This window comes from Pelobates fuscus, chromosome 12, assembly GCF_036172605.1.
Source record: "Pelobates fuscus isolate aPelFus1 chromosome 12, aPelFus1.pri, whole genome shotgun sequence".
In the NCBI taxonomy this organism is placed as follows: Eukaryota; Metazoa; Chordata; class Amphibia; order Anura; family Pelobatidae; genus Pelobates; species Pelobates fuscus.
In genome coordinates, this window is record NC_086328.1 from 80,491,267 (window position 1) to 80,563,355 (window position 72,089).

Genomic DNA, 72,089 nt, shown 5'->3' on the forward strand with positions numbered 1-72,089 from the left:
AAGGTAAAATTCCTTATTGAACCAGAAAAAAATGATCATGTTAATCCCTTTGACAATAAAATCAATCTGTTTCTCAGGTATATCCCCAGATACTTTTTAGGAAAATCTGGGGATATACCTGAGAAACAGATTGATTTTATTGTTGAAGGGATTAACATGATCTTAACAAACAATTTTTTCTGGTTCAATAAGGAATTTTAACTTCAACTCATCGGTACATCCATGATGGTTTTATCATTTGGTAGGGAGGAAAAGATGCCCTAATTGAGTTTTTAATTGGTCTTAACCATAATACGTGGAGCATTTTTTTATCTCATGAAATCAGTGACCAAAAGTTACATTTCTTAGATCTAGAAATATATATATAGAAGAACAGACAATTTAGAAAAAACAGTTTCTACAAAAGGTGTATGACAAAGCCAATCTAGATTGTATAAGCTCAAACATTCAAAAGCTGGACCAGAAAGAATTGATCAAATATAAGGTTCGAGGAGAAAGGGCAGATGAAAATGGCCCCCTTATTTTTTATTATAATTCTAGACACAAAGGATTAAGGAAGTTAATAAACAAACATTGGCACATTTTACATCAAGATCTGGACCTAAAAGAGTTCATAAGACCAAAACAGAAACAAATTTTTAGAGGGGCAAGAAATTTTAAACAACTTTTAACTTCCAGTTTTTTAGATAAACCCACAACATTCTGATTTCTGCAGGGAAGTTCCTTTATTGAGGTCCTGACCCACCAGCACAAGTTGGTTTTCTTGTTGTCCACATCTGAGGACACCTGGGAACCGTCTCCAGCCATCACTGCCCCAGTGCATAATTAGATGCACTTGCACTGGTGCAGTGATGGCTGGAGATGGTCCCCAGGTGTCCTCAGATGTGGAAAACAAGAAAACCAAGTTGTAAAGGTGGGTCAGGACCTCAATTTCAAGCAAAGTTGTCTGAATTATGTCTTCTGTGTGTCACCAGTCAGAAGGTGGTCAGTCAGCCTGCTGTGCATTTATGCCACACCCCTTCCGTCAACGAGTCTGCCTCCTTTCATTGTGGACCCACCTTTTCTGGCCCTCTCCAGTGATGAAAGCTGCATCACTTACCTGCTGTCAGGGTACCTGCTGTCTCTACCTCTGTGGAGGTGAGACACTTGGACGTTCTTCCTCGCAAAAGGGTTGAGTCACTCGTTCCTCGCGGTTCCCTCGGTCGTTTACACGCCGGCCGCGAGGGATCCACTTCCTTTTATGACGCGGCGTTCAGTAGCCGACGTCATGACGACAACCCAACCCGATCTGTCAATCAAGCCCCAAGCACGAATGAGGATTCGTCGGGGGCGTGATTACCTGTTTAGAATCAGGGTATAAAATAGGGCTTTCTACGTTTGTTCATTGCCCTGTCGTGGTTCTAGCTTGTCTAGTCACTCAGTGCTCTTGTATTCTGTTAGTTTCTTTGGTTTTGACCCGGCTTGTCTGTTCTACCTCGTTTACCTCTATTACCCTTTGACTCGGCTTGTCTCTCGCTTACCTGCTCTCTCGTTCCCTCGACCTCGGCTTGTCTTTAGACCATTCTTTACTTACTACTTACGTTAGTCCGGCCATTCTAAGGTCCGGTATACGTACCCTGTACCTGTTTGTACTCTGCGTGTTGGATCCCTGTCCCGATCCTGACATTACGACAGGGCCATGGATCCTGCAGGTACAAACACTCAGGTTGGTCCTTCCGATTCTAGATTTGATGCCATGGATCACAGAATGGACCAGATGGCTCTAGCGCTGCAAGCTTTATTATCTCGATCTAGTAATCCACCGGAAGAGATGCGAGCCACGTCCATCTCCCCTGTAAGTTCAGGTCTAGAAGTAGCCACTGTAGGTGCTTCTTCCCGTATTACACCTCCTGTACGTTATGGTGGTTCTCCGGAGAAGTGCTGTGGTTTCTTAAACCAAATTGGTATTCATTTTGAATTACAACCTCGCTCTTACCCTACAGATGGGGCAAAGGTTGGATTCATTATCACACTCCTCATTGATAAGGCTCTGAGATGGGCCAATCCTCTGTGGGAGAATGATAACCCGTTAGTCTATAATAATAATGCCTTTGTCGCTGCTTTTAGAAGAACTTTTGACCCTCCAGGTAGAAAGGTCAATGCAGCTAGATTACTATTGCGCCTTAGACAAGATAACCAAACCCTTGTGGATTATGCACTAGAGTTCAGATCTTTGGCGGCAGAAGTTAAGTGGAATGAACAGGCCTATATAGACGTATTTGTAAACGGATTATCTGATGTAATTCTAGACGAGGTGGCTACTAGAGAGCTCCCTGAAAATTTGGAGGATTTAATTTATTTTATTTCTCGTATTGACGAACGTTTAAGAGAGAGACAGAACACTCGTGATAATATTCGTAGACCTTCCTTTAAACTAGCTCCTTTATTTCAAAGTCCTCAAACCACTATCCCAGTTTTTTCTGAACCTATGCAGATAGGCAATACTCGCCTCTCAGAAGAGGAGAGACAGTACAGGAGAAAGGAGGGGTTGTGTATGTATTGTGGAGTAAGAGGGCACCTTCGCCTAAATTGTCCTAATCGTCCGGGAAACGCTCGCACCTAAGTTTCTCTAGAGGACAGGCCTTGGGTGTTTCTATTTTGTCCTCTATACACAATTATAAAGATCACAGGCTTCTACTACTGGTTTCTTTAGCATGGGAGAAGGGAGTAATAAAGACTATGGCATTGATAGACTCCGGAGCTGCTGAGAGCTTTATCGACCAAGTTTTTGTTTCTAAACACTCTATCCCATCTCAGCTAAGAGATACTCCCTTGGCCGTTGAGGCCATAGATGGTAGACCATTATCTGAACCTGTGATTTCTCATGAGACTATACCTGTTATTTTGACTGTTGGTATCTTACACGAGGAGGGTATATCCCTTATGCTTATCTCTTCCCCTTCTGTTCCTATAGTTCTGGGGTATCCATGGTTAAAGAAACATAACCCTATTATTGATTGGGAGCTAGGGGAGATAACTTCATGGGGTCAGGGCTGCCAGGACAGGTGTTTACAGAAAGTCTCACCACTTTGCGTAGGTAATACACCGGTTAACTCCACCCAGTCTACAGACTTACAAATACCCTCTCGGTACATCGATTTAAAGGCAGTCTTTGACAAGAAGAATGCTGATACTTTACCTCCACACAGATCCTTTGATTGCAAGATTAATCTCCTACCTGGTACTATGCCTCCGAGGGGCAATGTATATCCTTTATCCACTAAGGAGAACTTAGTCTTAGAGGAGTATATCCGTGAGAATCTAGACAAGGGATTCATTAGGAGATCATCCTCGCCTGCCGGGGCCGGTTTTTTTTTTGTGAATAAAAAGGATGGCACGTTAAGGCCTTGCATTGATTACCGAGGTTTGAATAAAATAACTATCAGAAATGCATACCCAATCCCCTTGATTACTGAGCTCTTTGATCGTTTAAAGGGTTCCAAGATTTTCACCAAGTTAGATCTCAGAGGGCCGTATAACTTGGTGAGAATTCAGCAGGGAGACGAGTGGAAAACAGCGTTCAATACTCGATATGGGCACTATGAGTACACGGTAATGCCTTTTGGGCTCTGTAATGCACCGGCAGTATTTCAGGATCTGATCAATGAAGTTCTTAGGGAATTTCAACAGGATTGTGTTATTGTATATTTGGATGATATACTAATACACTCTAGAGAAATTGAGACCCACCACAGACAAGTCAGAAGGGTATTGCGCAAACTCCTACAACATGGGTTGTACTGCAAATTGGAGAAATTTAGTTTTGACCAATCTCAGATAAACTTTCTTGGTTACGTGATTTCTGGGGAAGGCTTTAAAATGGATCCGGATAAACTCCAGTCTATTTTAGATTGGCCATTACCCAGGGGTCTCAAGGCCATTCAGAGGTTTATTGGATTCTCCAATTATTATAGGCGCTTCATTAAAGGATACTCTTCCATTATTGCTCCTATTACCAATATGACCAGACAGGGGGCTGACACTAAGACTTGGACTACTGAAGCTCTCGTTGCCTTCAAGACACTTAAGGAACTTTTTGCTTCTGCACCAATTTTAGTTCACCCTGATACAACTTTACCTTTCCTACTCGAGGTAGACGCCTCAGAGACAGGTATAGGTGCCATCTTGTCTCAAAGGTTAGGCGTGGATAAACCATTACATCCATGTGGTTTTTTTTCCAAGAAACTATCTGGGACTGAAAGCAGATATGATATTGGTGACAGGGAACTACTAGCTGTTATCATGGCCTTAAAGGAGTGGAGACATTTATTGGAGGGTACCTTGCATCCTGTTACTATTCTGACGGATCACAAGAACTTGTCTTATATTGGGGAGGCCAAGCGCTTATCCGCCAGACAAGCTCGTTGGTCCTTGTTCCTCACCCATTTCAATTACGTGCTCACTTATAGACCTGGTTCTAAGAACTCTAAGGCCGATGTTTTGTCTCGCCAACATGAACCTTCTACTATATCTGAGACGATCTTCTCTTCTATAGTTCCCAAGTGCAATATTATCGCCAACACTAGCCTCAGGATTCATTCTCCGTTGCTTGCCGAGATTATGAAGCTACAACATCTGGCTCCTAGACAGAGTCCTGAGTCACGGTATTTTGTTCCTGCTGAACTCCAACTAGAACTGCTACAATGCTTTCACAATAGTAAGGTGGCTGGGCATCCTGGCATTCGTAAGACATGTTCCTTAATAGCCAAAGATTTCTGGTGGCCCTCCTTACGTAAAGATATTAGGGAGTTCGTCGAAGCATGTGAGGTCTGTATGAAGACTAAACGACCTCAGACGCTTCCATGTGGGCTTTTGCATCCCTTGGAAATTCCCGAGAAACCATGGACCTGTTTGGCTATGGACTTCATTGTCGATTTACCTGTTTCTAAAAAACAGACTGTGATTCTCACGGTGGTTGACAGGTTTACTAAGATGGCTCATTTCGTGCCCTTACCTAAACTTCCATCTTCTCCTGAATTGGCTGAGATATTCGCTAAAGAGATATTTCGTTTACATGGGATACCTTCCGAAATTGTTTCTGATAGAGGTTCCCAATTTGTTTCCCGTTTTTGGAAGTCATTCTGCTCTAAAATGGGTATCAAATTGAATTTCTCTTCTGCCTATCATCCCCAGTCTAACGGAGCTGCTGAACGCACTAATCAAAAGATCGAACAATATTTGCGTTGTTTCGTTTCCGAACACCAGGACGATTGGGTTGGTCTGATTCCTTGGGCAGAGTTCGCACACAACAATCTCGTTTGTGATTCTACTCGTTCTAGACCCTTTTTCATGAATTATGGCTTTCATCCCTCCATTCTTCCCTCGGTTTCTCCTTCCCAAGGAGTACCGTCGGTTGATGTTCATGTTGCCAATTTGAGGAAGTTGTGGGATCAGACTCTACAAATTCTTCTGCATAATTCCATGTTGTTCAAGAAACACGCTGATAAACATAGAAGGGCGGCTCCAGTCTTTGTTCCAGGGGACAGGGTATGGTTGAGTACCAAAAACATTCGCTTGAAGGTTCCTTCTATGAAATTCGCTCCTCGTTACATTGGACCTTACAAGGTCCTGACTCGAATTAACCCAGTTGCGTATCGTCTGGCTCTTCCATCTGCCTTACGCATTCCTAACTCCTTTCATGTTTCCTTGTTAAAACCCCTAATATGTAACAAGTTTTCCTCCACTGCTTAATGAGCCACAAGTAGCCCAATTGTGCATTATTTTCCAATACATTGTTATTGTTTTATTGTATTATACTTAAAGTAAGTTAAATTAGCATAAGCAAGTGTCTCCAAAATAAAAAAAAAGATATTCAGTTTCCAGGCGCACTGAAGTAAAGGGACATTTCATGCCAGACAGAGGAAAGAATCACCTGTACCTTTGGAAATATGAAGCAAATCAAATGTCTGCAAGGAGTGGTTAAACAAATTCTCAGAAAGAGCTATTCTGCTGGGCTGTTGAGTTTTCCAGTATTGAGAACTAGTCTGGGAAAAAATATTAATGAGAGAGAATTGGCAGCTGTTGCATCTGCAACACTTATTATTTGGACAATGTGGTATGTAATTCATCCAGATGCATGAGCTCATAATTTTCTAATGAAGATATTCAGAGAGAAATAGCACAAAAAAATACAATATATAGTGTACTTCTGATTGTCATTTGGGATTCAAGTTTTCCTTGTGAGTATAAATGCAGCGCCGGCGCGTCCATAAGGCGGCACAGGCGGCCGCCTTAGGGCGCCAGAGGAGGGGGGCGCAAAAATCCGAATCCCCTGCCTCTGGCTGGAGACTCGGATTTGTAATCTCCCCTCTCTCCCTGCAGCCAGCACACAGGAGCCTGGCAGTGAAGTCAGCCGTCCTCCTCTGATGATGTCAGAAGGGGGCGGGACTTCTACTGCTCCCAGACTCCCCAGCGGTCCTGATTGCAGCTCCAGCCTCCAGTGCAGCCCGTCCCATCCGACCACCAGGGATAAGGTTCTCCCTCCTGGCCCAAGGTAAGTCTCTGGGAGGGGAAGGGGGTGGGGGAAGAACTTGTAGCATTTATTTTTTATTTTTTTTTAAATCGTTTTTTTTTTTCCAGCCACTTTCTACAGCCCCTGCCCCCACCATACTCCTCCTGCCCCCACCATACTATCCCTGCCCCCACCATACTATCCCTGCCCCCACTACACTGCCCCTGCCCCCACTATACTGCCCCTGCCCCCACTATACTGCCCCTGCCCCCACTATGCTCCCCCTGCCCCCACCATACTATCCCTGCCCCCACCATACTATCCCTGCCCCCACTATACGGCCCCTGCCCCCACTATACGGCCCCTGCCCCCACTATACTCCCCCTGCCCCCACCATACTCCCCCTGCCCCCACCATACTCCCCTGCCACCTCTATAGCCCCTGCCCCCACTATACTCCCCTGCCACCTCTATAGCCCCTGCCCCACCATACTACCCCTGCCACCTCTATAGCCCCTTCCCCCTCTACAGCCCCTACCCCTCCAAACTGACCCACCATACTACCCCTGCCCCCTTTATAGCCCCTGCCCCACCATAGTGCCTCTGCCCCCTCTATTGCCCCATGTGCCCTTCTACAGCACTTCTATTTCCCTCCATACTGCCCCCTTTACAGCCCCTGCCCCCACTATACTCCCCCTGCCCCCACTATACTCCCCCTGCCCCCACTATACTCCCCCTGCCCCCACTATACTCCCCCTGCCCCCACCATACTCCCCCTGCCCCACCATACTCCCCCTGCCCCCACCATACTCCCGCTGCCCCACCATACTCCCGCTGCCCCACCATACTCCCGCTGCCCCACCATACTCCCGCTGCCCCACCATACTCCCGCTGCCCCACCATACTCCCGCTGCCCCACCATACTACCCCTGCCCCACCATACTACCCCTGCCCCACCATACTACCCCTGCCCCACCATACTCCCCCCTGCCCCCACCATACTCCCCCCTGCCCCCACCATACTCCCCCCTGCCCCCACCATACTCCCCCCTGCCCCCACCATACTCCCCCCTGCCCCCACCATACTCCCCCCTGCCCCCACCATACTCCCCCCTGCCCCCACCATACTCCCCCCTGCCCCCACCATACTCCCCCCTGCCCCCACCATTCTCCCCCTGCCCCCACCATTCTCCCCCTGCCCCACCATACTCCCCCTGCCCCCACCATACTCCCCCTGCCCCCACCATTCTCCCCCTGCCCCCACCATACTCCCACTGCCCCCACCATACTCCCCCTGCCCCCACCATTCTCCCCCTGCCCCCACCATTCTCCCCCTGCCCCCACCATACTCCCCCTGCCCCCACCAGACTATCCCTGCCCCCACCATACTCCCCTGCCACCTCTATAGCCCCTGCCCCACCATACTACCCCTGCCACCTCTATAGCACCTGCCCCCACCATACTACCCCTGCCACCTCTATAGCCCCTGCCCCATCATACTACCCCTGCCCCCTTTACAGCCCCATGTGCCCCTCTACAGCACTTCTATTTCCCTCTACAGCCCCTGCCCCCTGCCTCCCCCTTTCACATGCCTCTACTGCCCCTGTCTCCCCCCTCTACTTCCTCTACCCGCCTCAACAGCCCCTGTCCCCCCCCTCTACTTCCCATTTACCCCCTACCATACTGTCCCTGTGACACCACTTTATTGCCTCAGTGTCCCTCGTTACAGCCTGTGCCCACACCATACTGCCCCTGTGTCCCCCTCTACTGCCCCTGTGTCCCCCCTCTACTGCCCATTTCCAACCACATTGCCCCTTTGCTCCCACCACAGCCCCTATACTCCCTTCTACAGCCTCTAACTCCCTTACTTCACATCCCTTCCACTCCCTTTTACCCCATAGCTCCAGTACAGCCCCTATTCCCTTACTACAGTCCTTACCCCCACTACAGCCCCTCTCCCCCAATTGCTGCCCATATCCCCCACACTACAGCCCCTGTTCCCACTTGCAGCCATCAACCTACTTCAGTCCCTAACCCCCTACTACAGCCCCAATTCCCCACTACATTTCCTAAGCCCCCAATTACAGCCCCTAACTCTCAACTACAGCCCCTGTCCCCCTACTACAGCCCTTAACTCCTTAATTAGAGCCCCTATTACCCCACTAAAACTCACTACCGCTCTGTATACCTGTCTGCATGTCTCTGTATGACTGTCTGTCTGTGTCTGTATGTCTCTATATGACTGTGTCCGTGTGTTTCTGAATGTCCCTGTATGCCTGTATGTCTCTGTATGAATGTATCCATATGTCTCTGTATGCCTTGTTCTGTATATCTTTGTGTGAGTGTCTATGTATATATGTCTCTGTATGCCTTGTTCTGTATGCCTGCATCTTCATGTCTCTGTATGTCTGTGTTTGTATAACTGTGTCTTTATTTATCTATATGCCAGTGTCTGCATGTCTCTGTGTGTGTGTCTGTATGACTGTATGTCTGTGTACCTGTATGTGTTGATTGTATGACTGTGTGCCTGTATGGCTGTGTTTGTTTGATTGTGTGCCTGCATATTTCTGTGACTATGTGCCTGTATGTGTGTGTGTAGCTATATATCTGTCTATGGCTTGGGAGGGAAAAGTTACACAAAGGAGCCTGAGGGGAAGAGGGACACACAAAAAACAGGCTGAGGGGAGAGACCCACAGAAAAGGGCTGTGGGAAAGAAAGACACACAAAGGGCTGGGGGGGGAAGGAGATACACATGGGGGTTGTAAGAGACATACAAGGGGGTGTAAGACACATTAAAGGGGGGTACAATACACTACATGGGGATTTCAGAAGGCTGGATATGAGACACCGCTAAAGATACATCTTATTCGTGTGTGGGGGGGCGGCAAAATTAATCTTCGCCTGTGTAGCCAAAAATCCTTGCACCGGCCCTGTATAAATGTATATTTATCTCTATGATGAGATGCTGATTGACCAGCGCTGTGTTTGGCTTGTGCTGGCTCTGACCACTGATCTGCCTCCTTGACGGTCTCAGCCAATCCCATGGGAAAGCATTGTGATTGGCTTTTGTTCAACACTTCTGATGATGTCAGCCAAGCAGGCAGACCAGGGGCAGAGCCAGTAGCAGTAGACTGCAATAAATGTAATATGTTGCTATATTTGGGTGAACAAGGGGGTGCCAGATGGTGGTTTTAACACTGTAGGGTCAGAAATACATGTTTGTGTTCATGACCCTATAGTGTTCCTTTAATCTCTTGGCCAAGACCTTTTCTGTACCAATTTTTCTTTTCCTTTCAGCATAGGAATTCTTTTGTGTTGGTGTTAGTAATCAATTTAGTTAGAGTGCCCCATTTCCAACAGACACAAACCAGAGTTTAGTATAGATGGAATAAATGCTAAAATTGGGTTATTAGACTGTATGCAGAGGTAATATGCAACACCATGTGTACATAACTGGAGTAGACAATTGCAGTGTACTTGAGAGAAAGAACCAATGCTTGGTCAACTGAATGCAGACAATGGAATCTCCTCTCAGATAGATTAGATGGACTGATCTTCCACAACATTAAAACCATTGGCAGGTGAAGTGAATAATTTGAATTGATACATCACATTTTCTTTTAGATCAGCTGGATGGCCGTGTTCTGTGTGTCGTTTACCTGGAGAAGAGATGGTAGCAGGATGCACTATGGAAAGAAGGCAGGCCATTGGAGGCAGTATTATGCTCTCTCTAGGTAAGGTTATGCTGGCTCCTGGCATCCATGTAGATGTTATTTGGACACATACCATCTACCATACCATACCTAGATGTGTTGCAGACCATGAACACCACTTCATGGTAATGCTGTTCCCTGATGGCAGTGGCTTCTTTCAGCAGTCTGCCACACTGCAAAAAATGTTCAGGAGTGGTTTGACAAAGAACTCAAGGTATTATCCTAGCCTCCAAATGCCACAGATCTCAATCTGATAAGCCATCTGTGGGATGTGCTGGAACAATAAATCCAATCCATGGGGGCCCCACCTAGCAACCTGCAGGACTTATAGGATCTGCTGCTAATGTCTTGGTGCCAGTTAACACAGGTCACATTGAGAAGTCTTGTGAAATCCATGCCTCAACGCATCAGAGCTGTTCTGGCAGCACGAGGGGGACCTACATGATATTAGGCAGGTGGTTTTAATGTTATGTGTATATATTTCTGGTTGGGAAAAAAAAGGCAGAAGACACAAAAGTTAATAAAAGTAATTTTAGGTGTGCAAAAACAGATGTACCAATATGTCTGAAAGAAAAGAGGACAGAAAGACTTGATTGAATTCAACATGTTTATTTTACAAAGTACAAAATACATTATATAGGTAAGAAGGGTAAATGGGTAAAAGCCAGTCTTAATTTCTTTGCTCAAAATAAATAAAGTCTACATTTTACAAGGCTACTTAAAATCACCTATCATAGCAAAACAAATATGGGGATTCAGTTCCACCATATGGCCATATTGTGTTAAGCCCACCACTACGTCACAGTACCCCAATATTGGTGGGTCCTACACTAATTTTAACATGGGAGATTAACATGCTAACTGCAATACTTACTGCTTAAACGGCTTCCAGAGACTCTCCTCCATTTATGTTTACCTATGGCCACCTCCAAATTGACACCCATGGTGGGTGGGTTGGGTGCTCAGCCCAATAGCAATCTTGTCTGGATTCCAAATCTAGAAAGAAAAAAAAGGTTTCTCTGTAAGCAGTTTAAGCTGTAGGTTTTTCTACGTTAACATATAAGAAACATTATAAACTGCTGAATGCTCCATTACTTGCCTCACTTGTACTCCCTGTATATAATTTGAAAGGCCCTTTCACCATCAAGAGACTGTGCCAGCGTGGGTAGGCTTAGTTATTTAGGCAAGGTATGTCAACATGAAGATAGTCTAATGTTGTCAGAAACTTCCCTTCTAAATATCACTTATGTAATCATTATGCATGAGGGAAAGTATGGGTGTGAAGGGTAGCAGTCTGTCTGCCAGTAGCTATCAAACAGTTTATTATCAGTGGTTTTAAGGGTATTAGTTTGTATTAGTTTGTGTCTCTTTACAGGGTAAATCACTAAAGTCCAAATGACCTTGTACCAAATGGGGCAAAAACATTTGGTGTTGCATTTGTAATGCAAAATCCCTTCATTCAACTATTTAACAATGGTCGATATGAACCCCCATTATTATAAAGGAGGTTTTAAACTTCCCTATGCCCCCACCTTGCAGCAGGGCAGCCACAGGGAACCATTAAATAATGGGGGTGGGCATATCATTGTCCACCTGCCTTCCCCCAGCCAGTGGAGCTAATAAATAATAAAATGGAGGGGGTTAGCAGGTGTGGGTTACTTATTAAAAAGTGGAGACCTATAGGCAGCAGGTGTGGGCTAACAGTATCATAATATCCCTTGGGGGATCTAATGTACCCCGTGCCCCATCTACAGGGAGTGCAGAATTATTAGGCAAATGAGTATTTTGACCACATCATCCTCTTTATGCATGTTGTCTTACTCCAAGCTGTATAGGCTCGAAAGCCTACTACCAATTAAGCATATTAGGTGATGTGCATCTCTGTAATGAGAAGGGGTGTGGTCTAATTACATCAACACCCTATATCAGGTGTGCATAATTATTAGGCAACTTCCTTTCCTTTGGCAAAATGGGTCAAAAGAAGGACTTGACAGGCTCAGAAAAGTCAAAAATAGTGAGATATCTTGCAGAGGGATGCAGCACTCTTAAAATTGCAAAGCTACTGAAGCGTGATCATCGAACAATCAAGCGTTTCATTCAAAATAGTCAACAGGGTCGCAAGAAGCGTGTGGAAAAACCAAGGCGCAAAATAACTGCCCATGAACTGAGAAAAGTCAAGCGTGCAGCTGCCAAGATGCCACTTGCCACCAGTTTGGCCATATTTCAGAGCTGCAACATCACTGGAGTGCCCAAAAGCACAAGGTGTGCAATACTCAGAGACATGGCCAAGGTAAGAAAGGCTGAAAGACGACCACCACTGAACAAGACACACAAGCTGAAACGTCAAGACTGGGCCAAGAAATATCTCAAGACTGATTTTTCTAAGGTTTTATGGACTGATGAAATGAGAGTGAGTCTTGATGGGCCAGATGGATGGGCCCGTGGCTGGATTGGTAAAGGGCAGAGAGCTCCAGTCCGACTCAGACGCCAGCAAGGTGGAGGTGGAGTACTGGTTTGGGCTGGTATCATCAAAGATGAGCTTGTGGGGCCTTTTCGGGTTGAGGATGGAGTCAAGCTCAACTCCCAGTCCTACTGCCAGTTTCTGGAAGACACCTTCTTCAAGCAGTGGTACAGGAAGAAGTCTGCATCCTTCAAGAAAAACATGATTTTCATGCAGGACAATGCTCCATCACACGCGTCCAAGTACTCCACAGCGTGGCTGGCAAGAAAGGGTATAAAAGAAGAAAATCTAATGACATGGCCTCCTTGTTCACCTGATCTGAACCCCATTGAGAATCTGTGGTCCATCATCAAATGTGAGATTTACAAGGAGGGAAAACAGTACACCTCTCTGAACAGTGTCTGGGAGGCTGTGGTTGCTTCTGCACACAATGTTGATGGTGAACAGATCAAAACACTGACAGAATCCATGGAGGGCAGGCTTTTGAGTGTCCTTGCAAAGAAAGGTGGCTATATTGGTCACTGATTTGTTTTTGTTTTGTTTTTGAATGTCAGAAATGTATATTTGTGAATGTTGAGATGTTATATTGGTTTCACTGGTAAAAATAAATAATTGAAATGGGTATATATTTGTTTTTTGTTAAGTTGCCTAATAATTATGCACAGTAATAGTCACCTGCACACACAGATCTCCCCCTAAAATAGCTAAAACTAAAAACAAACTAAAAACTACTCCCAAAAATATTCAGCTTTGATATTAATGAGTTTTTTGGGTTCATTGAGAACATGGTTGTTGTTCAATAATAAAATTAATCCTCAAAAATACAACTTGCCTAATAATTCTGCACTCCCTGTATAGGTGGCAGGTGTGGGCTCTTTATGGAACCTAAACCCCCCACTGCTCACACCTATGGGTGGTGGGTGGGGGCTAGTTATTAATCAATGGGATAGTGGACATGCTATTGTCCACTCCCACTGTTCATGGGCTTCCAGTGGGGAGTATTAAATGTGACGTGGCAGGACCTGCCTTGTATGCCTAAATAATTCTCTAAAGACTATATCACTCAGGTTCCAGGGAGCCAGAATAAGCTGTTAGTACTACAGCGGGACCTAGCTGTAATTCTCTGGAACTCATTTCAGCCAGGATTCAGTCAACAGCCAGTCAGAACTTCAACCTGGTGGCATTTCCCAATCCCTCACTGATATGAGCACTCTTTCGCCTGAATGGGCGCTCAGATCAGACCTTTCCAACTGTATATTGCTTGTTGGAGTTTGGGATTTTTTTATTAATGTTTTGTTTTTGTTTTTTTTATGTAAGACAGTCTGGAGATAATTGATTTAGCGAGAGGTGACTCAATTATCTCCCAGATACAGAGACACCAGGGAGTGACAAGACCAGTATACAAGACCAGCTTGTCCCATTAAACTTTGTTATTGTCCCAACATCAAGTGTCATCTAATGTGTGGGGGGAATAAGGGCTATAACCCTAAACAGCGCTTTATTCCAGCTTGACGGATATTCCTGCGGAGATACCCAGCCAGGGTATAGGAGCTCCGCTACATGTGATAAGGGGGAGTACATGTTTGCCCCTCCCCTTCCAGGAAAGAAGATTCCCAACCTTCCCAAGCTTGTAGCCACCACCCCTCCAAATAAAAAAATGCTCTACATACCCCTTCACCCTAATAATAGTGAGGAGACAATAAATCCAATACCTGCAAGAGAAAACAAATATAATTACCCTCTTTTTTTTAAGTCTTCAGTTCTAAAAAGACAAAAGAAAAAAATATCCACTTTATCCAGACACTACTATTGAAAATTTATAAAGGACAGAGTCGCAAAAATCCTGATGAAAATAAAAATGTAGAATAAGGTTTATATGCCAACCAATCAGAGCAATCTGATATGCAAGTCTCACTTCCATAAAGATTGGCCTGGAAATATTTCCAAGGCCCCCCATTTAATAAGTAGCCCTCTCTTGCTGCATGCGAGCAGTGGGTAGACCGTGATCTTACAACTGCTGGCTGCTAACTAGCTACTAGGGAGGTTTAAAAGATAGCGCTACCAGTGGAAAAATGGTATTTCTAATTATTATATTCTTGCAAATAGCAAGTGAATGATAATTTACAAATATGCATCCTCCTGGATGCATTCAGTCCCCATTGTGTTTAAAATCAGTTCTTTGTACATATTCCAAATCCTATACTTTGGAGTCAGGTTATATTAGTGCTTTTTGCATCCGAATCATATACAAACACTTCCAAATGAAAGACACAAATTTGGTCGGAGCGACTTTTGGATTTCGACCAGAATAGTTATTCATAAATATGAGAATTGCCATTCTTGGAATTCAGGCATTTTCATAGATTTTTGCCCATATGAACAAAATTGGTTGTTTGGTAAACTACCCTGTTGTGGCGAAAGTGACCTCGCCACTGGTTTTTGGAGGGGACTACTTGCCAACCTTTTACCCTGTGAACATGACCCCTTTAATTTACTGTGGTTAAGAGACCCTATTTGTGGCTATTGGGACTTTAAACAATGGTTCTTTGAACTCTTGAACAGTCGAAGTGGCCGCCATTCGAACACGTGGTGGTGGCCATCTTGTTTGCATGGTCAAAACCGCGAATAGACTTCAGGGTGACTTAGCCGTGAATGCCCTGGAACTATTTTCGGCATTAAACCTCAAAGTTCCCAGTCGGTCCTTCAGCGGCACTTAGCCACAATTCTATGGAACTGTTTTGGGCATGAAATCCTGTGTTCACCTGGGAACTATGACTTCCATATAATTTCTGAACCCCTGATCTGATCTGGGTGATTTTTGGATATGTTGGTCACCCAGGTATATCAAGGGATGTAAGCTTTATGGGGATATGTTGTGTTTTGGGGTACTTATTGGACTTTATAAAAATGTGTGTTTCTTCTGCCTGGGGTTAATTAAGTTAATGCTTTATCTGCCTTAATTATATCACAGGCCGAGCGGAGGGATTGTGTACTGTATGTGGGAGTGTTGTTCCTTATCACATTGTTTTTATTGGCTTGCATACTTTGTGTCCTGTGCCCAACAAGGTCCACCTGGGCATCAACCTTGTTGGGAAACTTGCATAAAAGGCCAGTGTGCCCCATTAAAGCTGAGTTCCTATTTTACCCTCAACATAGAGTATCGTCTCATGCTGCTATATCACTATACTCTCTGGATGAAGAGAGGTTCATCCACTGGAACCTGGAGCCTTGTCATAGGTCCAGGGTGGGTAGGCGATGGCGAGTTCCCAGCCAAGCTGTAACGCTGGACGTGGGGGCTGCGGTGCTGATGGTGTCTGGTGGGGTGCTTGAAGTCCTCGGTGAGCACTAGGAGCATCCATCGGCGGAGGTACCCAACCGGGGTACAGGAAGCTCCGTTACACCTGTTAATATTTTGCACATTTTCTCATTATAATTATTAGAATATTTAACTAAATATGCTTCTTATTGTAATATTTTATATAAAGTGGTTACATTGGCAACAATTTTAAAAAAAAATCATTACACTTTCTATGTGGCAACCTTAGGGTTAAAATTGCCACTTATTTTGCAATGCATTATAAAGAAAAACCATTTAAAAAGCACATAAATTAATAATAACAACAAACAAAAACAACAACTATCTAATGTGTCCCTCTGTTTAGTGGTTCTGTGTACCCCTCCCTTGTCAAAAAGGAATCAATGTCTGGGTTATTCACCAAAGTGAATGGGGATTCAAAATTAATTTAAATTTAAAAGATGTTTCCAGGTTTGCTAATTTGGCCCTTAAATGTGAAGTCCCCTGTGAATTTCCACTTTAGTAAAGGACCATCATGGTTATTTACTGAGGTAATTATTATTATTATAGTATATTAAATGTATATGATAAATTCTTCATTTTTTTACATGTTAACTTAGATTAACAGGTTTATTAAATAAAGTGAGAATTCAAATTGAATTTCAAAGGCAATGTCATTATAACTGAACTGAAAGCATAGCTGATTTAGAGAATTTTTAAAGTTTGGCTACTGACCAAAATTTGAAATTCACTGTGAATTCTTACTTTAGTGAATAACTGTGTAAATAACATCAACATTTTTTACGAGTATTATATTTATTTGTTGAAGTGTATTTACCGCTTACGCTACATGTTACAGCTGATCACTAGAAGTCCGTTCCATTCATCGCAAGGTTGAGTGTACAAGGCTATGTCCAGCTACTGGCAGAGTCATAGTCCAGGTCTTCTCAGTCTTCATCTCCCCCCTTAGGAGAAGAGAGCTCAATCCTAATTATCAGTGCAACGTACAAATGTCACAAATAAAAACAGACATCCTGGAATACTTATTACAAGATACCTGATTCAGAGCTCTGTAGTGTTTTTTTTTGGAGGCGGGGAGGTTTACAGGGTGCTATGTGCACTATTACCATAGTAATAAAAAGAGCACTATAGTGTCAGAAATACAAACATGCATTCCTGATACTATAGGTCAAAAATACCCATTTAGGTGACCACCTCCTTTACCCCCGGTTAAAAAGGTGCCTTTATTCCCTTTTCTTCCAGTGGTGTGTGGGTCTCCTTGCCGCTGTCTCCATCCCCAGTCCGACCCCTTGGCTGAGATAATCAAACTTGATCTCAGCCAATCCAATGGTTTACCATAACAAAACATTGGTAGGTTATCGCACATGTGCGGTGCTGCGCCAATCCATATCTCTTTATAGAGATGCATTGAATCAATGGATTTCTATAAGGAACGTTCAGAGTCCACATGCACAGCATGGTGACGCTGAACATCACTACTGCACACTGTGCAGCACCTCTAGTGGCCGTCTGAGTGAGTGCAGCATGAGGTGTTCCCAGGCTGTAATGTAGTGCTTACATTACAAAGCCTGCAGGGACAGGCTATAGACACCAGAACCACTGCATTAAGCTGTACTTGCTCTGGTGACTATAGTGTCCCTTTAAGCAAAATCGTGCTTTTGCTTAGAATGACACTTGACTGAAATCTTGAAAATAACTAATAAATTAGAAATAAGTATTCTACAAATATGTCTAGTGGAAATTCTAAAAAGTAATAAAATGAATCTATAATATAATTATTTCTACAGTATAGCTGGTTGTAAAAAGGGTTAAATTAGAATATTCTATAATTATTATGTATGTTTGGTTTTAAGTGTTTTGAGTCGCCAGGAGGGAGATAATTTACCATATATTATTGCTGCTTTAAGAAACAGGTCCTTAAATACACAAAATAACGAGTTCAGTTCCTGCTTGGAAAAGTTACATTGACACCTGAAAAAACACTCTGAACGGTAAAGATCAAGGGTAATGCATGCTGTGGTACTGCCAAGGGCCATAGGATATAATCGGTATTAAAATGCGCTATGTTGTGTTTGGGCAAAGCCTGCAGGGAATAATACATCTCTGTGTATTATTTCTTTTGAATTTAATTTTCTAAACGTATAAAAAAAAAAATCTTTGCAGGAAACCAGTGGGGATATTATAACATTCCAGTGAATTCATGTAAGTAAGTGAGACCGTATGAATGTGACACATACTGTGACACATTTTTTTATTACAATCACAAAAGTAACAGTTCATTTACACAGTTTGCCAGGTTTGAATGAAGTCCTAAAATATGCGGTACCACCTCCCAAAAGCACCAGAAGTTGGTGGTTGTTTTTTCTTTGCTAAATAAATACTGTTGTATCTCATATGATCAGTGGTCTCCTGTTAGTCGCCACATCCCTAGGCATTATAATAACTGTACAGGTCTTAAAGAGTGCAGCTAGAATTGAGCTAAGAAAACATGAGCCTCGGCAGCTCAGCACTCTTATGTGCTTATGTTCAAAATAGTGTAGCTTGAGAAATTTAGTGAATGCATGCTCTAGTGGCACAGCTGTCTCTAGTCCTCCGTGACTGCTTCTGTCAGTGAGTAACTGTTAACAGACTTTAGGGGCCTCAGTCACTAATGTACAAGTAGAGCTAAACATTTCAAGTCCTACCCTGCTAGCCATGCCTTAAAATGTTTCTCATCGCTGCAAGTCTAGGGGGTCCCTGGCACACTCACCAAGGGTGAATTTCTGCTAACCAGCGGTGAATTTTCAATTGTCAACAGCTGGTTGTGCATTAATAAATGACTGTGAGCCCATGATGAAATAGCCCTTCCACTTGCCAACCGATAGGCTTCTGCCACTGCCCTCGTGATTCACCCACTTCACTTTTGCTATTAATTTCTCTTTGGCCTTCCTTTACTTAAAGGGCCACTATAATCACCAAAACAAATTTAGCTTAATGATGCAGTTTTTGTGTATAGCTCATGCCTCTGAAGTCTCACTTTTCCATTCTATAATGACTATAGTGTTCCTTTAGTTATTTGCTTCAATAACCTCAAAATCTTGCTGCTGCATATATTCTCCTCAATATGCAGTAAATAAATATATACAAACATACATATAAATGTGAAATTTTGACTTTTAATCCAAAATACTATATTTTCAAATTATTTGCCATTTGGCCTAAATTTTGCACAAAAAAAATAATCCAGTGTTCTGTGGATAAATGAGTTTGAGTCTGAAGCATGTCCAATTTCAATGTAATCCGGATTCAAGCTGCAGCCGCCAGATCTATAACATGAAACTGGCACAATTATGTTAAATTATGTTCCTTAATTTACTTTCTCATGCTCTGCGTATTTAATATTTCAAACTGTCTCACCGTGCTGCCTTCCCAGAAGCATTATTGGATTGCCTCAACATTAACACCGCTGCCGGCATCTTCTATGATCTGATCCGAATGTTTGTGAAAGGAGTACCTATAGAGACTCCTCTAGATTTGAGAAGGAAGGTACACAATGTATATTACGCAAAGTTGAATTAAAAAAAATTATATTTGTTTATAAAGTTTAACACTTTGGTGGCCAGACTAATGCCTTTTTTATTTGTGGATTTCAACTTAAATTGTGAAAAACAGAAATAGGAAAGAAGGCTACAGTCATATGTGTTCTTGCACCTAGAAGAAATTAAAAGGTTACTGTAACCCTTTTTAATCAGTCTGGTGTTTTTTAATGTAGAATTACTATTAGGTCTTCCTTCTCCCTATAAAACGAATGCAAACATCCTGGAATCGGGGGTGAGGGAGGGGCGGAGCTACAGGCTGCCTGAGAAGACGTGTTTAGCACAAGCTACGTGCAAATTTGCACAAAAAACAGCTTTTCGGCTTACAATCTTCTGTTACACCAACAACAAAAGCTTCCACATATGGATCTCATAATGGGAAAACGCTTGCAAAAGAGACAGAACACCTGGGGACGCTGATTCCAAGATATCTGAGACTAACTGCTCCGGGGAGTGCCGCGTGCAGCAACCAAGATGGCTGACGCGGCCATGGAGACTTCCAATGAGGAGCCCTCGCTGGATGCCCTTGATGAGCTGCCTCAGAAGGGGTTTACATCTCACGTCTCGGATGAAGATGATGATACCCGACTACTAAGCGGGATATTAAATCACTGCTAAAGAACATTCATTCCCTCTTCCAGGCTGACCTGGCGATAGTCCGGGAAGACATGCATTCCCTTACAGGCAGAGCCCTACAAACCAAACAGGCTGCTCTGCAAGAGGTCCAGGACAAAACTATCCAGGCCCAACAAGGCATGGTAGCGAAGCTGACAGACCAGGAGGACAAAATCCAACGCAATAACATCAAGCTCAGGGGAATGCCAGAAGAGGTAGCCATAGCAGAGTTACCCCAATACTTGCGCCACTTGTTTCACCACCTGCTCCCACCCAAGCAAGCAAAGGCCATCATTCTGAACGGCTGCTACTGCATACCCAAACCACCTAATGGCTAGGAATCCTCCACAAGGGAACTTATTGTCCAATTCGTGTCCTCTCTGGACAAAATGTCAGTTCTGACTGCTGTTCGGGACTCGTTCGCATGTGAATTTGAATCGCATCACCTTTTACTCTGACCTGTCTCGAGCCACTTTGCTGTGGAGACGCTCCATGCGCCCTGTCACCAGCATCCTACTGAGACACGGAATCCCCTACAGATGGGGTACTCCCCGCTCACTTCAAGTCACAAAAGACTGATCAATGCACCATATCACCAAGGCTCCTGAGTCCCAGACCTTCCAGCAAGTGCTGGGCCTCTCCCCGACGGAGCTCCTGAAACGGCCCCCACCACAGGTACATCGCTGCGATGTGGAGAAGATACAGCTTTTCATCCCGAACGCTGACTGACAACGAGGAGCTATAACTGCCCCGAACGGATAAAACTTTACATACTTTCTTTGACTTTTACACTTGTTTAATTCCTTTTTATTATAACAGTTGATATACTTAGCATTTTCTACGTGGGCCCTCTCCTTTACCTCCTAGATAGTGATCCACAAACAGGGTACACTCCAATGACTGAGGCATAGGAGGGGATACCAAAGGCTTAATTTGCTTTATATTTTACTTTAATTCATGTCATGGTCAAAGTATAGGTTTAGCGTGTACCCATTGCAAATGTCGGGGATACCCACTCACCAGAGATAAAGCACTATACAACCCCGTGGACACCTCCATGATTCAATCCCCAAAGCATATGAAGGCCCTAACACCCAGGCTCCCACCGTAATCTCCCCCCTACCTAAATGGCAGCTTACCCCTAATGCTGCTATGAGAGCCAAATCACTAACCTGAACAACATAGCTCCAAATCGCTGTTTCACTACTGTACTTAGCTAGGCCTCAATGCGCAGCATACTATTACAATCTAAGCTTTAGATAGGACTAGCATACGTATATTCCTACATACTACCTATGATATGCTCCAGCATGTGCAACACACTCTTACTTATCCACTAATTGTTATCACTACAGAAGTGTTAATGCTAGAAATGTGGATGTGCTGATAACCAAAGCACTCGCTTACAAATGTCAGCCGAAAGCGGCACTGTTTATGTTTTTAGCCCCAGTTTGTACCTCCAACTCAGAGACCAGAGCCGGTTAAACTCACTGCTCCGAGATAACGCTACCTCCTAACCAGCCTCTACATCCTAACCAGCCTCTAATAACCCGCAATACCCTTCAAGAACTCTCTCAGTTGGGCTAATCCCATATAGGATAAGCATTAATACAAAAGAGAGCAAAAAAGGTTAGGTCATAGATACATAGGTCTAGAGAATTCCAGATCTAACCTTTAGTTAGAAACTAGTCCCAAGGGGCCAAAGACCTGACCTATTACTACCAGACACGGTTAAGATGGAGGAACAGATTGTCGAATGGAATTCCATTCTGTTAGACTGTTCATCAAGGATAATGCAATTTCTAATTAAACTAGAACAGGAAAGTTTGGAAAAGATCAATGGGGATCTGGATATGGAAATTAAGAAAGTAAAAACTTTTGAAAAGGAACCTAATTTTACAGCAATGGTAAAGTAAAATTACAGAAAAATCTGGAGAATTTTAAGAAAAATATTACACACAAAAAACATTACAAATTCCAAAGAGACTTGAGGGACTTTCAACAAAATATTTTTAAAAATAAACGCAGATCCGGTAACATCAGGACTGGTAATAAGGGGTTCTCTTCAGAAGAAACTGAGTGGTCCGAATCCAAAACAAGACCCCAATATAACAAAAAGGCCCCCTTCAGACGTACACAACAATCACCACAAGCTCAGACTAAAGGGATTCTGAGAAGTATCGATAGAAATATCTCCTTCTCTGATACCACTACACTTTCTAATCCAGATCTACCATTCATGCATGAATCCTCTTCTGGGTCGTCCCAATCCTTTTCGTCTTTTTTAGACCAGGATTGGCCACGACCACAACGAGAGCGACTCGGGGACAAAACAAAGTGGGGATGCAAGACCCACAAGTCCAACTACCAATAGATAGAAAAATGGATGATAATAAAATAATCAATTTATCAAATTTCGTCCTACATCCTAGACATTTATCCCTTTTAAATAAAGGTTTATCATTTGTACCTACACTTCCCAGAGATATGTTCAACTGGGCTAAAGATGTTAATCTTTTTGGCTGTAAATTGGTCCTCCACGCTTTTCATGAAAAAATAAATCTTAAAACTTTAAAAGAAATTGGTCTCTCTACAGAAGACCATGAATTATATAAACTTCTGACTGACTTACACTCTGAAGAAAAAGTGACCAACTCTCTCACTGATTTTAAACCTCTGTGCTGGTTAACCCCTAATCTGAACGAATTCCCCTGTATAGATGTGTTTGTTCAAATCTGCACTAATGAGTTAGAATGTCAAATGATTAAACACCTACACACATCAAATTTAAATTTTGGTGAAAGACAAGCCCTACAGGAACTACAACAACAGTCGGAGGTTGTAATTAAATCCTCAGACAAAGGAGGAAATATAGTTATTATGCAAAAAGAACAATACATTGACATGTGCATGGCACATCTGTCGGATGGTTCTGCCTACCAAACACTTAAAGGAGACCCCCCCCCCACACTGGGTTTCTAAAAGAATTGCAGAAATTAGTACGAGCAGCTCTAACAGATACAGTCATTACACAAAATGAAGACAGATATCTAGTGTCTCAATCCAACATAACTGTGGCTACCTTCTATTGTCTCCCCAAGGTGCACAAGGATTTGATATGATAGGTTTGCGGCCGTACTCTTGAAAAAGCCTGCTGAGTACGGGCGGAACACGTGGATGAGTTAGAAGCCTTTCGTCTTATCTTTCCAGGCAGACACCTTTGGCAGTAAGTGCTTTGTCATCCCTCCATTTGAACTTGCAGCATTTCGGCTAGATCCGTGGACTTTTTCTGAATTTCTGCTGCACCAACGGAGTGGTAATACTTTCCGCACACTGCTTATCTGCTACATATTCTGGACTCTGTTTGGATTCCTTGATGGAAAGTAGGATTTAAACACCATCTTTTTTTACTGTGTAGTTTTTTTAAAGGATTTGGAGTTTAGTTTTTACATGACATTTATAAACTGTGTTGCACTTTCTTTGCTTGGTTTGTATCTTTGAAGATACATTACTGTGATCACTGCTGTTGGATACAAAGTTTACACAGAATACTCCTAATTTCCTAAACCACCGCTGTGGAGGTGGAAATCATACACATTTATCTCAATACCCAGCTTCCCCACAAACACTTATTTGGGGCTATTGCACAGCGCTGACATTTATCTACTTTTGGACAATATCCCATACGTCCAATATCTGAGAGCGAAAAGGAATTGCTCCAACCAGGAGGATTTTGAAAATGAAGCAAAAGAACTTAGAAGTAGATTCAAGAGCCTTGGCTACCCCAACAGGATTTTAAAGAGAGCCTACCAACGAACCAAAGCTATTGACAGGTCTGAAAGTTTACACAGACCACCCAGAAACACTTCCACAACCCCAGGCGTAACTAGATTTATAGGCACGTATAACAATCACTGGGACTTGGCACAACAGGTTTTTAATAAGAACTGGCCAGTTTTACCATATGATTCATGCCTTAAAAACTCTATTACCAGCCAACCATCAATGACTTTTAGAAGAGCAAGAAACCTGGCGGCTCATCTAACCCATAGCCACTTGAAACCGGCACAAACTGCACCTACATCGCTTCAAGCTACTAAAGGTCTCTTCAAGTGTGGTCATTGTAAAGCCTGGTACTTTATTTTACCAACCAAAACTGTTTTGAACAAAAGAACATCAAAGGAGACTATCAATGCCTTTGTTAACTGCAGCTCTACAAATGTTATCTATCTTATAACATGGGAGTGCAGTTTACAATTGACATGTGCAATTCGTTTCGGTCCGAATATGTATTCAGACAAATTTCGGACAATTCGGACATTCGGGTACTTCCGAATGTCCGAATTGCCGGAGTCCCGAAATTACCGAATTTTCGAAGTGCCGAAGTTCCGAAGCACAGTATTGCCTAAGTACTAATATACTTACCAAGTGAAAGAAGAAGAATGTTACATTGTATACAATTTTAAATAAAAAGTATACAAACATAGCCAGGATTAAGCTGAAAGCATTTGCAACACTTACAACAATCAAGTAACATACATTCATATAAAATGTAAGTTACTTGGTCAGTCAATGTAATGACAGGAATGAATAAGTAGATAACTCCCTAATTCCCACGGTATTAGGGAGCTATCTACTAAAAGGCTGAAAGACCTAAATTGGTCTTTCAGCCAAATTTACTAATACTAAGTAAAGATTACTTAGTATTAGTAAATTATGCCCCTACTCGTTATACCGCGAGTAGGGGCATGTCTATTAAACAGTGAGCAGCCTGTGGCTGCTCACTGTAAAAAAAAATAAAAAAAATTCCCCCCTCCCGAGCCCCTGGCCCCCACCCCTGAGCGGTGGGTGGGGGCCCTAATGTAAAATAATAGGGGGGGACCTATTGTCCACCCCCCGGGCCCCCACCCCTGAGCGGTGGGTGGGGGCCCTAAATCAGAATAAGGGGGGGACACACCTAATGTCCTCCCCCCTGGCCCCCACCCCTGAGCGGTGGGTGGGGGCCCTAAATTATAATAGGGGGGGACCTAATGTCCTGGCCCCTGGCCCCCACCCCTGAGCGGTGGGTGGGGGCCCTAAATATAATAAGGGGGGGACCTAATGTCCTCCCCCTGGCCCCCACTCTGGGTGGGTGGGGGCCCTACAGTAAAATAAGGGGGGGACCTAATGTCCTCCCCCTGGCCCCCCACCCCTGAGCGGTGGGTGGGGGCCCTAAATACTAATAAGGGGGGACACACCTAATGTCCTCCCCCCAGCCCCCACCCCTGAGCGGTGGGTGGGGGCCCTACAGTAATCAGAGTGCTGTGACAGGTAAATGTAGAGACTTACCTGTCAGTCTCTTCATTTACCTGTCAGAGCACTCTGATTGGATGGCTTAAGCCCACCAATCAGAGTGCTCTGAGCCTAATTGCAGGGTGGGGCAAGGCTTTATAAGCCTTCCCCCACCCTGCAGAGCTCAGTCTGTGCGGAGCCCTCCATGGGTGAAGATGGATTTTTTTTTTTGCGCTCTTTTTTTTTTTTTTATATAATAATTGTGTTGGTTATTATGGGTTTTCTATTTGGCCTTTTTGGGGGCTGAAAAAATAAGATTTTAGAAGAAAGAAAACATTGAATGGTACGTTTTTTAATTCATTAGTTTTTAAGGTGAGGGGGGTAGGTAGGGGGATAATTTTTATTGGGGGGAGGGGGTGATTAGGGGTTTGGGGACCTTTCGTCGCCTTGGGGGGGCATTTATTGTAGGGCCCCCACCCGCCGCTCAGGGGTGGGGGCCAGGGGGGAGGACATTAGGTCCCCCCCTTATTAGTATTTAGGGCCCCCACCCGCCGCTGAGGGGTGAGGGCCAGGGGGGAGGACACTAGGTACCCCCCCTTATTACAATTTAGGGCACCCACCCGCCGCTCAAGGGTGGGGGCCAGGGGAGGACCTTAGGTCCCCCTCCTTATTTTACTGTAGGGCCCCCATCCACCGCTCAGGGGTGGGGGCCGGGGGGAGGACATTAGGTCCCCCCCTTATTAGTATTTAGGGCCCCCACCCACCGCTCAGGGGTGGGGGCCAGGGGGAGGGCATTAGGTCCCCCTCCTTATTATAATTTAGGGCCCCCAACCACCGCTCAGAGGTGGGGGCCAGGGGGGAGGACATTAGGTCCCCCCCATCATTTTACGTTCAGGGTTGGGGGCCGGAGGGTGCTATTTTATTTTTTTTAAACAGTGAGCAGTCACAGGCAGCTCACTGTTTACTAGACTAGTAATTTTTACTTAGTATTAGTAAATTTGGCTGAAAGACCAATTTAGGTCTTTCAGCCTTTTGGTAGATAACTCCCTAATACCGTGGGAATTAGGGAGTTATCTACCAAGCGGCTGCAAGAGAAGTCTCGAAGTTCCGAAATTCCGAAGTGTCAAAGTGCCGAAGTTCGAAGTGCTGAAGTGCCGAAGTTGCCGAAGTCTTGAAGTGCCGAATTGCCGAAGTCCCGAATTGCGAAAATCCCGAATTTCGGAATGCCGAACTGAATCGAAAATTTTCCCCATGCACATGCCTAGTTTACAATATATTGGGAAAACGTACCAACAACTACGTCGCAGAGTCTTACAACATATTAATGCCGTTACTAATTTACATGTCGACACCCCAGTGACAAGACATGTAAGACAGAACCATGCATCTAAACCCAGTGTACTTAAATTCCAAGTGATCCAACAAATATTCCAAAACCATCGGGAAGGAGATATAAATGTATCACTACTTAAGGCTGAATCACGTTGGATTTATCAATTTCAAACAATATACCCTAAAGGACTGAACGAGGAATTTGCCTTTACTCCATTTATTCAGTCAGAAATGGATGTCTAAGGAGCTACTTGGAATATGAGGTATGGCCACTTGTTGCTATAACCCATGACACTGGGCAACACACAAATACTCTTTCCCCCGCATGACACTTCTTGAGAAAAAGACTTGTGTATTCCAAGGCACTAATAGGAGATAGTAAGATCCCTCCGAGGTTATTATTGCATAAGGCTAATCCCAGATACGTACATATCTTTGAACAATGTGCACTTACACTAAGAATTATGGTGCTTAATATTACTAGAAGTTACATTACTAAACTTCTCTCAGAAGATGCTTTATTAATAAAATTGAAAACAAATAATAATAATAACAAAAACTTCTATCCAATGAATAATATACATTTACACACTGGTTATTGTTTACAATATTACCTTATACTTAATAATTTAATGTATTACCGGCATCTACCCAGTGGACTATTCTTTACTTAAAACGAGGTTTATCAACTTTAACTCTTATCATTCTATCCATTTACAATAATTTTTCATTACTCCATCTGCAAATTTAGCTTTGAATAAAATTTAGAATATGACTATAATCAAATCAAAAATCACCCCTTCACCAGTATGCCATGGGGTCCTTTTTGACTTTATTCTTGGCTTCTTTTAAGAAAGGCTTCTAGTTATATACATTGATCCCAAATGTGAAGCCTTATTATTGCTATTAGCTTCTTACTGTGAAATTTGAAAATTATGATTAGACATAATTTGATAATAACAACGACCATCAATTTATGATTGTTACTGCCTAACCTCATCTCTCTCTGGCTGGGTAAACCCCAGTATGAGGACTTAAAAATTACATGATTTTGCTATTACATGACGAAAAGTCATGATTTTATTAAAGACACGGAGGCGAGTATTGCATATCCCTTTCTTTACTGTTCACAAATAGCAGCAAAGGAAATAAACAGAATGAAAAAAGAATGAACATGTGATAACATAGGCCCCTCCCCGCTCAGGTCCCAGTATAACAGGCAGCACTTCCCTTCCATTTCCCTCTTTCTGCAGATGCGACCAAAGAACAATGTCCATAACGAGAGTAGTGTGAGAATAAAGTCCCACGGTAAGAGCATAAAACCGAAGAAGGTAGAACATCAAAAACTGGGAAGCTTGACCATAGAATCCATAGGACCAATGGAGAACAGCGGGAAGAGACCAATAAACCGGACCATTGCTAGCTGTCTTGCCGGATTAAGCTGTGAAGATATAAAGGAACAGGAGCCAATAGGTTAAAGTCGATACTTGCAACTAGTTTCAAGGTTACACCAGTGAGGACAAAAGACCCCCGTATGTACAGTCCCACAAAACAATTGATATATCCAGTATTATTGAAACAACAATATCTAAGGATGGCCCCACTTACCGTATTGAACCATACTATGCGGTGTGTCGTGGTATGAGTAATTCTGGGGGGGGGGAAATATACTCGCCTCCGTGTCTTTAATAAAATCATGACTTTTCGTCATGTAATAGCAAAATCATGTAATTTTATAACAAGACACGGAGGCTCATATTGCAAGTTTAAAGCTGATCCATTACCGCAGCGAATGTATGTGGGGCCGGCCGAAAGTAGAATTCTCGGAAGGTAGACTCCCTAGACCAGTCAGCTGTCCTCATAATGTCTTCTAGGCGTGCGCCTGCCGACATCATAGAAGAGGCTGATGCCCCCCGTACTGAATGGGCGCCAAATACCGCAGTATCAATGCCTACTTGGGCCAGCAGCCATTTCACCCAGCGTGACAAGGTAGTGCTAGAAACTGGATGAAAAGGAGGACGGAAAGATAAAAACAACTGAGGGGAGACGGTAGAGCGGTGTGGTTCAGTGCGAGTTTCATATTCGCGAAGGCAGGTCACTGGGCATAGTGAAGGAGAGGCAGGGAAACTAGGGTATGATACCGCTTTGATGGAAGTCTTAGTCCGCCTGCTGATGTTAAAAGTTACCCCGTCCGGGGTATATGACTTGGCATCGAAGTCCAGTGCACTGACATCCGAGACTCTCTTGCATGAGATGAGGCAGAGCAGGCAAACCAATTTGGCGGACAGTTGTTTGAGGGAGAGTCCTGCGTTAGCGGGCCAGGATGAGAGGAAAGCCAATACAACTGAGACATCCCAGGTCGTGGCGTAGCGGGGCCTGGGTGGTCTTGAAAATCTAGAACCCTTGATGAGTCGGCACACTAGGGGGTGTTGTCCCGCGGGGCGGCCCTCGAAACCTTGGTGAATCGCTGAGATAGCGGAACGGTAAAGGTTAATAGTCCTGTAAGCCTTACCGGCTTCGAAGAGGGACGTCAGGAACTGCAGGATCATTGTTACAGAGGCCGAAACGGGATCCTCGTTCCGAGCCATGCACCAGCCAGCCCAAGCTCGCCAAGCTGACCCATATGCCCGTCTAGTGCCGGGAGCCCATGCTGCTGCCAATAAGTGTCTAGTTGTGTCCGAAACTCCTTGGATTTCCCAGGGTCCCCGGAGATCCGCCATGCCAGAAGTGGGAGAGAGCCCTCTAGCCGGAGGGGATGATAGCGTCCCGTCGGGTCTTGCAGCAGGTCGTGGTGTCCCGGCAGGAGTCGAGGGTAGTCCAACGTCATCTCGAGCATTTGGGGAAACCATGACTGCGTTTCCCAGAATGGGGTGACCATGACCAGTTACGCCCGGTGTTTGCGGGCCTGCAGGAGTGAGCGAGGGATCATGGAAAACGGGGGGAAGGCATAAAGGAGGCCTCCCTTCCAATCTTGTAGGAAGGCATCCACTGCCTCCGCCATTGGGTCCGGCCTCCAGCTGAGGAAGCGTGGGAGTTGGGCATTGAGCCGGGAGGCGAAAAGGTCTATGGTAAATGGTCCCCAGAGATATGATATATTGGAGAACACCTTCCTGGCCAATCTCCAGTCGCTGGTGTCTGAGAGATAACGTGAACCCCAGTCCGCCTGGACGTTGTGCAGACCAGGTAGGTACTCCGTGTAGACCATCAGGTTCCGTTCCAAACAGAATTCCCAAAAGTCTTTCGCCAATCTGGCCAGGACCGCCGACTGTGTACCGCCCAGGTGGTTGACATATCTCACCGCCGAAACATTGTCCATGCGGAGCCGAATACATGATAGGGCACGGTCCTTGGCGAAGCTGCGGATGGCGAAGGAGCCTGCCAGAAGTTCCAGGGCATTGATGTGTAGTCGGGATTCGGACTCCGACCAACGGCCCCCAGTTGAGATTCCCTCACAGTGGGCTCCCCAGCCGTGTAGACTCGCATCCGAGTCGATCGTGAATTCTGGCATTGAGCCGAACACTCCCAGCAATACAAATTGCTCTCTGGACCCAACCTCTAAGGTCTTCAGGGTCGACCATGCAGTTTTCCGCTCTGGCGTCTTCCGCCAAGTCAAATAATTTGGCCAAAGGTCCGAATATGTCCAGGTGCTTGTCCTGGCAGGACTTCAAAGCGGACTCCAGTCCTTTACGGGGATTCCAGCCCATTTTAGTGAGGAACTGGGTCATTTTGGGGTCAACCTCTGGGGTGTCACAAACCTTGTTGGGCACCACAGGCCTAGGACACTCCGCCCTCAATTTGTTGCGGGCCGCCTTGCTTAAGGGTTTTCTGACCCAATTTTCCAGGTATGTGGCAACGTGGTCGGCCGGGAGCCACTCCGCCGACCTCGGATGGTGTAGGTCATCCGGGTCGAAGAGTGGGACCCCCGAAGGATCCACGAGGGAGGGCCCCGCAGCCGCAGGGTTCCTGGTCCCTGTCTCGCCTCCGGGCATCTCTGCCTGAGCAGAGGAAAGGAGGTCAAGAGTGCCATCGGCGGCATCCACATCAGAGTCGGTATCCGACTTGTTCATAGCCTCCTCATTTGACCCGATTTCTGAGTCGGTGTCGCTCTCAATCTGTGCTCTGGCACATTTCCATAGCCGCGCCCGTTCTGCCTGGCGCGGAAAGGCTCTTTTGCGTGGATGGGACACGCTTTCTGGGGCGACCGAAGGTGCGCCAGTCACGGTGTTTCTGGAGGCAGAGGAATGTTTGGACTTACGGGTAGCCTTTTTGAACCCCTCTTTAGACACCTCTCCCTGGGGTGTCAATAGGCCCGAGAGTTGCTCGTCTGAAGGACGTGGCAAGAGGGCCTGTGAAATGGTGTGGGAGAGGGTGGAGGACATAGACCCCATAGCTGCCATAATGGCGTCTGTTACTGAGCGCTGTAGCGCTAGAAACTGTGCCCCACCGGGGTGGGTATTTCCATCAGCCATAGAAGGCGAGATATCTGAGGTGACAGGAGCCTCAGTTCTAATGAGTGGGGTATCCGACTCCCCAGAGTGAGTGGACCCAGCGGATAGTCTGGGTTTAGGCATGTTGAGAAACTAGCAGGAGTAATAGTAAATAAAGAACGTATGGGTTAGTCACCCAAACAGCTAAGCAAGAAATAAGGAAAATCGCTCTCACCAGGGCCCAGACCAGTGACACACTAAGATGTAGGGACAGGATGTCAGAAAATGGCCGCCAGAAATCTCGCGGGATTCGCGGCACCCGCGAGATACGTGGTAAAACTACCAAACATGAGGGAGAGAACGCAAAATGCGCAGAAAGGCGCCCGGGCAGAAGAAACAGACAGGAGACAAGACTACATAGGCAGGGGAGGTCTGGGCCCTGAGACTAGGGTACAATGAGACAAATTACTAAACTTTGATACTAAAGAAATAAATAAATAAATAACCGAATAAATAAATGGATAAATAAATACAAATAAATACAAGTAAATGAGAGAAAATATCAATTAACAAAATCAGTATACTAAGAGAATATGAGGAGAAAATATGGCATGTACTTATCTTTGTGTCAGAGCAGCAAAGAAAGAGGAAATGGAAGGGAAGTGCTGCCTGTTATACTGGGACCTGAGCGGGGAGGGGCCTATGTTATCACATGTTCATTCTTTTTTCATTCTGTTTATTTCCTTTGCTGCTATTTGTGAACAGTAAAGAAAGGGATATGCAATATGAGCCTCCGTGTCTTGTTATAAAATTACTTTACAGGTATAATTACAGTTACTGCGGACTGGTAACCTATTGAATGAACAGTTATTGTAGCAAATTCTTGCTACAAGAGACTGTATATAAGTATGGGTGTATTCAGGAATCTGAGAACGTCAATTATACTCAGCACTTTCTGACATTTACCACACAGAAGGGTTTTAATCTAATGTTATGTATAATTCGCAATTAGGATACCAAGATACCAACTATTTATTATTGGCTTTCGACATCCTTTCACAAAGGGTTAACTTGTTAACATGGACGTCATCTTTTCAGCCCCCAATCCGGTTGTGGCGGAATTACGATCCAATCAGTACGGAGGGCGGGATATTTAAACTACTGACTTACTCTTACCCGGTTCCTTTAGAAGAGCCGGTACTCGAACGAAATGCGTGTCGGGAAATTTAGAGCAGTGGGTGGCAGAGGTTGATAGGGGATGATGCTGCAGCTTCTCACTCTCCTAGATTAGCCACCTTGATCTTGTTTTTATCTACCATATCTAGAATGGCTATGTAGCTACTAGTTAGTCAGCTTCGGCTAAACTTCTAGCATTAGGGGAAAGGGTGTTGACTCCACTTTGGCACTGGGTGATGGGAGTTGGAGACATATATCTATTTAACTTTCACAATTTGGTTGTTTGGACTTTAGATTACCGCCCATGCCGTAGGTACAATAACTACTTTACTTAGTACCCTCTAGTGCAAATCCCTTCTCCCCTTCTACTGAGCATGTTTATACAGCACTTTTAGTTAAGTTTTATTAAATGTTATGTTTTAATAAATACTAGTCTGTAAGAGTTGCTCTAAAACTAAAGGTTAGATCTGGAATTCTCTAGACCTATGTATCTATGACATAACCTTTTTTGTTCTCTTTTGTATTAATGTTTCCTACAGGGGTTACCCCCCATTCATCATTGGCAACCTGACACACTCTCCCTATCTTTATTTCTACCATATAGATGTGTTACTTAAGTCTTAGCACCATGTCTCACAGCAGTAGTGGCAACCACAGCATGTTATACCCACCATCTATGTCTCCCTCTCTCTTGATGTATTTCGTGTTTACAATGTTTAACCCCTTAAGGACCAAACTTCTGGAATAAAAGGGAATCATGACATGTCACACATGTCATGTGTCCTTAATGGGTTAAACTACCTACTGACATGTTTTCTACCTTATTATACAAAAAAGTGCAATGTCCAGGCATTACTAGCTTTTACTGCATCAGCATATTGTCAATTATATCCAGCAAAGGTCTATGTATTGCTACCTGTCAAGCCATGCACTAACAAAAGTAAAGAATTTAAAAAAATTATTATTTTTTTAAAATAAAAACTTCCTGGAATAGAGCGTCGGATGAAGCTCCTCATGCTGTTTCCACGCCAGCTCGGACATCACCACTGTCCTAAAAGAGAAGTATTTCATTGGACCATTCTCACCAACTCAGTGTAAGGGTGGTAGTCCGAAGACCGGGACCCCTGTGCCTGATGTGGATGATGAGTGGAGTCTTCATCGTGGTAGCGGACATGTAGGGCCTGGTTGAGCACCAGCGTTTGTGCGGCCACATACCAAGACCCTGTTGCAGCTTAGTTGAAGCCAGAACAGATGAATGCTGAAATGTATGCAGTACTAGAAACAAGATAAGACTAGGATAGACACCAAACAAGAAAACAAAACAAAACTAGTAGAACCCAGAACCAGAGAATGACAGAAAGCTAAACCCAGAACATTTACACAATACAAAAGGGAAACATAACAGAACATGGGCAGGACAGGACAGGACTGTACATGGACAGAGAATACAAAGTGAAACAAGACAAGATATGATAGGCAAAACAAGAGGAGACATAACCAAGTACTATATGTGAAAACTATGGGGATTGTTACATTATATGATCATACATTGCATAAGCCTGCCACAACGCCAATGTACCCCATATTTGGCAGGTCCTATGTAGCGGACTGGACCCTGCACCAGAGTCTGCCCCAGTTTCCTGGAGGGGACTGCTTGCTCGCCTCCTGCCCAGTGATTATGGTTCCGGGAAGATGGGACCCTTTAAAGAACTGCATTTGGACATATTGTACTGTGCTGGCCTTTTAACAACAGTGAAGGGAAATACTGAAACTTTTTGGACACTTCCTCTTCCCCTCCCCCGGATCCATTGTTCTCCAGCCGGGTGTTGTCCCAGGGACACTGCCAGACTCTTGTGAAACTGGTTTGGGCCGGAAAGCCATGCTGGCAGTGGGTTTTAAAAATACTTTTGCTGACTTTTGAACCCCTGGTCTGATTCGTGCCATTTTTTTAATATGTTGTTCCCCTGAATGGATTGATTATGAAAATGTATGTTTTATGTTTGTGACATGTATATTTTAGAAGTTATAAATATTGTGTAAAAACTGTATTCCTCTGCCTGTGATAATGAGATTAACCATTGTGTTCAGTAATCATATCACAGGCAGAGGAGAGGATTTTGTGTGGGAGTGCCTGTGTGTATTGTACGGATTGATTGGTTGTTCTGTAAAACCCTGTGGGCTGTACTGTGTTTGGGGATTGGGAATAAAAGAGGCTGTATGGGCCAGGACAGGGAGTTCCTGTTTTAACCCTCAAAGTGAAGTGTCGTCTCATTCTTGGGGGAGGATTTATTGTATGCTGTTCCAGTTTGACTGCTAGGAGTTTAAACCTATTCGTATGGTTTCCTATTCAACTGTCTACAGCATTCATATGCTTGAGAGGATTTATATGCTTCTTCGGTTCGGTGATTGTGGTGTCTGCCAGAGTGCTTGGAGTCCTCAGGAAACGCTAGGAGCATCCTTCAATGGAGGTACCCAGTCGGGGTGCCAGGCGGTCCGTTACATCCTACTCTGCCTAATGTCTGCTAAATAAACCATAATAAAACACATACAGCACTTACCTGCAAGGAAGGGGCAGATGACTTGAAGCATCTGCCTGCAGGAACCAACTAAAAAAAAGGAACCATGGACAAGAAACAGGTGTGGCAACATAAAACAAACATATAAAGGAATCCTGGATACTGGGAATTCCAGGAACGGAATACAGGCATGAACCCAGAAAACCCAGTATAAAGAAAACCAGACATAGAATAGAAAACCAGAAAAACCAAGGAAAACCAAACAAGAATTGTAAAAAGAGCACTGGATACCAGAAGCCATGGTCAGACATCAGAGCAGAGCAGTTCCTGACACTCAGAGTGCATGCATGACCCCTTAGTCAGTAAGGAGAGGGAACAAATATTTCAATAAATACTGTTAAGGGTATATAGAAACAGGGACAGCAGGGGTGGGATGTAAATGAAAGACGGAGAGAGAGATTGGAGATAAATGCTTACCGTAGCAGGGGAAGCTCATTAGGTCTGTGCGTACTGATGGTAGACATAATTGTGTACACAGAATTGACATCAAATAGCCCAGAACAGAGTTCCGGACCGCCTAAATCATGTCTGCCAAGGGTTTAACAAGCCCCCCAGCACCAAATGTAATATATATATATATGTATGTGCAGCATTTTAAGCTGAAATGTTGCACATACAGATCCCTATGACCATGACTTCTTCTGAAAGCAGAAGTGGTTATGGTGGTTGGAGTAACCCTTTAGTGAATGAGTTTAACGGTGCTATGCAACTGTGTCTGTAATGGCTGTGGTTTGTATCAAATATGGTTTAATTTCTGTAGAATATGTATCCATTCCTACATATTGGTATTAATGCTGAATTGTTCCTTGTGAGGTAATGAACCATATCTAACCATATCTCATGAGCCAAATCTCAAGCTTGGAAAAATTGCGATAGAAGATAAAACCTAGGCTCTCATGCTAATTGATAAATGTGGATCATCTGAAATGGGAGCATTATACAACCATATGTACAACGCAATAAATATAGACATCATTATGGTAGATCAATGTAATTACTGAAATGAATACCTTACACTCCTGGATCCCAGGGTGCAACCGGGATTGAGGTTGGCCAATCCTCACAATGTAATTTGCAGAAATGTAATGATGGTCCAGGCACTCAAGTTAAATCCAGTTAGCAGATTTATTGAAGCAGATGAAAAGCAACATTTCGGCCCACAACAGGGCCTCGCGCGTCGAATATCACCAAGCCTAGCAGCCCGCCGGCATGTCTGTTAGCCGCAAGGCTAACAAGACATTTGCCTTGGGCATTTGGGGGCGACTTTTTTTGCCGCCCCCTGGAAAATGCCGCCCAAGGCAAATGCCTTGTTTGCCTTGCGGCTAATACGCCCCTGGCGCCCCCCCCCAGATGTTGCGCCCAGTGCGGCCGGCCCCCCCTGCACCCCCCACGCTACGCCTCTGGTACCCTGTAGTTAAAGGGTTACACCAAACACCATGGTTTTTAAATGGTTACGGTGCTTGTTGTCTGTATAGCAGTGTTTCAGCTTAAAACATTGTACATACAGAGATATGGCACATGGCTGGCGGAGATGTTGGCAGCGTCATTAGTTGTCCCAGAACAAGAGTTTCAGGCTGGCTAATCTTAATTCTGTGCATAGACTTCAAGATTCATTTCATTACAAACTTCAATGTATCAGAATTTGGTCCAATCGAGCGATCATCCAAGCCGTCATGTAAACTACTCCCGAAACATATCTCATGCAATGCACGAGCATGTTCATTTCATTTGTGATTCAGAGTTCAGCAGTGGCACCCAAAGAAAATAGATGATTGATGGCAAAAAAAAAAATGACTGATGGCAAAAAAAAAATATGATTGATGGCTAGGGGACAACCACTAAATGATGGTTTTATTCATAGATCAATAAGAAGTGACCACTAGTGGAAAAAATGAGGACCAGTTGTGTCAAGACTAACCTTACCCTAACAGACAAACCTAGGTTAAAGATAAAGTATGAAGTTGTACCGGTCCTTAGAGTGGTCGGGTTAGCCTTTAGAATATAAGTCAGAATATCTGCAAGAAGAGACCTAATTAAACGTAAACAGCCAAAGTCAAGGATAACAGAAGTACAGGTAAAGGACAAACCAAGCCAACGTCAGGAAAACAGAGGCAATAGTGGCCACTATGTATAACAGAAAGACATACCGCTGAGACCTCCTAATATCAGTTTGCTGTTATTGCTTTATTGATACCAAGAGGATTCAGGAGTCATGCTCATTTTGGTCATGCCAGACTTTTTGATTCCACTGGCATCTTGGTTGTTGTTATGAACTAAAACACTTGCAAGATCACAATGTAATAAAAGTAAGAAGTTTCAAAAATACTGTACATTTGAACTTAGTCACACAGAGTGGGGGTACTCTGATATTACAAACACCAATCATGTAAAACTGTTTATATTAAGCCAGATTAGACTTTTCAATGCTACAAATAAGCCCAAAGAAACTTTTTTTTTTTAAAACCTCTTGATTGTTAATTTTATTAAATAAAAACTTGTGATTGTTATTTTGTTTTTTCTTATGATCTTGGGCACAGTGTATTGCTAAATTAGGTTTAGTACCTTTTTTACCCAAACAAAGTTCTTTAATCTTAAAGGACCAATTCAGACTGATTTATTTATTTAAACAAAAATGTCACTGTCTAGTAGATGTATCCACAATAAATATTCAGCTTGCAATAGCTTTTCATCGGAATCTGCACTTTTATAAACTGGGGATGAAAAGGATAACAGAAGTACAGGTAAATTACTCAAGCAAGCTGAAGTGTTTTATGGGTGTGGAGTGGTTAATTAATACTATAACACATTTTTTGTTTAACCCCTTAAGGACCAAACTTCTGGAATAAAAGGGAATCATGACATGTCACACATGTCATGTGTCCTTAAGGGGTTAATTGTACATGACAAAGCATCCAGAAACACAATACATCACCATAAATCCCACTAACCTTGTTTTTATCTGATTGAAATATGAAATTTTTATTTGGAGTCTTGGTTAATTCCTCTACTTTGCACTGGGAGACTGAAAATATCATCCGCCTTCACACTGTACAAAATCTTGCACAAATCAATATTTTGAGGGCTCATGAACAGCATACATGGAGTACTTATGAACAGCATACATGTGCTTTTTACAGGGCAGACTGAAATGCCTTTTTTAAATGCTGTGCCTGGTTTTATCCAAGTATCTGTATTTACTGTACATTTTCAGTATGCCTTCTTAATTTTTGCATTCTTCGGTAAGATACAGAAAAAGCACATTTTTAAATATACCAACTTATTCCTTTTACTTACATATAATCAGAGTGTTTGACTATTTATTTATTTTTGCCAGACCCGTTGTATGTTACAAAAATTGTATTTCTGTAGAAATTACTACAAGACATGGATTATTTTATGTTGCATATTTTCTAATATATTATACTCCTAATATTGTTGTAAAAGATGAACAGATATTTGAAAACTATAACTATGTAGCTTTTCCACATTTTTTAGGTCTCCTTGAGCTGCGTTCTATACACAAAACTACCATTGAATGCAGGGCCGAATAAACACAGGGGCTGATGGAGCTGCAGCTCCAGGCCCAGGCCCATGGAATAGGTCCATTGATTTAAAAAAAGTTCCCAGTCTCCAGAGACAGCCTGCAGCTCAGGGGATGGGGTAAAGGCTGCAGGGAGACATGAAGACACTGAGACACTAGGGGACACTGAAACATGGGGAAACAGACACACATGGGGACACTGAGACACTTGGGAACACTGGGAGACATGGGGACACTGAGACACTAGGGATACAATGTCCCCAAGTGTCTCAGTGTCCCCATTTCTCCCAGCCAGTGTCCCTGGTGTCTCAGTGTCCCCATGTTTCCCAGTGACTCAGTGTCCCTAGAGTCGGTGTTCCGTCTCCCAGTGTCCCTAGAGTCTGTGTTACCACGTCTCCCAGTGTCCCTAGTGTCTGTGTGCCCATGTCTCCCAGTGTCCCTAGTATCTGTGTCCCCACGCCTCCCAGTGTCTGTGTCCCCATGTCTCCCAGTGTCCCAAGTGTCTCAGTGTCCCCATGTCTCTCAGTGTCCCCTAGTGACATGGGGACACTGGGAGATATGGGGACACAGACTCTAGGGGACACTGAGCAAAATGGGGACACTGAGACACTGATACATAGGGACACTGTGATAAATAGTCTCAGTTTCCCTAAGTGTCTCATTGTCCCCATGTCTCACAGTGTCCCCTAGTATCATGGGGACACTGGGTGACATGGGGACACTGGGTGACATAGGGCACTGGGAGCAATCCATCTATACAGCAGAATCAAACTGTAAGTAGTTTTTTGGTGATTTTACAGAATTTTCTTTTATGTCACTTCTTGTGATTTACATCATGTGATGTCACGCATACATAATTAGTTATGCAAATTAGTAAGTCCTGTATTTTTTTCCAAGAAAGGTGGCAACCCTAACTACTCTTCACATACTCTTGCTTAAGTATGGAAACTTAAGAGGGATGTATGGGAACAAAACTTGTGTTGACTGACTGACAATGAAATTAGTTAACGTAATGCTGACTTTGCGCTCTCTAACACTGTGGCATTTTCCTTTTCTTCTACACTCACTACATCCACCTTTTCTCTGTCTCAGACTGTATACCAGGAGCTTCTGCCTGCTAGTAAGAAGGTAAGGAGACAAGTGAACATGTGAGTGCTGGGGGACAGTCCTTAGACAGCATGGAGCGAGCGCATCATTAGATGCATTTATGCATAGCTCAGGATGCTGTTGTCCAGCATGCATGATTGGCAGGCAGCCTTACATGCATTCATGCCAGGCTTGCCTTCTAATTCTTCAGGCAGACATGACTCCTTTTTGGGCATGTTCGTGCCTTTCGGAAGTTCTGGTTACATGATCCTGGTCAGTAGCCCACCGTTGACTTCCTGATTCACTGGACACTACTGTTAGGGGGCATGGATTTACTTGAAAGATGAAAGCATGAATTAGAGAGAGATTAGCATATTTTAAGACAATCTGAGTTGTTTTTTATTTATAGCTTCTTCATATGAGTTTCCTTTCCGGCAACATCTCCACCAGATACATAATGCTTGAGAGGTAAAACTGTTTTAGTGTTTTTGGTCGATACGATTCTGTACTTAGGCCCCTCATATTTGTCAGCACCAGGCCCATTTGGCTCTTAATCTGGCCCTGATTGAATGTATGTACCGGCCAGGAATTACAATTTTATATAAGTGTTTCTGTTAAGAGAGGTGGGATCTAAATTAGTTATATGTTGTGTTTTTCATGTAAGTATATTTGTCTTTGTCAGTAGAGACTGGTTCTTAAAAAAAGAGCCTGTTTATATTTTGAGAAATTCTGTGTGAAGGAGCAAATGTGAATCTGATGATGCATTCCATATTCCTATATATGCAAATTTAAAAAAAAATCATACTGCCCTTTTAGGGCTCAGGAAGGACATCTTGGAGGTTCCCTCAGTAGTACACAGGCCCTCATTGCCTGCTGTCACATACCAGTGCCCTCAACCAAACCTATGTCGGCCCCTTTCCAATCTAGGTGTGACTCTGCGACTTCAACATTGGGGGTCAGTAGTTACTGCCAGACTTCTCCAGTCCTAGGCAGTTCACAACTCCTGCTTGATTAAGTTCATGGAGATATAGCTACATAATATAATTAACAACTATATCTTCACTAACATTTTTTGGTTTGTCTGAATAGTCTAGAGACAGTAAACACTGCTAAAATTGCCCGTTAATCTGAATTGCTAGGCTTAAGTAATGGATACTTAAACCTATGGTGTTGGCAAGTGGCTAGTAGAAAGATTTGAAGAGGAAGAAACCACTTCATTCACTTGGCCAGCATTTTCGCAAACAATTTTATAACCGATTTATGGATTGGTAAACAACTGGAGCAGGCTCCTTGTCAGGATTACTGGAACCTTAACACACAGACAGAATCACTAATTGAAAATCCGTATACTGGTCCTTAGAATGGCCGGCTTTACGAATTCACAGTCAGTAACAAGCCGAGATCAAAAGGAATAGAGAAGACAGGGAAAACGATTAAGCAAGCCGAAGTCAAATGACTACAGAGAACAGGATAAACGTAAGACAAGAGCCAGATAATGTAACCAGATCTTACAAGAGGAACGCACTACCAAAAACCACAACAGGGCAGCAAGGAATGGGAAAGGTAAGTATAGATAGGCATCACTTACTTCTGATTCCGCTTGGAATTGACCACTATTAGTGGAAGGTACTTTGCCTAATTTGACCTCTGACATCATTTTCGTGCGCCAAATTCGGTCTACCGAATTCTGCGTTCGGTGAACGCTGAATTCAGCAGTTTATTCAGGCGCATATTTATACGGGCGCATACTTATATGTTGGACTGAATGGCAGAGGGGATCGCGGCATTTGGAGTTCTGGCGGGAGGTAAGAGGGCATCAGGAAATGCTAGCAGAATGCTTGGTTGTATAGGGAGAGGTATTAGCAGTAGAAAGAGGGAAGTGCTCATGCCATTGTACAGAACGCTGGTGAGACCTCACTTGGAGTATTGTACGCAGTACTGGAGACCGTATCTTCAGAAGGATATTGATATTTTAGAGAGAGTTCAGAGAAGGGCTACTAAACTGGTTCATGGATTGCAGGATAAAACTTACCAGGAAAGGTTAAAGGATCTTAACATGTATAGCTTGGAGGAAAGACGAGATAGGGGGGGATATGATAGAAACATTTAAATACATAAAGGGAATCAACACAGTAAAGGAGGAGACCATGTTTTAAAGAAGAAAAACTTCCACAACAAGAGGACATAGTCTTAAATTAGAGGGGCAAAGGTTTAAAAATAATATCAGGAAGTATTACTTTACCGAGAGGGTAGTGGATGCATGGAATAGCCTTCCAGTTGAAGTGGTAGAGGTTAACAAAGTAAAGGAGTTTAGGCATGCGTGGGATAGGCATAAGGCTATCCTAACTATAAGATAAGGCTAGGGACTAATGAAAGTATTTAGAAAATTGGGCAGACTAGATGGGCCAAATGGTTCTTATCTGCCGTCACATTCTATGTTTCTATGGATGGTAACCTAACAGCCTACATGACTTTATATGTGCACAGTTTCAGTCTAGGCTTCTATTTGGTGCAGTTTCCTGTACTTTATGTCATCATTGTTGTTCTGATCCAAATTCCAGCGATTTTGTGTTCCTAATTACCTGTTGTCTGGCATATTCCTGGTTATTGTGCCATTGTGGTTGCAGAGTACCTCTCTTGGTACCTGCTGAGTTTCTGTATCTTCATCCACCATCTATCTACAGTAAGTCCCTGTGGCCACATTTAGCTCAAGTTCTCAACCTGTGAATGAAGGATGTTGTCACAAGTGATGTCATGGCCGGTGCAATTATTTCTGCCACGCTAGGCAAAGATCCATTTTGCCGCCCCTTCATGTCACTCACTCACTGACAGACACACACACACACAGATAAACTCACTGACAGACATACACTCACTCACTGACACACAGGAACTTACTGACAGACATTCACTCACTTACTCACACAGACACACACACACTCACAGACACACACACACACTCACACAGACACTCACTGACAGACAGACATACACACTTAGTGACAGACATACACTCATTCACTGACAGACACACACACACACACACTTAATGACAGACATACACTCACTGCCAGACATACATTCACTCAATGACAGACCGACATACACATTCACTGACAGACATATACTCGCTCACTGACATACACGCTCACTGACAGACACACACACTCACTGACACACACACACACACTCACTGACACACACACACACATACACACACAGACACTCGCTGACACACACACACACACACACACACACAGACCTACACTCACTCACTGACAGACACACACAGACACTCACTGACATACATTCACTCACTCACTGACAGACACACACACACACACACAAAGAAACTCACTGACAGACATATACTTATTCACTGACACACACACACACTCACTGACATACATACATTCAGTCACTAACAGACATACATTCACTCACTGACAGACAGACATACACTCACTCACTGACAGACACACACAGACACTCACTGACAGACATACACTCACTCACTGACACAGACACTCACTCACTGACATGCATACACAGACATACACTCACTCACTGACACACACACACACAGACACTCACTCACATACATACACAGGCAGACACTCACAGACAAACACTCAAACACTCACCTCCCTTGGGTCCAGTGTGGGGCAGCTCCTCACTCCTCCGGCCCGCTGTTTAGTATGCCAAGGCCGGAATTACGTCATATTCCGGCTCCCGGCATGACAGAGGGAGCGCGAGGGAGGAGTGAGAGACTGCAAGAAGAGTCTCCATCGGTGCCTGCATTCTCCTCTGGGCACCGGCATTTGATGGCAGAGCAGTCACCTGTTATCAAGGTAAGAAGGTGCCTGCTCTGCCATACTGTCACAGGGCTCCTCTGGGCACCCTCACCTGAGGGGTAGTGGTCCGGCTCTGAGGGGGGCGGCACTAGAGCCACTCACCCAGTGCTGCATCCCAAGACAAGGGGAGCCCACCAGAAAATATCCCGGTGGGCGCCCCCAGCAGGCCGTCGCCCTAGGCGAATGACTAGTTCGCCTAACAGTGGCGCCGGCCCTGAGTGCTGTACTAAATGATATCATGTTCCCCAGTGTCTTGCATCAGATGTCCTCATTTTGTACATGACTTCCTTGATAACAGGTTATTTATTTTTTTCTTCTGCAAAACTGCACCGTATGCCTTCTTGGGCCTTTTATTACAAATGCAGCAAACTTTACTCGGCTATCCAGAGACAATTTCCCTTCTTAAGTCACAATTTAATATTTTTTTCAAATGATTTAGTATTTTTGGATAAACATTTAAAAACATTTTTTTTAAATATTCTAATATCAAAAGATATATCATATATTAAAAATATATATTAGTATATAAAGATATTTTTTCCAAAATATTAAAGGATCACTATAGGATCAGGAACACAAACATGTATTCTGGACCCAATAGTTTTAAAACCACTATCTAGCCACCCTGGGCCCCTCATGCCTCATGAAATATAGCAAACTCTTACTGTATTTAAGCCAGAAGCTGTAATTCTGCATGTTGTTTGTCTCAGAAAAAAAACAAGCAGTCTGCTGACATCATCAAAAGTGGTGGCCTGATCCAATCACAATGCTTCCCCACAGGATTGGCTGAGACTGACAAAGAGGCAGATCAGGGGCAGAGCAAGCATGATTCAAACACAGCCCTGGCCAATTAGCATATCCTCAAAGAGATGAATTGAATCAATGAATCTCTATGAGGAAAGTTCAGTGTCTGCATGCAGAGGGAGGAGACACTGAATGTTTGGATGCATTTTAGGCAGCCATGACCCAGGAAGGATCTCTAACAGCCATCTGAGGAGTGACAAGTGAAGAAATCACTAGGCTGTAATGTAAACACTGCATTTTCTCTGAAAAGACCGTGTTTACAGCAAAAAGCCTGAAGGTAATGATTCTACTCACCAGAACAAATTCAATAAGCTGTAGTTGTTCTGGTGACTATAGTGTCCCTTTAAATCATTTTAACAATGTATTTAAAAATATTAATAAGTAGAAATGCTTATAAAAAAAAATTGAGGCCTTAGGAGTCATACTTCTAATTCACTTGAACTTCCATTAATGTTGTGGAATAAATTAATGGAGATGAATAATTATACATACCACGTCAACATGGAAAACCCTTGTTATACATGCATTGAACAAGAACTGTTAGTGGCCTAACCGAGTTATGTTGTTTTAGCTGAAAAACTCTCACTCACCGTACTCAGCAATGTGGGGAAAGCTTAAGCTATGCTGGTTTATGTAATATCTAATCAACACAGCTCATTATTTTATTTTAGGAGTTGTTGAAAAAGAGCTGTGCCCCCCTTAGTTAAATTGGGAACCTTAACATTTAAACTGCATCAAATCAGTACACATATATTATAAACATATTTCCTGGTTGCGTAAATGCTGAAAGGATGAGAACTGTCTTCTAAATTAATTTACAGCAAGATATGAGCAGTTCCCATGCTACATCACCTCTGTCTGTTGATCTATTAGCAAACACACTGTTATATTTAGCATTTGCCAATCCAAACGAAGTATAAGATCAAAGCTTAAAATTAATTCATAAGGTTTTCAAAGTCACTAAGGTTTTGCCAGATAAACAACACATTTAATTAGTAAACAGACATCAAGACATATTTAGCCTGGCAAAGTAAGTTGTTCCTCTGGCTTTGCTGCTATAGACTCTAAAGCTGATATTTAGAACTGGCTCGTAAGGCTGTTGGTTTCACCAAGTTGGCACGACACTTACTTTCCGTAACAAGTCATTAATAGATCAGACTGTGCGTACTTGGAGAAAAAATATTCCACAACTAACCCCACATGGACTCTACTTAGATGGGTCCTCTCATGAGAATAAGATTTGCCAAGATAGAGCCATAGTTAAATTGTCCAGTAAGGCCTTAATAGAACTTTACTGTTTTACTGGAACTTATACTTTATATTTCTGTTGTTTTGTTTTTGCCAATAGAATGTTGCCTCTCACATCTTTGGGAATAAAAGTTTTTAGAATGTACATATGTAGCACCTTCAATGTTTTATGTTCAGGGACCAGTCCTCTTTTGAGAGCAAGAGATAGATTTCCTCCTAAAAAGAGGACTGTCCAGCTCACTACTATTAGTTTCTTTTGTAGCCCCCAGTCTCATTTCTGAATCTCTACTTTGAGTTGGTTATGTGGCTTCACTGTTTTTAATTCCCTTTCATTTCCTAGTCTGATCCTCTGTCATTGCAAACATCTCTCTACTGAATACTTTATGTTGTTGCCCCCTGTCTCATTCCTGACTTCCTTTGATTTGTTGCCATTGGATGAATGCATATTCTCAAGGCTCAAAGGGTCCTCCAGACTTCAAATGCCAGACCTCCACACACTGGTGCCCTTCACAAAGATTTGCTAGCTCCCAAACAGGAAACCAACCAAATACTAGTGAGGGTGGATGCACTAAACAGCACACATATGCTCCTCACATTATTTCAGGGATAAATTCAGATTCAGAGTCCCGGAATACATAGATGTTTTATTACAGCCTTTAGCACAGACATCTCAAAGATACATTAAAGTATCTTCCAGATATTGGGTAAGGTAGAATGGCTGGATCAATATTTATTAAATTATGTAATATTATGAAAAATTAAAAAAAAAATAATAATATATATATATAAAAAAAAATTGTGTGTGTGTGTGGCCACCATTATTTTCCAGCTCTGCCTTAACCCTCATGGGCATGGAGTTCACCAGAGCTTCACAGGTTGCCACTGGAGTCCTCTTCCACTCCTCCATGACGACATCACGGAGCTGCTGGATGTAAGAGACCTTGCACTCCCCCACCTTCCGTTTGAGGATGCCCCACAGATGCTCAATAAGGTTTAGGTCTTTAGACATTATTGCCCAGTCCATCACCTTTACTTTCAGCTTCTTTAGCAAGGCAGTGGTCGTCTTGGAGTTGGGGTCGTTATTATGTTGGAATACTGCCCTGCGCCCCAGTCTCTGAAGGGAGGGGGCCATGCTCTACTTCAGTATGTCACAATAATTGTTGGCATTCATGGTTCCTTAATGAACTGTAGCTCCCCAGTGCCGGCAGCAATCATGCAAGCCCAGACCATGACACTCCCACCACCATGCTTGACTGTAGGCAAGACACTGTTGTCTTTGTACTCCTCACCTGGTTGCCGCCACACATGCTTGACACCATCTGAACCAAATAAGTCTATCTTGGTCTCGTCAGACTACAGGACATGGCTCCAGTAATCCATGTCCTTAGTCTGCTTGTCTTCAGCAAACGGTTTCTGACTTTCCTGTGCATCATCTTTAGAAGAGGCTTCCTTCTGGGACGACAGCCATGTAGACCAATATGTTGCAGAGTGTGGTTTATGGTCTGAGCACTGACAGACTGACCCCCCACCCCTTTAACCTCTGCAGCAATGCTAGCAGCACTCATACATCTATTTCCCAAAGACACCCTCTGGATATGACGCTGAGCACTTGCACTCAACTTCTTTGGTCGCCTATGGCGGGGCATGTTCTGAAGGGAACCTTTCCTGTGAAACCGCTGTATGGTCTTGCCCACGGTGCTGCAGCTCAGTTTCAGGGTCCTAGCAATCATCTCATAGCCTAGGCCATCTTTATGTACAGCAACAATTATTTTTTTCAGATTCTCAGAGAGTTAATTGCCATGAGGTGCCATGTTGTACTTCCAGTGACCAGTATGAGAGAGATAACAACAAATTTAACACACCTGCTCCCTATTCACACCTGAGACCTTGTAACACTAATGAGTCACATGCCACCAGCAAGGAAAAATGGCTAATTGGGCCCAATTTAGACATTTCCACTTAGGGATGTACTCACTTTTGTTGCCAAAAATGTGAGGGGTGTACTTACTTTTGTGAGATACTGTATTTTAAAAAAAATTGTATAAGATATATATTTTATATTTAAATATCTAAAAAAAAAATTGTAACATTTTATCCAATGATATTGCATTAATAACTTTATTCCAGGGCAGTGCAATGCAAAAAAAACTGCTGCAATTGTGCCTAGACCAGGGGTAGGCAACTTTTTAGTGGTACTGTGCCAAATCAATATCTTAAAGTCCCTCGACGTATGTTGCCGTATTCTGCTTTTGTTATATATGTTAATGAATAGTTTGTGGTATTTTCTATGATACCTATGAATCTATGAATGTGGGCTGGGTGTGGGGGCTGCTTGTGGAATTGTGTGTCTGAAATCAAGAATAGTCACCAAGAAAACACACTACACCGTGAAGGACGGAAATCCTGCAGCGCCCGCAAGGTCCCACCGCTCAAGAAAGCACATGTACAGGCCCGTCTGATGGTTAGGGTTAAGGTAGAGTTAGGGGTAGGGTTAGAGGTAGAGGTAGGGTTATAGGGTAGGGGTAGGGTTAGGGTAAGGTGTAGGTTTAGGGAATCGCCGAAGTCCCGAATTTCGGAATGCCGAACCAAATTTTTTGCCCATGCACATCCCTAGTAGTAGTCTTGTATTGCCTATAAAATATCGTCGGAGGGAGGGGAAGAATTGTAAGTTTTGCGGAAGTCACTGACTGGGTGAAATGCATTGATATCATACAGCACCCGGAGCAGAGTAGAGTTCCAGAATGGACTGAATATGAAATATACTTTGAAACTATGTTTTAGTCAGTATGTGAGATTCCGTGTGCACTGTACATCTCACCATTCCATCTGCCGTGTTTTTATTCTGGATGTTCAAAGGGTTACTCCAACCACTATTACCACTTAAGTGATTTGACGTGGCCATGCGGTAGGGGTATCAATGTGCAGTGTTTCTGCTTGAAACACTGCACATACAGAGTTAATTTTTATTGTGCGCTGGGGCTAGTTGGACCCCCTGCACACGTGACTTAGACAGCCCAGAATTCTGTTCTCAATAATTTTTGATTAACCTTCCCACCCCTTACCAACTCATATTGCTCGCATGCACCCTGAGCTGGCAAAATGGTCCAATCACAGGCTTTTGTATGGGTAGCCTGTGATTGGTCAGGACGGGCGTGGAAGGAGGACCTAAGTCCTGCCCAATAGGGCATTTATGATTTTTACACAGAATAGATCCCCCTAAATAGGCTTGGAGTAACCCTTTAAATAAACTGTTTATTGCTAGTTTGAAGTTAATTTATCATAATGCTGACCTATGTGTTATGTACAAGCAAATGAGAGCCACATCACAATAGTCACATTGCATATTATTGTGGAACATATTTTATTCATGCTATCAGGTTGCCTGTGGATTCAGTATTCTCTGTTGATGATGTGCGTCATTCCAGCATCAATTCTGACACAAGACGCTTTTCTCTAGCGTCCTTTTACACGAATACCATCTTTTGTCATTTCCAGGGGACAGATTTGCTTGCATCATTTTGCGACACCCAAAACGTACCTTTTGGCATCACAGAAATGACACGGAACCATAGTATTTCCTTTACCTGTAGTTCTGATTACCTGTTCCCTGTCATGGTTTTGATAGCAGTGTGTACATTCTGTTGGATTGCATCTATTGGTTTTGACACTGCTCTGTTTTTACTCTCCTTATTTCTGGTACCCCTAGACGTTACCTTATCATTCTGTCTCATTTCTGTATTCCTTGATCCCAGCCTGTCCCTGACTCTGCCTCACCTAATTGTGTTTTCGCCTTTCAGGGCCTCATGGTAAACTGATACACAGCTGCTTGTAGTGTACCATCTGACCTATTGTACTGAGAACAAAAAGGTATAAACCTATTCCATTAAACTGTTCATCTCTTGAGTTATATTACAAATCTCTGTTTGGTATTATTACCATAGGCCTATGTTGTGCCAACATCTCAGAAAACATAAACAATTGTTTCTGGATAAGCAGTTATTGTTGGTGATTCAAACCAACCCTTAATGATCTTTAGGCCAGCTCCCACAATGTACTCCAGTAGCATATTACCCGTAATCTAATGAAACTATATAATAAACTGCAAATACTAATGCTTGCTAGTAAACTCTATGAAGTAGAACAGAAGTGAGTACACAATAAGAACAGAACAACTTGTGTGTATGTGGGCTGTTATATTATATTATATTATATATATATATATATATATATATATATTTATATTTTATTTTTTTGATAGATATAGTTGTAATCAAAATTATTCAACCTCCATTGAAAATCAGGTTTATTGTCAAAATTTACAGACTTTCAGCTGTTTGCAAAGAACAAATGAAACAAAAGCAATCGAAATAGCTCAACACAATGAATGGTTTAAGTGGTTTCCACAAATTCAACTGAAAATGCAACTTATAATAACTTCTCCAGTCTCAAAATGATTCAACCCCCTGAATAGAATCCATCACAACAAAACAAATATGCAAAATAGGTGTTGTCTGAAGCACACCTAATGCAACATTCCCTCTCTGCACATATATATAGCGATGATCGCTATGTATATGTGCAGCCGCGGGCCCCCGGCTCCCTATATTTGCAGAGGGGGCCCAGCAGACTGCAGGAGCACATTACAGCTCTTCCCCCTCTCTAACTCCCGTGAGACCCGCGGCCGTTAGAGCGTTGTCACAGGTTACCATGGCAATGCTCCACGCGGCACGCACGTCACACTCGCGGGAGTTAGGGAGAGAGGGGAATGCTGTATTGTGCTCCTGCAGTCTGCTGGGCCCCCTCTGCAAGTATAGGGAGCCGGGGGGCCCCACAATGCCACCGGACCACCAGGTATGGAATCTCCCCCCTTTACATTTTTACATTACATGCATACACTAGTAATACACTAGTGAACACACACACACTCTGCATTCATTACACTAACACACACTCTGCATTCATTACACTAACACACACTCTGCATTAGACATGTGCAATTCGTTTCGGTCCGAATTAAAATTCGGAATTGCAGAAGGCCCGAAGTGCCGAAATTACCGAAGTTCCGAGGTGTCAAAGTGCCGAAGTTCCGAAGCAAAGTATTGCCTAAGTACTAATATACTTACCCAGTGGAAGAAGAAGAATGTTACACTGTATACAATTTTAAATAAAAAGTATACAAACATAGCCAGGTTTCATTATGTGTATAGTCCATCGCTTGTCTCCAAAGAATAAACAGATAACCATTCTATATTTAATATAGTACCTTGTTTATACTCTTTGACTTTGTATTTATAGATAGATAGGTCGATGTTGCCAATATAAATATATATATATATATATATGTGTGTATTTTTCTTTTTAGACTAAGTGACAAATTCTGTGCCACTTTGCCTATTATAAATTGACATATATATATTTTCTTGTCCTTGCAATTAAACATGTACTGTATATATTTGTCGTAGTCTGCTTGGTTTCAACATTATAATAACTGATTTGACATTTTATATTTGCTGGCAAAGGGAGGAGCTTTTAGCCGCAATTTTCAGCACTTTCCCCCGCCCCTATCCCCCCCCATCATCAATATGCAGGCAGGAGCAAGGGAGGAGTTTCTCCTCCCCATATGAGATACGGAAAAAAACAGCCGCATGACGCGGCAGTACGTTTCCTTTCTACCGTTTGACTCCGCCCACCTATATTCACGTGGGATCGGACGCACGTATAGGCGCTCCGCCCACTTTCATGGAGGCGTCGACATACATGCAGTCTCTCCGCCCACACCACGCCTCTTCACACACCGGCGGAAGATCACCGGGCGATTTTGGGAGGAATACGATTGGCTATCAAGGATTTAAAAGTCACCTTATTTCCCGAGGTATTTTTATCCCCTGACGAAGGTGCATTAGACGCACCGAAACGCGCGTCGGGTCTATGTTTAGCTCTCACTTATTTTCACGAATGGTGATACTAGGTTTTTGATTTACTGTATTTTCATCTCAGCACTGATTTATTCAATTTGAGGGGAGACAGGCAGAGGTATCTTTCTCATTTCCTTCCTCTCCTTTAGGGACAGTATAGAACATCCTTGAAGGTGTTTGCCTTAGGAGCTACAGGGATTATACTTTTGATCTATATTTCTCCTTGCATATGCTGTTCTGTTAAGTATACTCTACTGTTTTTTTTTTCCATGCTATATATTACTAGGGACAGCATAGAACACCCTTGAAGGTGTTCCATTTAGGAGCAATAGGTCAGATTTACTGTGTATATATATATATATATATATATATATATATCCCTTTTGTTACCCACTGACTGCCTTACCCTCTGACTACTTTACCTCATTGTTTTGAGGCTAGCCATTATATTACAACTTTAGGTTTTGGTCTCTCCCTCTATAGATATTTGGTCCATGTTTCTATATATTTTATTATTATTTTCTTATTTTTGAGATTCCATTTATAGTGCCCTCCTCCTTTTATCAGAATCATAATAAAGTATCTTTAATTCTATGAATTTTTGTGGCACTCCTTGGAACTAATATATATAATATATTATATATTAATGGACAATTTTCTCTACCAGTGCTCAGTGCTGATTTTTTAGTCATAACATGTATTAAGCATTCCCTATATTTTGTTTAAAACCAGTCCTGAGTCTCATTTTATTGAGACTTTACCACTCTCTACTTTCTAATATTTTATTTCGGGTACAAGCCCTTTACTGGTGGATCTTGAACCACCATCCTGACCTTTGTGTGTTCCACTCCCACAGTCTTGTGAGCCGTGGACACACGTTTAATACTTAATATATTTCAGCTGTAAGCATTTACAACAATCAAGTAACATACATTCATATAAAATGTTACTTGGCATCACGTTACTTAGCCAGTCATGTAATGACAGGAATGAATAAGTAGATAACTCCCTAATTCCCACGGTATTAGGGAGCTATCTACTAAAAGGCTCAAAGACCTAAATTGGTCTTTCAGCCAAATTGACTAATACTAAGTACTAATGTCCTCCCCCCTGGCCCCCACCCCTGAGCGGTGGGTGGGGGCCCTAAATACATATTTAACCCCCCTCCCCCAGGTGACTAGGGATCCCCAACCCCTAGTCACCCCCTCCCCAAAAAAATAAACTCCTACCTACCCCCCTCACCCTAAAAATAATGAGGGGGGACCTTTAACTAAATACCTGTAAAAATAAAAAATAAACTTACCATTCAATGTTTTCTTTCTTCTAAAATCTTCTATTTTCAGCCCCCAAAAAGGGCAAATAAAAATCCATAATAACTGACGCAATTTAAAAAAAAAAAAAAGATTCTAGAAGAAAGAAAAAGTTTATTTTTATTTTTACAGGTACTTAGTTAAAGGTCCCCCCTCATTATTTTTAGGGTGAGGGGGGTAGGTAGGAGTTTATTTGTTGGGGGAGGGGGTGACTAGGGGTTTGGGGACCCCTAGTCACCTGGGGGGATGGGGGTTAAATTTTCATTTAGGACCCCCACCCACCGCTCAGGGGTGGGGCCAGGGGGTAGGACATTAGGTGTCCCACCTTATTCTTCTTTAGGGCCCCCACCCACCGCTCAGGGGTGGGGGCCAGGGGGGGAGGACATTAGGTCCCCCCCAATTTGTATTTAGGGCCCCCACCCACCGCTCAGGGGTGGGGGTCAGGGGGGAGGACAATAGGTCCCCCTCCCTTATTCTTGTTTAGGGCCCCCACCCACCACTCAGGGGTGGGGGCCAGAAGGAGGACAATTGGTCCCCCCCAGTTGTATTTAGGGCCCCCACCCGCCGCTCAGGGGTGGGGGCCAGGGGGGAGGACATTAGGTCCCCCCCAATTTGTATTTAGGGCTCCCACCCACCGCTCAGGGGTGGGGGCAGGGGGAAGACAATAGGTCCCCCCCTTATTCTTGTTTAGGGCCCCCACCCACCGCTCAGGGGTGGGGGTCAGGGGGGAGGACATTAGGTCCCCCCTTATTCTTGTTTAGTGCTCCCACCCACCGCTCAGGGGTAGGGGCCAGGGGGGAGGACAATAGGTCCCCCCCAATTTGTATTTAGGGCCCCCACCCAACGCTCAGGGGTGGGGGCCAGGGGGGAGGACATTAGGTCCCCCCAATTTGTATTTAGGGCCCCCACCCGCCGCTCAGGGGTGGGGGCAAGGGGGAGGACAATTGGTCCTCCCCCCTTTTTTTACTTTAGGGCCCCCACCCGCCAGTGAACAGTGAGCAGCCACAGTAGGGGCACAATTTACTAATACTAAGTAATTTTTACTTAGTATTAGTAAATTTGTCTGAAAGACCAATTTAGTTATTTCAGCCTTTTGGTAGACAACTCCCTAATACCATGGGAATTAGGGATTTATCTACCAAGCGGCTGCAACAAAAGTCCCAAAATACCGGAGTTCCAAAGTTGCCGAAGTTCCGAAGTTGCTGAAGTGCCGAAGTTCCGAAGTGTCTAAGATCCGAAGTTGCCGAATTACCGAAGTTGCCGAAGTTCCGAAGTGCCGTATTGCCGAAGTCCCAAATTGAAGAAGTCCCGAATTTCGGAATGCCGAACCGAGACGAATATTTTCCCCATGCACATGCCTACTCTGCATTCACTACACTAACACACACTCTGCATTCACTACAATAACATACACTCTGCATTAACTATACACACATCATCCACTACACAAACATCCTGTATTCACAGTACACACACTACATCCACCACACATTCAAACACTCTGCATTCACTATACAGAGCCACTGCGTCTAGACCTTGTGCTTTGTCAGAGGCCCCAAAATTTCTGGTGGCGGCCCTGCTTCTTCTCACTTGATCTGCAAACCAAATGGTGGGCAAATGTGCAAAATATATGCAAAATATTTATGGTATTTTTTGCACCTGTACATTCTCCTAAATAGTTTTAACCGAAACGATCACATTGTTGAAATTCATCCTAACCAAAATGCCACATGGATGAATTTTGGTCTACCCGAACAAAACTTTTTATGGTTGAATTCATTCGGCCAAACCAAAATTTTTTGCCGTGTACAATTCTAAAAGCTACCACCCTCAGGTAACCAGTTGAAATGCACACTTGCCAGCAACATGGAAAGAGGCTTGTCAGCCAATAGCCTAATTCAAGTGCGCAAGTAAGCGAGAATGGATGCCTCAAAATAGGGAAGTACACGGGAGGGAGTGTGGTGCACTTCTGTAGGGGAATGTGGAGTTTAACATAGGGGGAACATTGCATGCAGTCCAAGGGGAAGCACAAGGCTGAGATTGGAGGTTGTGAGAAAGGTGGAACTGCTGCTATGAGTGTGCTAGCTAGGTGGCCTTCTGGGCACTACACACAAAATTCAATTTAAAAAATTGTTGTTGATATGTTTTAAAAACGATGCTGACAGGCAGGACCACATTTTCCTCATTTAACCCACTCTTTTATATCTGTAATGGTGGTAAGTCCAACTACATAGATCCATTTCTGATAGGGATTCTGATAATGATTTCAACCAATCTGTAACCAGAGTGTTTGAAACCCCTGAAATACACCAATGTGTTAGAGAGTCGAGATTTTTATGCAAGTCAAATGTACCTTTAACTGATGCCATTTTAGAACATTCAAAATTTCTGCTTCCTCTTTCAGAAGCAAGAGGTAGAACTTCAGAAGAAAAAAAAAAATGAAGGTAAAACTGGAGGTGGATCTCCAAACAGAATCTCCTTTTGGGAGAAGGTGTGTTACTACAAAAAGTGCTTTAGTGAAACAAAATTAGCAGCTCTATACACTAGTATGGAATACCCTTTCCTCCACACACAATTGTACAAAAACCAACAAGCGGTACAAGTGAAACCTATACCTTATGTGGAGCGCTATAAAAATCTAATCTATAAACTGGGTGACTTACCCCTCGAAATCTTGATAAAAACATGCACGTTGAATATATATATAATACAAAGAGTAGAATATGGTGTAGATAGTAATACGCTGTGACAATTTTAGTTGCAAGTTGCATGAATCACTCACAATTAAAAGAGCCTAAAGGATTGGCTCTGTAAACAGGGCTTGTATGCTTTTTAGGGCAGCATCCCACCACTATTCCACATTGATATTCCATCCAGAAAAATAAAAAAGGTTGAGACGTCCAATGTGTGGTACAGTTAAAAAAAACAAAAACATACAATTATAAAATAGGTATTAAGCTCACCTTTTTCAGAGCTTTAAAATCCTGGCTCTGAGGGTAACAGTCTTTGTGCCAATATAGAGGGGGTGGCACTTCCCCAATTAAGATTCTTGAGGCTTCAGTGGACTTTTAAAGTGCTATTATATTTATTATACAAGAAATGTTTACATACTGTTTCAATACTACAAAATAAATAATAAAATAGACAAATAGAATGTACACTTATAAAATAGAAAGTCCTGATGTTGTCAAAACGCGTTTCACTCCTTGTGGAGCTTCAGCCTCAGTCAGCTGTGATCTGATCCCATGAATCTTCTATCTTTTAACTGTCTTTTAGACCCTCCTTTAGATCTCCAAACAGCATAAACTTCTATACATGGGAGGACAAGATCAGAATAAATTTTTTTTGTTAGATTGTAAGTTACATAAGCAAAGAGTTGCATTTGAGAATCTAAAAGACAACTTCTAAACCAGTTCATCAGTGCTTGAAACATATTTAGAAACTTTGACGATGAAAGTGTAACTCCAAGCATAATAACCACTACAGCCCACTGTAGTAATGTGAGGAGAACCCTGGTGCCATTTAGCAACGTTTTACCATTTACCTGGGTCTCACCAGGTGCCGTGCCTCTGGGCACGACTGCTGACCAGCATTCTCAAGTTCTGCAGAACTGTTGAAACTGGATGCCGATCCCAGGCTTGTTTATTGGCATGTATGAGCATCATCTGATCACTCGCAATAAACACACTTCTGTGCATTAAAATATGCACAAAATTCACATTAGCCAGCCGGCAAATCTTGTTACTGGTGTCTGATGTACTAATGACACTAATGATCTTAGTATGTGCAACATTTTATAATGAAATGCTGCACAGACTTAGAACACCATGACCACTTCAAAACACTGAAGGTGGCCAGCTTTTTCCTTTTATGGAAAATGTTTAAAAATAGCACATTTGATCCTCATGCAGCCCTATAACGTGTTAGGAATGTGGCTCAGTGTTAGAGCTTGCATGTTTAGGCCCTGGGTTCAATCCCCAGCATCTCCAGGTGCTGTTGATTTTTCCTTTAGAAGGGTGTGCTGTTGATAGACGGCATGAGTGATTTTCAGTAAAGGAGGAGACTATATTTAAAAGAAGAAAAACTACCACAACAAGAGTACATAGTCTTAATTTAGAGGGGCAAAGGTTTAAAATAATATCAGTATTACTTTACAGAGAGGGCAGTGGATGCATGGAATAACCTTCCAGCTGAAGTGGTAGAGGTTAACACAGGGATAGGCATGAGGCTATCCTAGACTATGAAAGTATTTAGAAAATTGGGCAGACTAGATGGGCCAAACGGTTCTTATCTGCCGTCACATTCTATGTTTCTATATGTGCTGGATATGTCCCCTTCCCTTCTTTAACCCCTTAAGGACACATGACATGTGTGACATGTCATGATTCCCTTTTATTCCAGAAGTTTGGTCCTTAAGGGGTTAAGAAGACATCTGGCCTCCTCCTCGTGTTACCAGTGTATTCAGAGGGTTAATATATTTATTTTCCAATGTGGCTGCAATGTTTAATCTCCCTTTATTCTGAATACTCTAATAAAACACTCTAAGCAAAGCCTGGAACATTGAAATTGCTCTTCAAAGTGTTCGGCCTACTTACCTAACATGGAATTACCTTACTAAAAGAAACTGCAATACATTTCCTTAATCCTTGGCAATCACTAATCCCATAACATGCAGGCCTGGGCATTGTTCTCGCTGCAGGTGTTCTTGTGTAGTAAATGATGGGGGAAAAGACCTGAGTTCAACCGTAAGAGGTCGGAATTGAAAGTAGTTTTAATAGCACAATATTATGGATTTGAGTTATATTGAACATGACCAAAAAATTAAGTTGAACTTCAATACAAATCTGTTTTGAGGAAGGTTTTATCAGGAAGCATTCAATTTTTGTTTTAATCTTTGTTTCTTTAGTAGAATCAGTTTTTTTTTTTAGATGAATGCCATATCAACTTGTGCTTCTATGCCTTTGTGTGGGGCAGGTGGGGCTTTCCTGTCACTGGCAGTTCGTAAGTAAATAATTTGTTTGCAAATGTAGGCTCTCGTGGTGTAATATTGTTTATTTTATTTAAATCTTACAGACCATTCAAATACCCCAATGTTAGGTACGCACAAATGTGGAGCCATGCAATCAGGTACTAGCTTCAGGCATGTAACATATTCCCATATTCAAACATATCAGGTTTCTGTAATCGCATTTGTATATTTCCCTACTTTGTCTTATGTTTTTAGTTAGAAATAGATTAAAAAAATAAATAACAAAAAAAGGCACAGTAGGAAATGGGAAGCGAATGGGAAAAAGTAAGCACTCCGTGACTTTGAGCCTGACTGGACTACAGTGGACACTGAGCAAGTTTCCTGATACTAATCTCTCCCCACCAGCCTATTTATGCTCAAAAAGGCACATTGTAAGTTCTGAAAACAGGTGCCCCTAGTGGTCAGGCACCTGTAGGCAAGTATAAAAATAGGTTATTGGATGTAATCTAATAGGTATCCAGGAGTACTTGTGGTGGGTGCCTACTCTGCCTAGTGGGACTTCTGGCCTTGGCCAAAGGTCCTTCAAGGGAGCTGTGCAGGCAGATCAGTGCTCCCAGTAGCCCCCAATAGCCACCAGGAAGGGGACCCAACTCTTTTGACTTTTGGTAGAGAGGCTGGGTGGACCTCATAAAACACATAAAATAAAAATAATATATGTGAATTGAAAGACAGATTTTCAAAGTACACCACCTAACCATTGTTTGTACCCTTACTGTAATAATTTGTAATCACATTTATAGTTTAATGAATAAATGTCTAATAGACCTATTTATACAATATTTTAAATGTATATTTCTCACAAATATATTTCATTTTTTTCCAGATTTTCTTGCTTCAAATTTTTCTCATGTAATCTGAAAATTATGTTAGCGGAAAATTTTGATTAATTAACGCTATGGCAATTAGAGTCATGGGAGGATTTTACCTACTTTGAAGCAAAATATCGCCATATATATTTGTTTTCTATTACTAATTAAAAAAGTTATCTCAGTAAGATTACATTTGCTACAGTTTTATCTTTCATTCACTAAAACCTATATATATATATATATATATATATCAGTATATGTAATATTATGGCAGTTAATTTATTCATTCATGCACAACATACATATACATATATAATTATGTTCGTGTTCATAAAGGGGTTAAGAACTATTTACACCTAATGTTCGAAACGATGATAACTATTACAAATTACGTGTAGACTTCCATGTATTCTCTAAGACTAGCAGATTTAAGGATATGCAGCAGACAGCCAGTGTAGGTGTGATCCAGGAAAGGATAGTTTGGAAGTTGCTGTTGGAATTATTTAAACCATCGGTTTGGCCCCCTGTTGTTCTGTAGAGCCCATTCGTCCATTAGTGAGTCACTCTTTGTTTACAAAATGAAACAATATGCAGTGTTTTTGAAATAAGAGAGCTACAATGTTATGTCTGCCTAGTCTGGTTTTAGTTTGAGCTAGGTGGAGCTTTGAAATTCTTTGAGTCAAAAATGCTGTATTATATTTTTTGGAGATACATATTATTTTATGTGTAAAGTACAATTAGCTGTGCTGACATTTGTGTGTGTGTGTGTATAGATGTATAAATGTACCTACATATTTGATAGCCTTTAGCGTGCCATAACCACATAACAAAATACATCTAGAAGTGATATATTCTTTTAATATACTTGTAGAAGGCAGAAAAAAAACCAAAATGTCCAATTTTTTGGGGGGGACAGCACAATTTCATCCATGATGCGGTTTAGCTTGTCAGAATTTCATTACCGATAAAAATTGCTAATAAGTGTGCTGCAATGCAAAAACAGCTACAATATTGTGAAATTGTGTGTGTGTGTGTAAGTGAGAGTGTGACATTGTGTGTGCGTGTGCAAGTTAACATGTGTGAGTGTGTCAGTGAGAGTGTGATTTAAATGTATGTCCTTAAATAGATCTTTATATAATAGATTTTTAATATATATTATCAGGGCCGCCATCAGGGGGTGACAACCGCTGATGGGGCCCATCGGGTGGCACATGCACTTAGGGCCACCCGATGGGCCCCATATCTTCAGGGGCCCGGTCAGCCCTGCGGCCATAGTATAGCGCGACCGGGCCCCTTTAAAAAAAAAATGCAGCTGCAGCGCAAGTGTTACTGGGAGGAAGTGGTCACTTCCTCCCAGCTCACTCCGCGCGGGAGGAGCGCCGCCCGAGAATGAAGAGGGAGAGCCAGCCGACTGCCAGTCCCATCATCCCCAGCCACCCTCCTGCAAAGACAAGGTAAGAAACAGGAGGGTGGCTGGAAAATGAGCTCTGTGTGTGTGTGTTTGTCTGTCTGTATGTCTGTCTGTCTGTGTGTATGTCTGTCTGTGTGTATGTATGTCTGTCTGTGTGTATGTCTCTCTGTCTGTCTGTGTGTGTGTATGTCTGTCTGTTTGTGTGTATGTATGTCTGTCTGTGTGTATGTCTGTCTGTATGTGTGTATGTCTGTCTGTATGTCTGTCTGTGTGTATGTATGTGTGTATGTGTGTCTGTATGTCTGTCTGTATGTGTATATGTCTGTCTGTATGTGTGTATGTATGTCTGTCTGTATGTCTGCATGTCTGTCTGTATGCATGTATGTCTATCTGTATGCATGTCACTATGTGTGTATGAAGGTCCGTGTATGTATGTCTGTATGTCATTATGAATGTGTGTATGTATGAATGTCAGTGTATGTATGTCTGTATGTCATTATGAATGTGTGTATGTATGGATGTCAGTGTCTGTATGGATGTATGTATGCCAGTATGAATGTATGTATGTAACTATGTATGTCTGTATGTATGTCTGTATGTCTGCATGCTTGTATGTCTATCTGTATGCATGTCATTATGTGTGTATGTATGTCTGCATGTCATTATGAATGTGTGTATGTATGTCTGTCTATCTGTCTGTATGAATTTATGTATGCCAGTATGAATGTATGTCTGTATGTCATCATGAATGTGTGTATGTATGGATGTCAGTGTCTGTATGAATGTATGTATGCCAGTATGAATGTATGTCTGTATGCATGTCTGTATGCATGTATGTCTATCTGTATGCATGTCATTATGTGTGTATGAATGTCAGTGTATGTATGTCTGCATGTCAGTATGAATGTGTGTATGTCAGTATGAATGTCTGTCTGTATGTCATTATGAATGTGTCTGTGTCTGTATGTCCTTATGCATGTGTGTCTGTATCTATGTTAGTATGTGTCTGTCACTATGTACGCCTGTGTGTCTGTATATGTGTGTGTGTGTCAGTATGTATGCCTATATGTGTGTCTGTTATTATGTATCAGTGTGTGTGTGTGTGTGTATCTGTGTCCTTTTGTATCAGTGAATGTGTTTGTGTCTGTGTGTGTATTCCTGTGGGCGGGATTTGGAGGCGGTCTCTGTGGGCGGTTTTGGAGGCGGGCCCCCAGGGGCCCAGACCCTGAGCTCAGTTAGGGGCCCCAAAATTTCTGGTGGCGGCCCTGTATATTATCACTACATATTATACTTAAAAAACTGTTTTACATACAAATAAACTTGTCAGACAGGTTCACCATAACATAGGTTACCTCACCAATGTGGTCTGCTACGAGGGCCAGGTCCTGGGTGGTTAAGTTACCACACTGAGTGACACCAACCTTTGTCATGCCTCTGCTGGCTAGAGGTTTCCACTTCTCCTCAACATATTATTCTAAGTTAGATGAACAGATGAAGAGGGATCTTGTTAAGCCAAAGTTGAACTGAAAAGATTCACGAAGCTCTATCATCCGCCAGTTGCTCCTCACCTTGTAACATGTGTGGTTGCCTCTCAAAAAAAAACAAAAAAAAAAAACAATCCCACAATTCTTCTGCTCATGGAAAACCCACTACCTTGGCAATATAACCAGTGGCTAGTATATGAAGTATGCAGCCCACTGCATGTCTCTTTTTCTCCCATACCTCTAAGCGCCAGGCATCGAAGACTAAAGCCCCTCTGCCTCTCTTCACCCCCGACAAAGGTATATTTATGTTTGATGGGGAAACTACTGTATGTTAATCCCTACAGATTTGAAGTTCTAGAATTGCCCTTGTTGAAGGATTTCTAACTTAAAATTGTGCATGTCAAGAGGTCATTGTCAAAAATATCTGAATAGAGATAAAATATGGGGAATATGTTTTTGATTGACTGGCAAGGGTGTGACACAGAAAAAAGAGTAGATATGCTAACCCTTGATGACCACCATTGCTAGGGCTTTTGCAATAGCATGTCCTTCTTACCAGAGTCCTTTATACCATAAAAAAGTTGGGTATACAGGCCATAAGCCAATTTCTAGAAAATGTCAATGTTCAAGGGCCCTGCTTGTACGTAAATATAACAACACCTACTTCTTCAGCAAAACTATTGTCATGTTGGAACCAATTAGACATTGCTTAAAGGGACACTATAGTCACCAGAACAACTACAGCTTATTGAATTTGTTCTGGTGAGTAGAATCATTACCTTCGGGCTTTTTGCTGTAAACACTGTCTTTTCACTCCTTAGATGACTGTTAGAGATCCTTCCTGGGTCATGGCTGCCTAAAATGCATCCAAACATTTAGTGTCTCCACCCTCTGCATGCAGACACTGAACCTTCCTCGTAGAGATTCATTGATTCAATTCATCTCTATGAGGAGATGCTGATTGGCCAGAGCTGTGTTTGAATTGAGCTGGCTCTGCCCCTGGTCTGCCTCTTTGTCAGTCTCAGCCAATCCTATGGGGAAGCATTGTGATTAGATCAGGCTACCACTTCTGCTGTCAGCAGGCAGTGGGCAGGTCTAAAGGAAACAGGGACAAAGCCAGCAGCTTCAGGCTTGAATACAAGTAAGATTTTACTATATTTAGGGAGGCATGAGGGTACCAGGGGAGCTAGATTGTGGTTTTAACCCTATAGGGTCAGGAATACATGTTTGTGTTCCTGACCCTTTAGTGCACCTTTAATGTCGTTGTTCCTCTAACAGTGGCTTACAGTGCTAGCCAGCATAAAAGAAGCTAATAAAATCTTTGGCCTGTATAACATATATCCGCTTCAAGAAATATAAAATAACTGTATAAAAGTATTTTGTGAATCCATTGACTGCACACAGCTGTACTTTTCAAATCTCTGGTGGATACTTCGGGAATCAAGAAAATCTGAAAATATCACTATTTACAGCTAGTGGAGAAGCTACAGGCCTGAAAACAGCTGGTGTTACGGAAGTTAAGAATTAGTCTATTCTTCTGGCTGGTGCTTAACAAATGCCAAACATAAACAACTATGCACACTATTTAAAGTTTAATGACCTCAGCTATCAGTATAGATGTCTACATTAGGTAGAATACATGGGAGTATCTATAAGTTACCATATTTTATAAATACTTATATTTTTGACAGTTCCTTTAATGAAGGTGACCTATTAAAATTAATCTAAAATCGCCGCAGTTTGTTTCTTTTTCTATACCAAAAGACATAATCTACAGGGTTAAGAGACTTAGGGTATTGACACAAACCTACTCCTGGCAAGGCTTCAAATTTTGTTTATTTGCAAACAGTTCGCATTAGAAACAAACTTTTTGATGTCTTGTTCAGAATAAATTTCTTGCTACTTTCTCAAGATATGCTGACAAATTGGTCCAGTAATACCAGATAAAAAGAAAAACCGATAAAAAAAAAAAATAAGCTGGTGTTTTATAGGAATTTACCATCTTCCCAATTATTCTAAAATGATACAGAGAAAGGAACAGTTTGCGAATCTGTAAGAATTCATAGATTTAGCATTTCATAAAATGAGTATTACAGAAATCTCCAATTTTGCATTACAATACCTGAGGCTGCAAATCTCAGTGTCTGAGAGCTCCACTTGAGGCACAGTCTGTTTTTTATCTAATAATTCTGTAAATCTGATAAAGTTCCTCTGCAAATCCCTAAAGCCATTACAACCCGAGCCTTTTAGGGAATGTAGTGAAGCCTTCATTCCAGTAGAATAGTGTAACTACCCACTTATGAACTACAATAGAATTATAAAACTTATTGCGATTCCTATGGAAAATAATGTAAGCCAAAGCATTGCTAAACCGTATTAAAGGAACACTCTAGGCACCCAGACCACTTCAGCTTAATGAAGTGGTCTGGGTGCCAGGTCCAGCTAGGGTTAACCCATTTTTTTATAAACATAGCAGTTTCAGAGAAACTGCTATGTTTATAAATGGGTTAAGCCTTCCCCCTAATCCTCTAGTGGCTGTCTCATTGACAGCCGCTAGAGGCGCTTACGTGATTCTCACTGTGAAAATCACAGTGAGAGCACGCAAGCGTCCATAGGAAAGCATTACTAATGCTTTCCTATGAGACCGGCTGAATGCGCGCGCAGCTCTTGCCGCGCGTGCGCATTCAGCCGAATGGGAGGAGAGGAGGAGGATCGGAGGAGAAGAGCTCCCCGCCCGGTGCTGGAGAAAGGTAAGTTTTAACCCCTTTCCTCTCCCCAGAGCCCGGCGGGAGGGGGTCCCTGAGGGTGGGGGCACCCTCAGGGCACTATAGTGCCAGGAAAACGAGTGTTTTCCTGGCACTATAGTGGTCCTTTAAAACATGTTACTTTTTAACCCCTTAAGGACACATGATATGTGTGACATGTCATGATTCCCTTTTATTCCAGAAGTTTGGTCCTTAAGGGGTTAACTTTGTAACGCTGGTGACTGTTAAAACAATATTCCGTTGTTCCATTTAATAGGAAAATTATAACAACGAGCATACATGAGACATGCTGTACTTGATAAATAATTACATATTTTCTAGGCAGTCCATGGCCCAAACATATCCAGTATCTATTTGGATATGTATTTACATAGAATGAATACTCTATTTTGGATTATAACTTCTGATCGACAGTCTGGCCCTTAATACCATTAACTTGGTACTTGATTCACACCATGAATAATCCCTGGATTGGTTTTGTGATGAGAGTTGTTGCCTAAAACTATGCATTTTGTACTGAAATGCTGTGTTTAGATAATACAACATTTGATGATGTTGGGATCTATTTGAGTTCAATGTAAAGAAAACACTGTAGGCAATATAAACATCTCATCTTATTGAATTGGTTGGCTACTGTGCCTGGAGTCCCCTGTGCCTTCATTCGTTGTTAAACCATTTTCTAGCAGTTTTACACCAAATCGGAGTCCCTATCCCACAGCCAGACCCCTACAGAAGGTATTGCTAAGACAAAGATTATTACTTCCTTCCAGCCATACCAGTTCATACCAGCAATGTGATAGGCTGAAAGTGGTCAGCTGACACTATCAGCCAGTTGCAGGCGCCCATTGTTGTTCCGGGTAATACTTCATTCGCCCAAGCAGTGGAGAAGAGATGGTCCACTGGGGACTCTCATTTAGCATTTAAAACATAAAAATGGTTTAACACTGGATGTGAGCAGTTACAGTGTCTACAGTGTCCCTTTGAGAACTTTGGTTTGAACCCAATGACAGGAAACAGATGTGTTAATATGAATTTGATGAAGATTAGAATATTTGAACTTATTATATGAATTAGAATTTTCCTATTCAGGAGTAAAGGTGTGTATTCTTAATTTCCTTCCTTATGGAGTATTTTTATATTCATGCAACCATTTATGTTTAAGTCTATTATTGTTGAATAAATATTTCCTCTAACTGTTTTGTTCATATAGTCCATTTATCCCTCTTGAAACAAGATTTTTGCTCATGCACAATAATATTGTATGCAAAATAAATATACTTTTATAGCTTTAGTATATTTATTTTGTGCACAATACAATTGTAATTGGATCTATTAGTGGCAGTGTTAATGCTTACAGGTTTTATGGTTGCTGTACTTTAAGGGTGGATGCTCTTTCATACACAGCACTTTCCTGGTATGCCACAATTTGAGATTCCTGTAGAAAATAATGCAGGCACTGGATTATTTTCTACAATTATACTTCATACATGGTCTCTTTGGTACTGGGACTGATCCAGCAGCACCCTGAGATTCCAAAGCGAAGGGATGAATGCAGTTCCACCATCTATATAACAATTTGAGATTCCATGAGATTTATATGAACACTTTTGCACTTTTTTAAATAGCACTTTATTGTAACACTTGTTTACACGATATATAACACTTAATAATTTGTATTTTATTCCTACTTACTTTTTTAAACTCATTTTTATTTAGTGGACTAATGTGTTAAACAGTAACGTGCACAACCTTCCAAAACACTTCCTGTAAAGTGAGCTCTAATGTTTACACTTCCTTTATTGCAAATTCTGTTTAATTTAGAATGTCTTATCTCCCCCACTATTGAAAGCTTGCTTGACCTTGCAAGACCTTCTCTATGTGTAAAATGAAATTTACAGAGCAGGAGATTAAACTTATAAACTAAGTTAACAACTTTTTGCAGACAGTGTGAGTCACAGCTAGGGAAGGTGTGGCTAGGGCTGCATAAACAAAACCAAGGGTGATTTAAAGGGACACTATAGTCACCTGAACAACTTTAGCTTAATGAAGCAGTTTTGGTATATAGAACATGCCCCTGCAGCCTCACTGCTCAATCCTCTGCCATTTAGGAGTTAAATCCCTTTGTTTATGAACCCTAGTCACACCTCCCTGCATGTGACTTGCACAGCCTTCCATAAACACTTCCTGTAAAGAGAGCCCTATTTAGGCTCTCTTTATTGCAAGTTCTGTTTAAGTAAGATTTTCTTATCCCCTGCTATGTTAATAGCTTGCTAGACCCTGCAAGAGCCTCCTGTATGTGATTAAAGTTCAATTTAGAGATTTAGATACCATTATTTAAGGTAAATTACATCTGTTTGAAAGTGAAACCAGTTTTTTTTTTCATGCAGGCTCTGTCAATCATAGCCAGGGGAGGTGTGGCTACGGCTGCATAAACAGAAAGTGATTTAACTCCTAAATGACAGTGAATTGAGCAGTGAAATTGCAGGGGGAAGAACCATACACTAAAATTGCTTTAATTAGCTAAAGTAATTTAGGTGACTATAGTATTCCTTTAACTCCTAAATGGCAAATCATCTAGCAGTGAGACTTCAGAGGCATGATCAATACACAAAAAAACGCTTTGTTAAGTTAGAGTTGTTTTGATGAATATAGTGTCCCATTAATATTTTACTCTAGTGTTTAAATTCATAACCCTGTAATTCATTTGACATTTTTCATTGTCCTTTAAAGAGTGGGTACAGGCACCACGGCCACTACAGTCCACTGCTGTATCTTCTGAGTATGAGCAAAACCTTTTTCATATGGTTTCACACCTACCTGGTTTGTCCACTAGTCCTTTTGAGGTCACTGATCATTTCTGCCTTAGTATGGTGGTATTCATAGGCTGGGAGCGGTGGTTGACAATCTCAGCCAATAAAGATGACATTTATATATCTATTATAGAATGAGAAGCTGTGGGAACCCATGTAAGTGTCAAACTATTCAGAATTTATTTAATTCTTACCTAGAGGAAAGTGTCAGATGACTTCTGGTACCATAGCCACTGCAATGGGCTCTAGCGGTAATGCTGTTTTGGCTGACCCTTTTAAATAAGATTTACAAAGATATATTTTTTCTTTATCATTAATACAACTTCAAATTATGCACACTGATATGGAAAATATATTTTGACTTTTAAGAACCCAAAAATATTTTCCGGTGATCATTTGTAACATTCGGTGTTCCTTTAAAAAATAGTACTATGTTTCGTTCTCTGGCCCTGTGTACTTTGAGGTGGGTTCTGTTAGAGAAAATGGCATCTCAGGCTTGCATTAATGCACAGTAGGTTGGCATTACATTGGCCAGTCTCTTATAGGGTATCACATGTGCAGCGTGCATGATAGGGAAAATGTCACCTCTCTGAAATTTACAATATTGAATAAAATAGTGAAAATCACCCATAACTTGTGTTGAGTATCTTTTCATGATGTGCTCCGTTTTACTTTAAATTTATATTATTAACGGTATAGCAAATTACATTATAATACAGTTCAGACTAGGCAAAGACAAGGTAAACGTTGCAAATTTAAAGGATAAATAGAAACATTGTCTCCTTTATCCTATTCTCTGTGTGGTTTCTCCGCCAGGTGCAAATGACAGCGTATAACAGTCATTGACACAGAGCCAAGATGAAGGCGCCAAGTTTCATTGAAAAGTGGGGTGGATTTCTACTTTTTAAATTTTATTTTCCATACTTAACAAATATGTATTCGGCAAATTTGGAATAAGCATACTTTCAAATCCAGGCAGTCCTCTTTTTAAGCACTTTGTCCACAGGCTACATGCCCAGGATGCACTTTGTCAAACAAGAGAACTTCTAATGATGCACTCATACTGTGCTTTCTGAGGACCGTTCCCTGGTGTTCCCAGATGGTTGGATAGAACTCCACAACTATGTCTATCCTTTCAAATCTGGGCCGGGAGAGGATTGGCAACTTTTGCAATAGGGGTAAGTGCAAACAAATGACCGTTTTGTGCACGTTCATGTCAGTGTGAATGGTCTCTTCAAGAATGCAAGAAATGGATTTGGCAGATGGAGCCCATTGGAGTTATGACACCATATATCCCTGCCACCTCCCACAACATGATGGAGAATTTACAATGATTTGGGCAGGTCTAAAAGACAGACTGTTTTTAAAAGAGTGTTTTATAAATGTCATGAACACTGTCTCATTTAACCCTGCATTTACAAGTTAAACAACTCTACGAACATCACGTATCCTCATCACAGTCTAGCAGCTTGATTGCCCACAGTTAAAGGGACACTCCAAGCACCAAAACAACTTATATACAAAAAAAATACAAAAAATACAAGTAAAAATATGGCGCTAGCTATTTTAAAATGGATATCTATAATAATAAACAGTGAAAAAGAGCAACACTCTATAATGTGTGAGAGCTCAAAAACACATACATAATCCAAACAAATAGAGTGCGCTGTGCCTTTAAGATTATTCAAATAATTAAATTAAAAAGTGCAAATGCATACACCTTCAAAATAAATAAATAGGAGCACTAAAGTGCACTGTGCAAAACCACACTATGATGTGTAACTTAGTGCCAAAAGCTGAAGTGGTACCACAAAATTGTGCAAAAAGACAAACACTATACTCACACGAGTATTCCACTTATGTTGCCATAAATTCTTAATGTAAAAAGAAAAAACAGAGAAAGCTCATAGGGCAATATGCATGTACAAATGTATTGTTGATAATAATGTATAGACACACTCAAAGTGGAGAGCAGTGAAGTCTGTTCTAAACTATAGTAGCTCCATAAAGTGCATGAAGACTGCAGATTGTGAAACAGATGAACAACTTTATTTCACAAACTTTAAAACCAGCACGCAGGCAGGTAAGATCCCTCTGTAGTCACTCAGAGCGTGATGACGCGTTTCGCCGATATGCTCGGCTTAACCATATCCGCCCTCTCTCCACACACAGTCACAATTTAAATCATAAAAAGGGGCGTAAACTGCCCTAAATGTCCGAAATTGAGAAACAGTCATTGGCTGCACTAGAAACCCTCATACATGTGAGGGTATGAAAACGGAAGTCCCAATATTGGTGTGAAAAGCAGACATAGGGAATTATCATCTAAACTACTAAAAGTATAGCACCAATGTATGCAAAAAAAGATAAAAAATACGAAGTAATAATTAAAAGTATACGCTCATATAGATTAGATCATTCGGAACATAAACGCATATATAAATAAACTCATAATCAAAACAAAACAACTAAGATACAAAACAACTAAGATATACTTTTAGATAATCAATCCACACTTTGTAAAAAATACATTCTAAGGGAAAAAAAGGTAGAAAATAACATAATATGTACAAATTCATACTTATATTAACTTGACTTAAGACCCACATGCTATATTGAATATGATATTGTATAATATAAATAAAGTTGTTGTAGTGCCAAGAGGCCCCTGGAGGCACTCTTACTTAGTGATGTCCCGAACGGTTTGCTGGCGAATAGTTCCTGGCGAACATAGCGTGTTCGGTCCGCCCCCTATTCGTCATCATTGAGTAAACTTTGACCCCGTACCTCACAGTCAGCAGACACATTCCAGCCAATCAGCAGCTGGAAACTCTCTGATTGGGAACTTAATCCACCAATCAGAGTGTTATGAGTCAAATTACACAGCGTGGGAAAATTCCACAGAACTTTCCCACGCTGTGTAAAATGACACAGAGCACTCTGATTGGTGGATTTCAAACCAACCAATCAGAGTGCTGTGACAGGTAAATGTAGAGACTTACCTGTCAGTCTCTTCATTTACCTGTCAGAGCATTCTGATTGGATGGCTTTTTTTTTGCGCTCGTTTTTTTTGGGGCGTCGGTTATTATGGATTTTTATTTGGCCTTTTTTGGGGCTGAAAAAAGAAGATTTTCGAAGAAAGAAAACATTGAATGGTAAGTGTATTTTTATTTTTAAAAGTCCTTAGTTAAATGGTCCCCCCTCATTATTTTTAGGGTGAGGGGGGTAGGTAGGAGTTTATTTTTTGGGGGGAGGGGGTGACTAGGGGTTTGGGGACCCCTAGCCACCTGGGGGAGGGGGGTTAAATATTTATTTAGCGCCCCCACCCGCCGCTCAGGGGTGGAGGCCAGAGGGGAGGACATAAGGTCCCCCCCCTTATTTTTGTTTAGGGCCCCCACCCACTGTTCAGGGGTGGGGGCCAGGGGGGAGGACATTAGGTCCACCCCAATTTGTGTTTAGGGCCCCCACCCACCGCTCAGGGGTGGGGGCCAGGAGGGAGGACATTAGTTCCTCCCCCCTTACTTTTGTTTAGGGCCCCCACCCACCTTAGTATTAGTAAATTTGGAGGACAATAGGTCCTCCCCCCTTTTTTTACTTTAGGGCCCCCACCTGCCGCTCAGGGGTGGGGGCCGGTGGGGAGGACAATAGGTCCTCCCCCCCTTTTTTTACTTTAGGGCCCCCACCCGCTCAGGGACCTTTTTTTTTTTTTTAACAGTGAGCAGCCAGTTTCCTTCACATGTGTGCGTTTCAGGGCCTGCCAGGGCACAGTGTCACACCAGTGCAACTCATATCTTGTGAACAGTAGTGTACATTTAAAAAAAAATACAGGGGGCTTGTTGTCATCTTTCGGGGACCCTTGGTGTTGTACGTGGATGGGTGGAGGAAGTGACCTTCAATGACATCAGTGAGGACAAGGAACGGGACATGGCTAGCTTGGTATCCAACCTTGTGCAAATGGGGAGTTTGCGGTTGTGCAAATTGACTATTTGTGGTTGTTTGCGGTGCGTTAAACGGGGAGTTTGCTCTGTCACTGTGAAGCGGGCGTAACCCTTACACTACCTGATCGATACAACATCATACCTGATGTTTTAAAGCACGTTATTCCAAACAATTTAGGAATGTTAGGTGATTTATGCCCTTTATGGATTAAAACCAGACTCTGCATCAACTATGTAATTTTCCATGGGAGTTTTGCCATGGATCCCCCTCCTGCATGCCACAGTCCAGGTGTTAGTCCCCTTGAAACAACTTTTCCATCACTATTGTGGCCAGAAAGAGTCCCTGTGGGTTTTAAAATTCGCCTGCCTATTGAAGTCTATGGCAGTTCGCCGGGTTCGCCCGTTCGCGAACTTTGCGGAAGTTCGCGTTCGCCGTTCGCGAACGGAAAGTTCATGTTCGCGACATCACTACTCTTACTTCAAGGAGTTAAAGCATTCTCGAACGGTTTAACCCCAAAGTTACCTCCAGTGGCAACCCTCTTCTGAATTTTCAGATTCAGGAAGTGCAGAATGCCAGAAGGCAGGGGTGTCAGCTGACCGTCCTCAGCCAGCCAGTGACTTCCCATTTACTAAACTGGCTTGGGAAACCACACTCGCTGCTTCTGCCAAGCATTGTCTGCAGACAAGGATTGAAAAAATAAAATGAGTTCTTTTGCATGCAAGATTAATCCTAACGATCCTTTTTTTAGGTATGTTTGGAAAGAAACATACCTTTTTCAAACCAGTTTTGTGAATGAGGGAGTCACTGAGGGAGGCTCAGAATGTCAGTTTACAGATCTCAACCAATCAGCGGCACCCCTGCCTGTGGGCACTCAATGCTTCCTGAAACTAAAATTCAGATGCCACATCCGGGGGACTGGACATCGCCACTGGAGGCAACTTTAAGGTTAAATGAACGGTTTAACCCCAGGAGTTAAAAGTGCCTCCAGGTGCCTCCTGGCACCATAACAACTTAATTTAGATGAAGCTGTTTTGGTGCCTGGAGTTTCACTTTAACTATTACATTTAGCTATCGATGCATGGCAAATATTGAGATTGTGAGCCACTACCCATGTATAAACCTTGAAAGTGCT